Genomic DNA, 72,089 nt, shown 5'->3' with positions numbered 1-72,089 from the left:
TTACATTCGACTGTTCTGAAATGCTGTTGAATTGAACCCATGCAATACATGATACTGGACACCCTAACAAGAAAAACAGTTTTATATGTAGTAAAACATGTATAAAAAAGCCATTAAGCACAAATCTGTGCTGACATTAAATTCCACATTCTGCATTAATAAATAACCTGTCTTATACTAGAAGCTTTGGGTCAAGATCTTGGCACTGTTTAAACAAATTTGTGATTAAAGTAATTTTGCAGTTGTTTTTTTCAATTGAGCATTTGTTTTTTTTTAATATTGGGTAGCCTGTCCTCCCATCTCCCAACTGGTACGCTTGGCCACCTAAGTTAAGTATAAATATCTTCAGTCCTCATACTACAACATACCGTACAACAAAAACTGCTTCAATGGCTTCAGTGAAAATACATACTGTTTTCAAACATTGAGCTTATTTATCCTGTCTGGCCTTCTGACTTCTGCCATCAAATCTATACAGGTGATAGAGAATGCTGTTGCACGAGTTGTGTTTGACCTGCCGAAGTGTTCCCATGTGTCTCCCCTCCTTGGCTCTCTGCACTGGCTTCCTATAGCTGCCCAGATGAAATTCAAGACTCTGGTTAGGGCCTACAGAAGAATCAGTGGTACTGCTCCCTGGTATGTACAAGACCTGATTATTTGCTACACCCCACCCCACCCAAATTGCTACGTTGCTCCACCTCTGCCCGCTCGGTGGTCACACACACAAAAGGTCCAAAATCCAAAGCGCAAAGGTTCTTGGTTCTGACTCTGATGTGGTGGAATGTCCTCCCCCGCTCACTCAGAACCGCTGAATCTCTCCCTACATTTAAGGAGGGTCTTAAAGCTCACCTCTTCCGGACTCACTTCTCCCATGATCTCTTAAGTGCGTCATAACATGTAATTGTTTATGCTCAATTACTTTGTGATTATAACTGTTTAATAATGAACAAACTTATGCAGCTATACGTGTGATGTAAATGTTTGTTATAATTTTGTTATTAGAATTTGTCAATTAATGGATAAACCTTTAGGCAGATACTCAGTGTTCATATGGTGGAATGTAACATATTAACTGTGCTTAGAATCACATGTCTGCATCTAAGTCTCTTTCTTTCTGTTGATGTAATGCACTCATATTTTTCTGTGAGATGTACGTCAGCTTGGAGAAAAGCGTGTGCTAAATGAATACGTGTAAATGTAAATAAATACAACAGCATTTTTGCCTCGTTGCCTAAAAATCTCAACCCATCTTGATGCTCATGCTTGATTAAGCAAATATAAATCACAACAAGTTGCAGATTAAATACTATTGTTATAACCCGCATTACTGGGAGTTTGAGCAGGAAAATGGGTTTATTTGAAAATAGCTGGATTGCGGGTAAAATAAAATTGTGTTCTACTGCTGTGGCAACTCATGGGGAATATAATGGGGTGAGTGTCTGCCACTGAAAAGGGAGGAAAGCCTGAGGGGCACTAAGCAGGCTGGGAAGGCCGGCTTGAGGTGCAGGACCTTGAGGAAAAGAACATACAAATATTTATGTAGCTGGATCATTTTTGCTCAAGCAATTCAAGGTAATTACCCTTGGGGGCTAACATGTGGGGGGCTTCACAGCCCAATGCCAGTTTTTGCAATATCAAAGTTTTATAACTGAACCATGACCTTTCAAGTATCTCTCCCTGTTTTTTGCATTTATTGATGTCACTTCCTGTTCACCATTTTGCTGTTGGCATAATGGTAAGTTTTTCTGCTGCAGAAGCTACAAAATATATTACAGATTGGATGGAAAATGGTAATGTTTTAAATGTTGAATTTGAGTATATTAGCAATGTGCCATAACAGGTTTATTTATAAATGGATAAATAATGGGGACTTTGAATTTGCTGAAGAAGTGCCTAGAGATGCTGGTGAGAGAATTGAATGGTAAGGCTTAAGGTCTTGTCTGTGGATCAGTGAACAAGATGGTGTTTTTCTTTTGTCAAAAGATGGTTAAACTAAATAGAATACTATGGAACCACAGATTCAAAAGAAACGTTCAGTTTCTAACATTGTCCGAAAACCTGCTGGCTGGTTGCCATAGCAGAGTAACATGATTGTAACAGGATGATTTGCTGATAGCTGATCTTGTGCAGATCTGAAGCTGAAAAAAATTGGTCTTCCCCATTGTACTTTAATATTTGTTTGTTATTTGTTAAGCAGAAACAATATGACTTGCATCGGAAACTCAAAAACATTGAGGAATGACGAATATCAATAATATAGACTGCTCAATATCATATGACAATAAGAAGTCACTAGTCTGACAATAAAAGGTCTCATTATACAGCCTAATGGCTGGTGGAATAAATCACCTCAGGCAGTGCACCCTGGAACAGCACAACTGGACCAGTCTGTGGCTGAATGTGCTCCCCTGTTTAGCCTGAGGAGCTGTGGAGAAGGTGAGAATCATTGTCTATGAAGACCAGGCATTTTATTTAGAGTCCTTCTAATTCCTCCAAAGAGCCCAGCCTGACTTCCAGGACCAAATCAGTCTTCTTGATCAGTTTGTTAATTTTGTTTACATCATTGACATTTCCTCATTTAGGAGATGCTTTTCTCCAAAATGACGTGCATCTCTGAGAACAATACAAAAAGAGCATTACATTAAGAGAGGGAGAGATTAGAGATTTGGATACAGACACATGATTCTTGAGTACAGTCAATATCCCGTCATCATGACAATCACCATCATCATACTGTTATCACCTGTAACATTGCGTCAATGTACACCTGTATAGCAGAACCCTCTACACCCTACAGCACCCTCTACAACAAACTAGTAGAACACCTCCAGTAGTCACCTGGATACTCCAAAAGTCCCCACTTCTTCTATTTTCTCTCCATCAGTGGTCATTGAACCCAGTGGACCCTTAAACCTCCTCAAGTCCACTACCATCCCTCTATCCTCCAATGGTGAGCTGAGGTTTGTTCCATTTGGATAATTTTACAAAGTTCTTCATCAAGCATTCATACTCATCCTTCTGCCTGTCACTGAAATGCCCAACTAGTGAGTCCTGTACTTACAAACTTAATTGGGACTGAGAGTTAGTCACTGGAAAGTTTTTGGAAAAAAATGGCAAAAATCCAACTATATTGAGCCAAACGTCTGTTATGTGAGTCAAAGTGTGTCTATTTTCATATGCAGTAAAACTATGTCAAATTTTAATTATGCATGACCCCATGCTGTAGGAATGAGTATACTTAGTTTTTTTGTTGACCGAATCCTTTGTGATCATTTCCATCTTTATAGGTGAACACTTTCTTTCTAGCGGTGGATTGATTCGGATGGAATTCAGTTAATTAATTTGAATATGACAATGAAAAGCAATGAAATACAGGCATACTTGTAGTTTTATACACATTTATTTAGCTGACACCTCTTTCCAAAGCAACTTGCAATGTTTTACCTGTTACGCTGCTAGGTATTTTTTTACTATATCAGTTCAGGGTAAGTACCTTACTCAAGGGCACTCTACAGCAGGAGGTGGAACAGGAACCTCGGTCCTTCAAGGGCACAAGGCAACAGCTCCAACCACTTGCCTATCTGCTGCTGCCAGTTTTATTTTTAGACTATTTGTTCTGCTGTTGTCGTTACTATCTTTCTCTGTTTTTCATAATCACTGTATCTTTGATGACAATCAGCCTTACCACACACAGCAGAAACAGTGCCGTCACTCATGTTATAATCAGTTTGCTTCTTCTACTCTCTGTCTGAAATACTCTGTGGCTCTCTGTGTAAGGTCATCTATCAATACATAGTAAAAGGCATCATTCAATACAGACTTTGAAAAGTCCCAAGAGCTTTTTAAAGCACTACAATTGTGTAGTAATACTTGTCACTCCGTGCAGATCGAGGACCCGAGTGTGGACCCAATGGTGGGATCATCTGTTGCTAAGATTCTTGGGACAAGGCAGTACTCGTAGTCAGGGACAGTTGTGGTGAATCTGAGGTGCAGATGTTTTACGTGGGGAGAATCTGAGGACGTTGTTAATGAGGATGTTGCAAGGGTCGATGCCATAATATAAAAGAAACGGGACAAGGAGACAGGCGAGGGAACAAGGAGGGAGGTAGACAGGGGAGAGCAGATAGGGTGCTGTGAAAAAAGCCATGACCATAGGAGGGACGGTTGTCTCAAAGTGATTCTACGACTGGGAAGGCGCTAGGGATGATATTGATAGCTGACTGCTCCAATCGCCATCAGGTGCTTCATTGGAGTCTGGTGCTGCTGGTTGTGGTGCGGATGTGGTCATGACAATACTAATCGTCAAACTCCTGTGTGTCAGATGTCAAAGTCCTGTTCCCAAGACTTCCTTAGTGCATCATAAGAGTGAGTACCAAAACTTGATAAAACAGTGTATAATGCCGAGATCATACCCCTGGAATTGTTCAGAGTAATTAACGGTTTCTCAACTTAATTCCATCCATAGTCTCTTACAGCTGCAATACAGTAACACAGTTGGAGATTTTTACAGAAGTCCATATTGGGTAGGTCAAAATGATTTTTAGGTGGCTGAAACTTGCCACTGCGTGATCTTTAAATTAAAATTACACATCCAACACTTGTTTAGATGACCATTCCAAAGCCCAATTTGACTGATAGCTCAGGGGAGATCTGGAATCAGAGCAATGGGTGACCATAACAACAGTCCATTTGAGAACTAAAGTATCTCTTAAGATCTGTCCAAACTAACAGAGTGCTGAATATGACAAAATTTTCAGATAAAGATGGGATCTTAGGAAACTTCTGAATGAAAGGCAGAGACCTTAACAGCCTTTTATAGCATGAAGCAGACTCCATACCAATTCACAGTGTCTCATCTAGCCTGAAACCAATTAATAATTTGTTAAATCTTTGCAGACTAATAGTAAAATCTCATATTCAGTGGAGAAAAAACCCATGTCTTTTGATTGTCAAAGTTTGCAGAGTTTAATTCTGAATCTTTGTTGTTCCAAATTTAGAAAAAACAAAAATCACTAGAAATATCAGGGTAAATTTTGAAAAAGGTATAGCGGACAAGGTAAAACATTCATTCAATCACTGTTAATTCTACCATATACTGAAATAGGTAGAGAGATTCATGTAGCCAGATTATCTTTTATCTTCTTAATTATTGGTGAATTGTTAATACTGAAAGGTGAAATATTTCTTGGTATTTTAAACCAGAGTTTTGTCAGTTTAAAAGAGAAATACCATTTATTATGAAGAGGAGTAAATTATTGCATAGCCAGAGATGGAGAAATTAATGCTTTATTTTAATTTTAAAGTTAATTATAATAGAATATGACCATTACAACTACCAGGACTGATATTTCAGGGTTACTCTTTTATAACAGCAAATCATCAACATACAGAGAAAAATTATGATCTTCTCACATTCAAATGGTTTTTGTCTGTCTTTCTTTATAATTAGAATAACTGAAGTCATATTCCAAGATTAAGAAATATGGCCCTCTTTAAGCATGTTGTTAATTGCTTGCATTAGCCTAGGGCATAATTCAAGCCAGAATTTCTTATAGAATCCCTTGGGAAAGATATCAGGCCCTGGCGCTTTTCACAAAGGCATTGATTTGATATTGTCCCAGATTTTCTAAAAAGTGCATCTACATTTATCCATTTAACAGATGCTTTGCTCTAAAGCAATTTACAGTGTTAAAGATACCCACGATTACTTACCCACTTCTATATCTGTTCAATGTTTACTGGGGCAATTCTGGGTAAATAGCTTGCTTAAGGGTAATACATGCAGAAGGTAGTATTTGAACCCCAACCTCTGAGTCCAGAGGTTTGAGCTCTAACCACTGCACAAGATTAAATGGAGCAGTTAGAAAAGGATCGCCCTCCTCTGAGACACCAGGCAGTGACAGATTTTTTTAAATTGTATTTCATCAATTGAACCTTTACCATGAGCAGTGTAATGAGACCTATAATATTTCCTAAGAGTGTACTTAGTTGACAGTGGCTCATATGTAACTAGAGCTGAAGGTGTGTGTATGCCCTTAATCAACCTCTCATTGTGTTGTGTTTTCAGTTGATAGGCCAGAACTTGATTGGGTTTATTCCTGATTTTATAGTAAATTTGTTTCATGATGAGTAGTAGCTGTTTACTATTGTTTGTGTAGTCTAGATGTTGTTCAACCTTTACACTGGTTACTTGGTTCCAGTTCCCCTGATTTGGGAACTTTATGTTCTTTCTCTTGGTACTGCATTTCCTTTTTTTGTTCCTCCCTTCATGGCTTTTCCTTACAAGACGCTTTCATTATGAAAAACTGATAGAATGTTTCACATGAAAGATGATTTAACTTAACGTTTATTTCGAAGTCTCTTGCACTTAGGTTATGTATCTGTTTAGTTATATCACTTTTCCATGGGCTACGTCTATAGGCAAAACACATTCACTGGATTGAGTCCTTGTGTGCAAGGCTTATATAATTCAGTGAACCTGCCAAAATTATGGGTACTTAATTAATAAAAACAAGTGATGCATTTTCCTCATGAGGCAAATTCATGGGGGTTGGGCTGTATGCTTAGAGATTTCTAAATCTTCAATTGTGTGGTGTGAAGTGGTGTGAAGGAGCACACAACCGGCATCAACCATGATCTATGGCAAAGGAGAGGAGCCCTGCTTAATAAATCAGAAGTTATTCTATTAAACTACTCTGATGGGAGCATACTGGTAAAAAGGATATACATCTGGAAGGCTTTTTGTGGTGTGTATGATTAGTCAGTTTTTCCTCTTTTCCAAATACAGTATTTCTTTGTTGCATCCGACTGGTCAGTCTCCCCTCTACATTCAGGCAGTAGAGCACTGAGTGGGTAAGCCTGGGGAGCAGATGTGGACACAAGCCTGCATCCTCATACGCTGTAGATCCTGAAGGCAATTCCCTCAGCAGAACCTGCCCTATTTTTGTGCATGTGTAGCCGGCACCTGCAGCCTTTGCCAGATGTGTGACAAAATAAAATGAACGTGAGAAGAACCAGTACGAAAACAGATGTCGTGAAACACCAATGAGATTTAATAGCAAAATCATTCATATCAACTTGTGGTGGGGGGGAGGACACTATTATTTGTGAGGCCACATACAAAATCTTATAGACTAGAGGATTCATGAATATTCAAATACTACACATAGCACACATGAAATACTGAAAGTTTGACGTTTTTAGTGTCCATACGTGCCCACCATTATCATTGGTCACGTATATATTCATAATCAATACACAATTAATATTTGTAGATGTATGTATGTTCAGCTGACTATCCAGATAATACCAGACTACAGTTTTAGAGCTTTCCTTTACACAGCACATACTGACATCACATATTTAAGAAATAGCTGCCATCTAGCCACTCGGTTGCCCCATGCACGGCACATAATTGCATTTATTTAATTTCAATTTATAAATCCGCATCCGTCGGCAACCCTTGACTTGAATGAAGCAGTGAGTGACACACAGAACGTAAATTGATATTAATTTGTTAATCATCACTGTTTCTGCGTGAGAACCACCTCAGTGCAGAAAGACGGTCATTTTAACATGTGAAATCATGTAGTAGCGGATGCGCTGCATGTTTCAAACCCAAAACTAAGGACGCCACAAATTTATCCTCTGCAGCAGGCACCTTAACGCTAATTCCAACCAGAAACGTCGGTTTATGATGCGCAGGTGTCATTTCAACCCCCCCCCCAAAAAAAAAAAAAAAAAAATCCAGTTTCGGTGCGTAAAGCAAACACGGGAAGCGTGCGGTGGGCATGAAGCTGCGGTTTTATCGACACCTATTGACCGCGCTCGTGACACATCCCCAAATCGATCTTGTCCTAATGATCAGAGCCAATAAACTAATTCGCACTTGGAGACCGAGGACGCAGCATATCTCGCGACACATGATAATCATGATTATTATTGCATATAAAATGGAGTCTCTGCTTCTTCGCTTTCTAGGGGGGTGACAGACAGCTGGTGCTCACGCTGCCGGGGGAGGAAGATGCCCATCCATCGTATCGTGAGGACCACCTACCTCCACGAAGTAGAAGCAGGGCAGCAGGGTGACGCTGTCTTTGGTCACCTTCGCCTTCTGCCTCTCTATCGCAGACATCGTGGGTCTTCTGTCTTTCGCTTGACACGGACAAAGAGCCACTTTTGCTAATGGGCGACGAGAACAGATTATGGCAATTCAACATCCACGGCTGCTTCTTATTCCATGTCGTCGGAGTGGGTGTCTCACTTCAGATCAGATGGTGCGGCTTCCTCCGCAGCGCGCCGGTGACCGCTGCTTGACCAGACGCTTCGTCCGGCACCGCCAGCCCTGGCAACTAATAGACAATATCGCTACAGTGACGCGTTACAGCGACGAGCTGCCGGAACCGTCCTCCTCCGCATCCGTTACTGTTAGGTTACTGTTGGTTTACTGGCTCCCCGCGTCGCAGATGTCGCGCGGAGCGGCGATCGGCGCTTCAGCGGAACGCCAAAAAAAAAAGATACCGGGAGCGATGTGACGTCAGACGAGTTTCAGCATCTTCCACGGCGGCGGCGCGCGCCGTCCCACGCGCGTTTCACTTATGCGTTCGCGCAAATACTTATGCAGGCATGTTCGAGCCTACATTTCTGCCTGTCGCTACACATGATGATGATCTTTTGTAGGTACGCGAAGTCAGCGGGAGCACTATGTTGTACCGCTTGTATACTACAATCCCCACACACCTCGTGATTGTCACTGTCGCCTGGTATTTAATACTGTCATTTTTATAGATGTTCTATGAAGCGCGTCGTGTGTGCGTGATATGATTTACATGATGAACGTTATGTTCATGCAAATTCAGTTGAACCAATAATATGCAGTAGTGCACGTATGTTACAATCCTGACAATCATGTGATCTTCACTGCTTACTGCTATCACTCGCTGTCATATGTTTCATGGAGCATGTCATATGTGACACTGTATCATGCATGAGAATTTATGTGCGTGCAAAGGCAGTTGAACCGCAAATATGCTATATATATAGTGTGTGAATGTTTTAATCCTGGCATCTCATATTAACTGCTGACAGCCATTGTGCTTGTTCTGTGAAGCATGTTGTATGTGACATGGTAAACTTGAGCAATTGACCACTACCATGCATGTATGAAGTAAGAACAAGCAGAAAGAAGATGTAGCTGTTTGCTGCAGGGTGTAATTGCGTTTTTGTCTAATTTCGTTTTTATTTTATTTACTTTTTTCATATTAAGTTCTGCACTGAAAACTAAGGGTAGTATGACAGCAAACTGAAATAACACAGGATGAAGACTTGGGTAACATAACTGGAACTGTAAAAAAATCCTGGTAGTGGGAGTAACTGAACTACTATTGTTTAAAAAAAAAAAAAAAAAAAATACATTTACATTTATTCATTTAGCAGAAGCTTCTCTTCAAAGTGACATACATCACATATGTCAGGCATTCCATTAGGAGAAAGAGACATAGTTGCAGATGTGTGATTCTTAAGTAAAATTACTTTCCACTATATACACCAATGTTCATCACATGAGTAGCCACATAAAACTCAGAATATCAACGATTCCTGATCAGCTTCCTACTAATTTTTTTTTCTTTTTTTTTTGAGATACACAAACATTTACCTACATTACAGGGGTAGCTGTGTAAGGGCTTATCTGGGCATGATCTTAAAGTTATAGATCATGAACATTTAAACCTTACATGAACTTAAGAGATTCTGGGTGAAGTGAGTCTGGAAGAGGTGAGTTTTCAGACCCTTTTAATGTGGACAGAGTGTCAGCAGTTCTGAGTGAGAGGGGAAGATCATTCCACCACAATGGAGCCAGAACTGAGAACCTCCATGCTTTACCTTTTGTGCATGGGACCACCAAGCGTGTAGATGTGGAAGAATATAGCAGTCTGGTTGGGGTGTGGTGGTTGATCAAGTCTTGTAGATGGCTGGGAGAAGTTCTACTGATTCACACACACACACACACACATCTTCAGAACCGCTTGTCCCATACAGGGTCACAGGGAACCGGAGCCTACCCGGTGACACAGGGCGTAAGGCCAGAGGGGGAGGGGACATACCCAGGACGGGACGCCAGTCCATCGCAAGGCACCCCAAGCGGGACTCGAACCCCAGACCCACCAGAAAGCAGAACTGTGGTCCAACCCACTGCGCCACTGCACCCCCCTCTACTGATTCATTTGTAGGCAATAACCAGGGTCTTAAATTTGATCCAGGCAGCTATGGGAAGCCAGTGCAGAGAAACAAGTAGAGGAGATACATTATATTTGTTATTGCATCATTTCTGTCTTTACATAAGTAGAGATCTATAAAGCATCAAGCAGCACAGAGGTAAGAACTGCTGCTTTGCACTGGAAGGCCCAGGTCTGAATTCTACCTCCTGCTGCGGTACCCTTGTGCAAGGTACTTAGGCTAAATTACTCCAGCAAAAATTACCTAGCTTCATAAATGGGTGAAGAACTCTAAGTAGTAAACACTGTGAGTTGCTGGACATTGTGCAGCATGGTGGCACAGCAGGTAAAGCAGTACCAATGCTTCACAGCTCCTGAGCTGCTTGGTGGGGGGGTTTGTGTGTTTCTTCCTGTTTTCACCCCTCAGACATGCACACAGCCAGACCACTCCACTCCTCCCAGGCCTTGGAAATCACACAAGTGATACCTGCTATGAGTCACACTGAACTTCATAACACTTCCATCCATAGCTCTTACATACATGTCTCATGCCATTTCACTTTAGGTTTCTGACATTTTTTATTTGGTTAAAAGCTCTGTAACATACAGCAGCCTGCCAGGATGATTTCAGTGATTCAAACAAATTCACAATACGTTTACCTTTGTACGAATATAAAAATAAATAGTACAGTACCGTGGTTCAGACTTGAACGCCTACAGAACTGCTCTCTTCCTTCCAGGTCTGGTTTCTGTCTGAATAAAGGGGAAAGCACAAAACTATATTTTACAGGTTGCTCATAAGATTTGTTCTTTTCAGACAACAATTTTTCCAAAAAACACATTTCCAAATTCAAATACAGTAAGACTTATGTCATACTTAAGCATTGGTGTGTTTGTTTAGATATGTGAAAATTATCAATTGTCCGAAACCCTAGACCTTTTTGGAAAGTGACATGATGTGGTTAGGAGACTCATTTTTACAATTTCTTGATAGGTTTTATGATTGGGTCGTAATGAGATGAAAAGGTGAAGTTAGTTCCATCTCTGTGAGGAATTAGTCCAATCACAGCATTTCTTTGTAAGCTGATCGATTTCAAATGGCATGTTATATAACAACATATTCTATCAGCAGCACATTTTAGCCATGCCTATACTGGCTCCTGTCAGTAGAGGGGCCCAGGTTCGAATCCAGCCCCCCTGCTGTAGCACCCTTAAGAATATACTTACCCTTAAAAATTGCTCCAGTAAAAATCACTGAACAGTATAAATAGGTAAATCACTCTAGCTTAATATTGTGTTGGTTTTGAGAAAACTGTAAGCTGAATAAATCATTGTAAATGTATGTTTGAAAGAGGGAATGCCCAGGGTTAATAGTGTCATTGTGGAGTCAGGAAACAGCGATGGACACAAATTCAGGCTCGGTGTTTTATTTCCAGGGTCAGGCACAGGAATAGTCGTGGGACTGTCCAAGGTCAGGCGCTCTGCAAACGGGGTACAGAAGACTAGGTAATACTCAGATCCAAAGAACACATGAAAGGTCAAAACTAGAAAAAGCAAACCAGGAATGAACACGGGGACAGCGCTATGGTTTCTCATTGAGGTTCCCCATCGAGGTGTTTCCAGGGCGCCCTTTGATGCGGAGTCTCCTGGCTTGGCAGCAGGTGTTGCTTGTCGGCCGCTGACTGGGGGCGTGACAGTACCTCCCACCCCGTATGGGCGGCTGCAGCCAACCTACCCCGAGTGGCAGTACGTCGCCAAGGACGGGGCGCTGAGGAGTCCATGTGGTCCCTGTGGAAAGAAGCATATGAATTTGGATCTAGAATGTCACACTCAGCAGCCCACGACCGTTCCTCTGGGCCATATCTCTCCCAGTCCATCAAGTACTGCATCGTCCGCCCCCGGTGCCTGGAATCCAACAGGGCCCGCAAGATGTAAGCTGGTTCCCCATCTACCTGAATCGGCGGAGGAGAGGCCACCCCTGAGGACGGCTGGAGAAGGGAAGCCCTGCAGTACTTGAGTAAGGATATGTGGAAGGGCGGGTGAACCTGCATAGTGGGGGGAAGCTGGAGGAGATTAGTCACTGGGGTTACCCAGTGGAGGACTGTATAAGGTCCAATGAAGTGGGGAGTGAGTTTATGTGACAGCAGTCGCAGTTTAAGGTCACGGGTGGAAAGTCAGACCCTCTGTCCGGGCCTCAAAGACAAGGTATGATGATGCCGGTCCGCCTGTCTCTTGTACCTCGCTGTGTGTTCCTGGAGGTGGTCCTGGACCGAGCGCCAGGTCTCATGGCTCTCCCTGTACCAATTATCCACCGCCGGGATCTGACTCAGGGCGGCTTGCAATGGAAACAGTACTGGTTGGTACCCCAACATGCACTGAAAAGGGGAGAGTCCTGTGGAGGAGTGGGACAGGGCATTATGGGCATATTCCGCCTAAGACAGAAACTGGGCCCACCGGCATTGCTTTTGGGCGCAGTATGACCAGAGGTACCTGGAAACATCTTGTTGTAGCCTCTCGACTTGGCTGTTGGCCTATGTGTGATAGCTGGACGTCAAGCTCACCTGTACCCTTAGTTTGTTCCAAAATGCCTTCCAAATCCTGGAGGTGAACTGGGGTCCCCTGTTTGACACGATATCCTTCGGCAGCCCAAACAGCCGAAACACCTGCTGGAACAGAGCTTCAGCCATCTTCCAGACTGTTGGCAGCTTGGGAAAGGGTATCAGTCCACAGACCTTCGAGAACTGATCCACTAGGGTGAGGATGGTTGTTTTACTGTTGGACAGAAGAAGGTCTACTAGCAAATCCACGCCAATGTGGGACCAGGGACGCGAGGGTATGGGTAAAGGTTCCAGAAGTCTGGCTGGCTTCAGTGTGGGGGTTTTTGACTGGGCACACAGAGCAGGCCTCCACATATTCACGGATGTCGTCCGCCATGGAAGGCCATCAGAATTTTTCCTGTAGGAGAGAGAGTTGCTCGGATGCCCGGCTGCTGGGGAGTCATGGGCCCATTGCAACAAGGAAGTTCTCATACTTGTAGGTACATACTCCTTACCTACGGGTTTACTTGGTGGTTCTACCTTGGTTTCCTGAGCGTCTTGTAGCTCCTGCAAAAACTGCCACCGGACCGGAGCCTCCATTTGATGTTGGGGTAAAATCGGTTCAGGAGGGTCAGTCGGTGGATCGAAGTCTAGACAGGGCATTGGCCTTGGTGTTTTTGGAACCAGGGCAGTAGGTAACTGCGAAGTTCAAGTGAGTGAAGAATAGAGCCCACTTGGCTTACCGGGGGTTGAATCTGCATGCTTGACAGAGGTATTCCAGATTGCGGTGGTCAATCAGCACCTGGAAGGGATGGATGGCACCTTCCAGGCAGCATCGTCACTCCTCCAACGCGAGCTTAATGGCCAGCAGCTTGCAGTTGCCGATGTCGTAATTTTGCTTGGGTGGGGCCAGCTTCTGGGATAAAGGGACGCTGGGGTACATCTTAGGAGGGTTCCCTTGGTGCTAGGAAAGAACCGCCCCTATCCCTACCAAAGAAGCGTCCACCTCGAGGACAAATGGCAGAAAGGGGTCGGTGTGTTTGAGTACCGGGGCTGAGGTGAACCTGACCTGCAGCTCCCGGAATGCCTGGTTGGCCTCCTTCATCCAGTACAATCTGGCGTTCTTGCTTGAAGTCAGCTTGGTGACGAGGGTGGCGATGGTGCTATATCCATGGATGAACCTGCGATAAAAATTGGAAAATCTCAGGAAACATTGGAGGGCTTTAATCACAGAAGGTTTTCCACTCATCCCTCTCTCTGATACGAATGAGGTAAGCACTAATGAGGTCTAATTTCGTGAATATGGTTGCTTGGTGTGCTTATTCTAATACCAATGTGATCAAAGACAGTGGGTGAGGATACTGCACTTTGATGGCATTCAGACCCCAATAATCAATACACGGTCTCAGCCTTCCATCCTTCTTCCCTATGAAGAAACCCATGGAGGCCGGGGGACATTAAGGGACATATGATACCTGTGGCGAGTGCTTCGAAGATGTACTCCTTCATCGTTTTCTGTTCTGGGAGGGATAACAGGTACACATGATCTCGAGGAAGGGGGGTTCCAGGTAGGAGGTCGATGGCACAGTCCCAGGGATGGTGCGGTGGTAACTCTGTAGTATAGGTCTTGCTGAAGACCTCCTGTAAATCCTCATATTCCCGGGGGATCTCTGCCTGCGGCGTGCCTTCGACCCACTTCACTCACTGAAATCGCACGGGTCGATAGGTGCAGGCAGGAACCAGTGCATTGTGCTCCCCAGGAGACGAGCTTTCCTGTGGTCCATTGGATCACCAGGTTGTGTTGGGCGAGCCAGGGAAAGCTCAAAATCATCGAAGTGCCTGAGGGTCTGATAAGAAAGAAATCTATATCTTCCTGATGACAGACCCCAACTGACATGTGGAGGACTTGTGTATGGGAGTCAACAACTCCTGACCCTAGGGGTTTCCCATCCAACGCGCTAATCTATAACGTAACGCCACACTCTTCGTCCAGAATGTGTTGAGCCCGTGCAAACCCTATATCCATAAAACACTCAGCTGCCCCGGAAATGATCAATGCCTGGGTCCTCACCGTATGTCTGGACCAGGCCAGGCAAATAGGCACCGTGAGCTGCCCTGAACGAGGAGAGATACTGACCTATACATCCTGGCGAGCTCCCTGGGAAGGGTGCACTGGGCACGAGGACCGGAAATGCCCCGAGGCTCTGCAGTACAGTACAGGCACTGACGCTCCTCGAGGCGGTGTCGTTCCTCTGGGATGAGTCGCCCTTGCCCTGTTTGCATCGGCTCGGGGTCCTCCTTCAGCTGGGCAGACAGTGGTGCGGCTGACACTCGCTTTCGGGTCCGCCCACAGGCCATGTTGTCCACCGTGGTCTCCACAAACTGGTCCAGTGTCCAATTCTCCCCACGGTAGACCAGTTTGGTCTGGATGTGAGGCTGTAGACTGTTCCTGAAGGTGGCCAGCTGCAAAGGGGTGTCCCAGCCACTTTGCTCTGCCAGGATCTGGAACTGCAGGGTGTAGTCCACCACTTAGCGGTTGCCCTGCTGGATCCGTAGCAGACGGTCACCGGTGGCTTGGGTGGAGAGCGAGTGGTCAAAGACTGCCTCGAAATTCTTCCAGGACGCTGAGTATGTCATGCTGGTGCGCATGGACCAAGTGGCTGTGGCCCAATGCCACACTGGTCCAGTGAGGAGGGCTAGAACAAAGGCAACCTTTGTTTCATCCGCCTGGTAAGTTGTTGGAGAGCTTGAAAACACCAGCTCACATTGCATCAGAAACCCCTTGCAGTTTTCAGGTGAGCCATCAAACTTATCTGGCATGGCGAGGCGGGGTACTGGCCCAGGGTTTTCAGGAAAGGTCGTGCTGGGGGTGTCAGGAGGAAGGACTTCCAGTTTGGCAGAATTCCTTGTGGCTTGGATGATCCCACTGTCCTGGAGGGCTGTCAAGAGCCCTTGGAATGTTTCCTCCATCCTGTTCAGGGATTGCTCCAAGGATCCAATCTGGGCGCCTTGCGTGGAAACCATGTGTCGTAAATGCCAGCGCTCTGCTGCGTTCGATGTAGAGGGGGAACCTTCTGTCATCACGGGGTCAGGAAACAACGACAGACACAAGTGCAGGCTCAGTGTTTTATTACCAGGGTCAGCCACAGGAATAGTTGTGGGATGGTCTGAGGTCAGGTGATCAGCAAACAGGGTACAGAAGACTAGACAATACTCAGATCCAAAGAACACACAAAAGTCAACCCCAGCCACCGCAAACCAGGAATGACTACGGGGAGAGCATTGCAGTTTCTTATTGAGGTTCCTCATCAAGGTGTTTCCTGGGGCGTCCTTTTATGCAGAGTCTCCTGGGTTGGCGGCAGGTGTTGCTCGTCAGCCGCTGAGTGGGGATGTGACAAATGGTGGCATTAATGCCTTCTGGGTGTGTAACAACTTGTCAGGAATTGGGGGACCCCAAAGTAATAGCAATAGTTCACAGGAGATGCACACAAGGCTGCTTGAACACACATCCCCTTCATTATTATGTCTCTGATGCCTTCTCTAGTTTGGCTCACCCCATCCTCTTTCACTATCAATATACTGTTGTTTTATGTTCATATTGTGGCGCGCAGCGCCGTGCAGGACTCCCTCACTCGCACGTGACGCATCCCAAACATGGTGGCGCCCACGTGGCTTTCGCTGACCGGCTTCCGTGGGACCTTCGCGACGGCTCCCCACTCGGTCTGAGGACCCCTTTTCCTCCAAGACCTGCACTTACAGCAAGCCTGCCTTAGCACCCCTACACTCTCTCAACACAGTGGCAGACACAGGCAAGCCACCATTTCCCCCCGAAGTGGCCCCAGCGGTTACACACCATTTAACATTATTTCCCATAATGCAACTATTTACATTTAAACAGTAACGCGAGTCGTTACAATATATATATATTTTGTATGAACTGTGATGCAATTTCAATACAACGTGTGCTGTAATTTGACAGAATTAAATTCTTTTTGATAGAAATCCATATCAACACAGGCTTTACATTTTTACTAGCTTTCATGGCAGTGCTTTGTCCTGGCTGGCACAGGGAGAATGAAAGAGTCAGAGGAGGAGATGGAGTGAACTGTGGAGGCTGGGAAAGCAGCTGTCATAATCTATGCTAACAAGGGCAATTTTCTATCACCCATTGGCTATAATGAACAAAACCCCTATTCCTCAGTTTCCGTATCCGATAATATTCCTTCAAGAACTTGCTCCCTCTGTACCCTCCTAACGAAAATGCACACACAGTGATGTATGATGTGGGTGTAATTACTTATTTTAAGTATACTAAGTGAAATCCACCTAGTTCTTCTTTGCACTTGTCTTCTTTTGGTGTTCTTTGCCAACATATTCTTCTCCGGCTCATCTGTGTATTTCATTGTGAATAACTGTAGTCTTGGGTTTATCCCAGGAAAAAAATGTCCTTCTCTCCATGACCACCATATAACAAATGACTGGACAGTCCCCCTCCCTTCCTCTTCTTTCTAAGCCAATAAATGCAATGTTTAATTGTGTCTTCTGTATTTCATATTTATGTTTATTCATATTGTTATTTCATGAGACAATGATGATGGAAGAGGTAATAAGGATGATGCTGAAGTTATATGATGATCATTCGATAGTCAGATATGGCGCCAGGAGTAACATGGAGCTTGCATAAAAATACAGAGAAGGTGTTCCAGTCTAGAGTGTACTTGAACATGACTGGCTGGAGTGAATAAAGTGTCTATTCCTCAAGCTGGTGTTGCAGTATGCATTTTAAGGAAGTCAGAGCAGTATTTTATTTATTTTTATTTTTATAGAGCGCTCTTCTCACACAGTGACACAGAGCGCTTTAGCACAGGCATACAGCAAGAAAAATTGATATAAACAAGTATTAAAGACTAAGCCCAGCTGACCCAGCCACCGAACTTGGTGGGGCCAACATGGTGCAAGTAGCAAGATAGCCAAGAAGCCAGCATTGTCATTCTATAAATTTTACACTGTTAAATGACTGAGTTCATAAATTCATTATTAATAATCATTAGTCTTAATGCAGGGGTGGCACAGGGGGTTTGGCTGGGGCCCACTGTGTGGTGGGTCTGGGGTTCAAGTCCTGCTTGGGGTGCCTTGTGGCACACCGGTATTCCGTCCTGGGTGTGTCCCATAACCCTGCGTCCTGTGTTGCTGGGTTAGACTCCGGTCCACTGCGACCCTGCTTGGGACAAGCAGTTGTAGACGTGTGTGTGTAGCCTTAAGGCAGGGTTATGAATTTTGTTACTGAAAATGTCAGCTTTTATATTTCTCAAAATATTAAATTAAATTAAATTGTTATGACGATAAGGATGATTGTAAATCTATTAACTCAATTATTATTTACATTATGATTACACAATTTCTTACTATGCATTTATTCATAGTTAATATTATTATATCAGTGGCCTTGAGGCTTGGGAAAAAGTACTTTTTTCCCCATACTCCTACTACTACTACTACTAATGCCTGCTACCCCTCTTGGGGCATAGGCCGTCAACAAGGGCTCTCCAGGCATCTCTGTCCTGGGCCAGTTTTTCCAGTTTTCCCCAGTTGTGGCCCATCCTCTTGGCTTCTGCATCCAGGTGGCGTCGCCATGTGTTTTTTGGCCGGCCTCGCTTCCTCTTGCCTTGGGGGTTCCACGTGAGGGCTCTTCTTGTAGTGTTTGAAGCTGGCTTTCGCAGAGTATAGCCGATCCATTGCCAGCGTCTTTGCAGGATATCATCTTCTACTGGTTGTTGTTGTCCTGATCCCTGCCATAGCTCTTGGTTGCTGATGATCACGGGCCAGTGGATCCTGAGAATCTGTCGCAAACAGTTGTTGATGAATGTCTGTATCTTTTTTGTGGTGGTGACGGTGGTCCTCCAGGTCTCTGCTCCGTAAAGTAGGACTGACTTTACGTTGGAGTTGAAGGTTCGGGTCTTGGTCCTGACTGTCAGAACTCTGGACCCCCACACGTTCTTCAGTTGCAGGAAAACTGCCCTTGCCTTGCCTATTCTAACTCTGATGTCGATGTCTGTCCCACCCTGCTTGTCAATTGTGCTGGCTAGGTAGGAGAAGCTGTCCACCTCTTCTAACACTTCACCGTCAAGTGTGATTGGAGAGTCCTTGCCTGCATTGACCCTCAGTATCTTGCTCTTCCCTCTGTGGATGATGAGACCTACTCTTGCTGAGTTCTCTGCCGCAGTGCTGGTCTTCTCCTGCATTTGTTGGTGGGTATGTGAGAGAAGGGTGAGGTCATCTGCAAAATCCAAGTCATCCAACTGTTCCCAAGGTGTCCATTGGATCCCAAGTCGCTTCTCAGCTGTGGAGGTCTTCATCACCCAATCAATCACAAGCAGGAACAAAAATGGTGACAGGAGACATCCTTGTCTAACTCCTGTTCGCACCTGGAAAGCGCTAGTGAGCTGCTGACCATGCACCACCCTGCAGGTCATCCCGTCGTAGGAGTTCCTGATGATGTTGGTAAACTTCTCTGGTATTCCGTAATGTCTCATCAGCTTCCACAGGGTGTGTCTGTCTACACTGTCAAAGGCTTTCTCATGGTCAATGAAGTTTATGTAGAGTGGTGAGTTCCATTCTATTGACTGCTCCAATATGATACGCAGCGTGGCTATTTGATCTGTGCAGGATCGCTCTTTCCGGAATCCTGCCTGCTGGTCTCGGAGCTGTTGGTCAACTGTGTCCTTCATTCTGTTGAGGAGGATCCTATTAAACACCTTGCCTGGAACTGACAAGAGTGTTATGCCTCTATAGTTGGAGCTTTTTCCCCAAAAAGAAGTAATTAATATTGCTTTGTTGCTTAAAAGAAGAACCTTCACTTAACAGACACATTTTTAGGAACAAACTGTGTTCACTCACTGAAACAAACACAGCACACACACACACACATTTTCAGAACCGCTTGTCCCATACAGGGTCACGGGGAACCGGAGCCTACCCGGCAACACAGGGCGTAAGGCCTGAGGGGGAAGGGGACACACCCAGGACGGGACGCCAGTCCGTCGCAAGGTACCCCAAGCGGGACTCGAACCCCAGACCCACCGGACAGCAGGACTGCGGTCCAACCCACTGCGCCACCGCACCCCCTATACAAACACAGCAACTTCAGAGTATTAAATACACGGTACAACAATGCATTAATAATCAGTGATAATAGTCACACTACTGGTACATACTGTACATACTGTAAGACAGTGTTAAACAAACAGGAGACAATGTGTAAGCAAACAGGGCTAATATGACTACAACAGCAGCTGCTTTCTTTATACACTGTATATGTAACATAGAACTATGTGACAATCTGCGCAAACAGCTGTAGGAAATAGCTCAAATGCATATCCAGAGTCTGAACAGAATAGCATCCAGCTGAGTCGCAACAACTGCATTTATTTGTTCTCTGCCTGCGGCTCTTCCGTTGAAAATGGTGGCTCTGCTCTGGCTATGTGAAATGCGACAACATGCAATTAACCTTAGCTATGTCATCACAGCCTGCCTCTCAGAGACATGGGGCTCTGACTGTATCTGCAAAATACACAAACAGTCATGCTTGCTGCAGTACACTGGTAGGAAATATGACAGGTAGCGAAACAAAATTAACATAATTCCTAAGAAGAGTAAATACATATTTCTAAATGTTTAAAGCTTGTGATGTGTTACAACTGTTTTCACAATTTTGGTCTTTAATAACTCTTACTTGAACAAGCCATTACCTCTTTATCATACTTCCTATTGCTAAAATATTTGTAGAAATTTTCAGTAAATATTTTTCTGGTAAATTATTTCAGTATATAGTATTTCCTTTCATGCTGAAATCCACTAATAAATATTATGTAATTGTGCAATTATTTCTGACACAAAAACCCTGATGTGCAGAAATAAGACAATTATTGCAGCCTGGTACAATAAACATCATTGTATACAGAAATTTACCTCTTGTTACCTTAACTTTATTATGGAAATCCACCTAGAACACTAATTACATAACTAGTAACCACTTCTTTTTTACTTGCTCTACCAAAGACCAATAATAAAAGATACTTTTTTATACTGCTTGCTGTGACACAGAACTGCTCAGAAGTCATCCAGTGTTTTAAGGAAACATCTTCTTTTCTCTCTTCAAACATTAAAAATATTTAAAAATATTAAAAATATTTATTTGGAAAATTCATGTAAAGATGCAAAAAGCAGTTAATAGCCTGATAAATTCATGTTTTTCCTAATGCATTCTATGTCACTCTGGAAATATTAAATACTTACATCCTGGAAATGTACACAAGGTTATAGCTGATTTCCTACATGTTCTATTGTTTCAGCAGCAGATGTAAAGGGTTATGTTTAGAACAGAGATTCTCATACTTCTTCCATGTGAAAGTAGACCTTTTGCAGAATGCCAGTGTGACACGGCAGGTTCATTCCGGTAGCAGGAAGGATTCAAGAGTACGTGCAACTGTTGTGCTTATTTTGTGGCTGTCTCAAGGAAGTGCAGGGCCAGTTTTTATACTAACTGGGATGTGCATTCAGGTCTTAGCTTTCTAAATACCAAACATCTATTGCTGTTGTGGAGAGAAGGTAATCAAAAATCTCACTGCGATAAGGTTTGCAATGGCAATAGGCCATCTAGAGCTCTCAATTTCTGGCAATGGTCTAGCACCTCCTGGGTGATCTACATGCATTAACAGACAACACAAGACAACATAATCTCTCCAGTATCTCCTTGTTGCTATAGATCCTCCTTTCAGTGGATTCTGCTCCCACAGGTCAAATTTTAAGTCACATTTGAAAAAAGTTTCTTTTACCATATATCCATAGCCATATACTCATACAGGTTCCTTGGGTTACTAACGGCTGTTAATGGTCAAGTTTTGGATTTTCAAACATGCATCTCATGCATATTTTCTTACCCTGACAGTTTTTAAAAAAAATCAGTATAATTTCTGACATGTTTACAGACCAAGCCGTTAGATGGCAGTAAAGCGTAGGAGTGTGAGACAGCCTTTATTCAATTCACTTTTATACAGGTGGTGAGAGGTGTTCATGAGTGATTGGTGATGATTATAATAGCATCAGTAAGAAGAAATGGACTGTTACCATGGAGACCAAAGTGAATATAATAAAGAGGGTTGAAAGTGGCGACAAAGACGACAGATGCTGGACATGCTTATAAGATGAACTGGGATTTAAAAAAAAAAATGTGGTGACAATGTAACTATTTTCAGTATTTTTTTTTTGTTTTAATTTGAATGTAACTAAAATTAATAAAAATATTGCAAGGAAAAGTCTTGGAGATAAAAATTTTTTAAAAATAGTTGTAGCCACATTAAAATTTGTTAGGTGACAAATTTTATATATACTTACAATAATACCCCCTCAATGCTGTCCCATTACAATGCACTTGCTTGGCTGTTCCTGAGCATGTGTGCTAATGTCAGCATGACTGCTGACATTAATTTAGTCACTGAGTGCAAAACTGTTAGCAAATTAAAGTTCATTATTATCCCTGTTTGTATTTTCACCTATATAATAAAATATATTATAATGACCCTTTGTAGTGTCGTTTCAGCTCCACATTCTAAGAATCTATCCTGAGTGGTAACTGAGATATTACTGTATATAGACAGATACACACATACACACAGTCTCAGACTGCTTGTCCCAAGCGAGGTCACGGCGAGCCAGAGCCTAACCCGACAGCACAGGGCGCAAGGCTGGAGGGGGAGGGGACACACCCTGGACGGGATGCCAGTCCATTGCAAGGCACCCAAGCTGGACTCAAACCCCAGACCCACCAGAGAGTGGGCACAGGCCAAGCTGGCCATGCCCCCCCCCACATAGATATATGCATTTAATAAAAAAAGCTATTCCTATTATTTCATATGGAAAAACAACTGCATAAGACCTTTCACCAGCTCAAAACATTAACGAATTTTAACCAAAATATGAAAAAACACAATCCAAAAAACACAATCCAGTATCTAACAGAAGACAACACAACAGGATATAAATAGTTATTCTGCATAGCACTGGTGCAAATGGGCCCTTATCACTGCCGTCAACTAAACAATGAAACACTATAACTATAACTTGAGTAAGCAAAAGTAATACAAGTATTATCAATAATCCAAATGAATCTTACGAAAGCTCACGGTGGCTTACAGCCCTGTTTGCCTGAGAATGGCTGACTGCAATTCTGTTTTGAAATTAAGATATTAAATTACGGTGATCCCTTTGTTACAGTTATCCCTTTGTTATACTCATTTGTTATGCAGTGTGTATACCTTTCTTTGCATTTTTTCTGCTGCTCCCTGACCCCTTCCTCTACGAATTAATGGGCTGACTTGCAATAGCTACAAAGAGGAATAGGAACAACACCATCACGTGATTACTACACTTTATTAAAGAAAATGGATTATGAATTTCTCCAAAAAACATTGAACCGGTGCATTGCATAGATGGCCAGATGCATACAACATTCATAAATGTATTTTCAGTGGGAAATCACAACCTTGAACTTCACAATCGCACTCCAGAATCCTCAGAAAGAACCAAGATGGCAACACCACACACACACACACACATTTTCAGAACCGCTTGTCCCATACGGGGTCGCAGGGAACCGGAGCCTACCCGGCAACACAGGGCGTAAGGCTGGAGGAGGAGGGGACACACCCAGGACGGGACGCCAGTCCGTCGCAAGGCACCCGAAGCGGGACTCGAACCCCAGACCCACTGGAAAGCGGGACCCGGTCCAACCCACTGCACCACCGCGCCCCCCTCATGGCAACACCAATCTTTTTCTTTTCAGAAACCTCTTGTATGGCAGACTGAAGGGTTTTCATCTTTGAGGACAATATTTGAAACAACATCCTTTGTTTTTTAGCAGCCCAACTAATCTCTAGAAAAGATTCTTTCACAGTGGATAACAAAATCTGTCCACTCCATTTTCCACTTTTCACACACTTCAGATTGCTCTCTATCAACTTCCTTTAACCCACGTTGTTGCAATTTCTCATTGTAATTATTCTCAGCCTCTCCCTGGTCTGCTAAATCTAACCTGATTTTCCATTGGGTAACCTTCTGTTAGACAGGTTGTTCATTATTGACACTTTTACTCTTCCCAGTACTGAGATCCAAATCCCTGAACTGGATCATCATCAACATGCACCAAGCATGGGTGCACATAAGCTAAGAGTGTTGTGCTGAAGAACTGAAAGGCAATCAAGCATATTTATGACTCAGTGTATTTCATTTGTCACACCACAAGGGATATACTTCGAAGAAGTGGAACACCCTAGTAGGCAGCATGGTTAACATGATGAACAACTCCCCAGTACCCAGCCCTACCAGGCCCTACAAGAACAATGATGGTCAGCTGCTGCCAATTAAAGGGCATCAGGAAGGACTTTAAAACAGCTGGACTGAAGCCCTTGAGAGGGGAATGGATTTTCAGGGAGTACTTGAGGCCAGTAGTGGGCAGCTTTTGGGAATGAGTCTGAAGTTGTATTCCTGGATGCACAGGGAGACTTTAATAGATACAGATGACTTGTTTTTAAATGACTATTAATGGTCAAGTTCCTATGTCCTCCTTCAATGCAAACCAGTAGCAACACCTGATAAAGCAGTATATAATGAAGAGATTTTACCTCTGAACTTGTTTGAAGTAATGTGTTGTTTCTCAATTTAATTCTTTCTGTATTCTCTTTTTCTAGGGCTGTAATAAAATAAGTTGTGGGTTTTTGCAGAAGTCCATATTGGGTAGGTCAAACTTTTTTTTGGAGGTTGACACTTACCCCTGTTTGATTTGCAAATAAAAGTGATATATCAAACACACTTACTCATACCTGCTCTAGGGAGAGGTTGTTGGGTGGTTGAGGGGTTTTCCCCCCAGGTGCCCTGGTTTCCATTCCAAAACCATACAGTTCAGGTGAATTGGTGATGCTACATTGCTTGTAGTGTGTGAAGGGGTGAGGGAGACAGTACAAGTTTAGCTACCTTGTGATGGACTGGCATCACGTACAAGATGTGTCTCCCCCCCCCAGTTTCATGTCCAGTGATTCCAGGATAGGCTCCAGACCCCACACCTGTGATTGCTGATTACACTCAGTGTTACTCATGTTTACATTGATATATCAAGGTAGAATTAACTACAGGATGTCTGAATGCATGTGCTAACTGAAGGCAGATCAGGGACTGTCAACTGTGAGTAATGACGGAACAAATGTTTCTACTGCAGTGATGAATTGGAAGTGTTAGACATAAATCAAGCTCCAGGACCATAGGTAGTCAGGTTGGTGAAAAGGTGCAGTTTAGTTTGACATGGCACAGAATAAATCTGAGAGCGGGTACTATCTGTGATACCAAAATAGTCCAACTGCAAATTATGGAACAATGCTTGAATAGTCGAATAGCAACAGGTGTAATTAAACAGTGCTATAAAACAGGAGCACGTGAGAGATATCTTTAATATTCAACAACATTCAGTCAAGAGGTAAAACAGTACGTTTAATATCTGGGCACAATTGCCAGCTTCGTTTTACATACTTTCCCTCCACATTTCGGTTGTTGTTGCACCTACTGACCACTAGAGGTCGCGATGTGCAAGGAGCGTCGCACTCTTAGGTCTCTTAAAAGAAGTGCATTATCTCATTATTTTAAGAGCATCTTCACAATTAGGTGACTGGTGACATTTGAAATGGTTTTTATGTGGACCTGAAATGTTTAAAAGCTTACTGTCCTAAAAAATGTATTAAGTTATGATTTTGCGGTTTCTGAGTTCATTGAATTGCTTTAACGAATTGCAGCGGTCCTTTATTGGTAAGGGAAGAGCTGGTGCAGGGCTCCACCTAGTGGCTAACTGCTCTAATGACCGCTCTCACGACTGAAGGTGACACAAAGGATAAGCGCGTGCGGCCCTTACATCCCCCGCACACCTCTTGCGACTTATTGCACTTTATCCAAAGTTCACCTCAGAATCACCGTGAATGACCAGTATCACGAGGAAGAAGCTGCATGATAACACATTAGAACAGAGTGAACGGCAATAACATTATACTGTAACCTGTTCAGGTGTTTTTCTATGGTTCTACTTTTCCATGGAAGATGATAATATTTTAAAAAAAGAGGAGAAAAACTTTATGGATCATGTCCTTAATATGTGTTTAATCGCATGTGGCTGTAATAGCAATTATGGGTCTGTATATAAAAACTTCACAACTCTACTTTTTTCCCCAATGCCTACTTTTTCAAGTGGAATGGATTTTATTTCTAGGAAACAGTATTAATGTAATTACAGTGCTATACTGGAATGCAACATGGTAGTGTATTTTGCAAATAAGAATGTAACACTGAGTGTAACACAGTAATGGTTGTCAGGCAATAACACAAATTAAAGACACACTGAAGAGCTGAAAAAAATGCATCTGACCAAAATACTGTTGTTACTTCAATGTATTTTTATATTGTGCCATGCCTCATAGGTTGTATCTGAATGAGACTAATACAGATAGCACAGAAATGCTTGCAACAAGTAATAAAACAATGAAATGTAGTTGAGAAGGGTAGAACAATGCATGCAGCACTGAAGGAAACAGAAATCTTAAGTCTGATGATGGGGGGAGGGGGAAAGCTGTAACAAAACCTGCCCACTCCTCCTGCACATGTGAATTACTCAAAAAAGGAGAAAAACTTACACTGCAAAGTGGAAAAATAGAACAGCAGTTCAAAGAGCTTTACTTAGACCTCTAAAGAAAAGTTGTTTGCTTTAGATCTTCGGTGAAATGTGTTTTGGCTGGAGGGACATCGAAACATTAGCCATCAAACTATTCCCCACTTTTAGAAGCCCTGAAGGCATTTCCACCAACACGTGATTTATTTATTGTAAGAATTAGAAGAAAAGAAAGCTCACATTATGTGCTCAAAGCATGTCAGCTGGCTTGTACATATTATTGAGGTCTGATTGATAAATTGGGGCTAAATATTACTGTTAGTCAGCAATAGTACTAGTGCACAACTTTTTCTTATTCATTCAGCTGATGTGTACAAAAGGTCCAAAATCAAAAGCACAATGTTTTTCGGTTCTGGCTCCGATATGGTGGAATGACCTCCCCCTCTCACTCAGAACTGCTGAATCTCTCAACATTTAAGAAGCGTCTTGAAACTCATTTCTTCTGTACTCACTTCTCTCACGATCTCTAAAGTGCATAGACTGTGCAATTGTTTATGCTCAATTACTTTGTAATCATAACTTGAATGACAGATAAACCTTTATGCAGCTACTTGTGTGATGTACATTGGTTCATATGGTGGATTGTGACAAATTACTCGACTTTAGAATCGCAAGTCTCGCTGCATTTTTCTGTGAGATGTACGTCACTTTGCAGAAAATCTGCTAAATGAATAAATTACCTGTAATTATTTACACAGTTGGGCAATTTTACTGCAACAGTTTAGGGTAGGTATCTTACTGAAGGTGGGATTCAAACCTGCAACTTGCTGGTCTGAAGGTAACAGCTGTAACCATTACATTGTCAGCTGCCCCTATAGTGCCTTGTAACACAATAATCACAGTAATGCACTTACTTTCTGGTTCTTGTTCTTTTTCCTGAAACATTCTGAATCCTTTGTAATGTGGTCAGACGTGTTCTTAAACTTCCTGAGAGTAGAGTATTACAGTAGTCAAGCCTGCTGTCGAGAAACAAATGAAATAAATGGAACTTCCCCCAGGGTCTTGAAAGAAATCTCCTTATTTGCAAGTATCCCTTAAATGCAAAGAAAATATTGCTAGTATAGAAATTATGCAAATATAAATTAAATACGATACATGGGCTCATGTAACTTTTGCCAGAATATGAAGTGAAAAGATGAGATTATGCCAGAGACTTTGATAACGTGGTTTCTGTCGGCCTCTCTGTGCCGCTCTCCCGTGGGACCGAGGGCTGATTTGGTGCAGGACTGAGAAGAGAGGAGAAACAGCGCTCCGGGCTCCAAGATTGCCTCTGCCGCACAAAATCGCACAGGAAGAAGAGGGCCTGCTGAGGCCTGGGGCGTCCCTTGCAGCAGGGAAACATGTTTTCCCCTTCTGTCGAAGTCACTACAAAGCTCTGTTGGGTTCAGAGTCCAGTCAGCACACTTGAGAGCTGGCGAGGAAACTCAGTAGATGTGAGTGGTGCACCACACGTCCCCTTTCAGTTCAGTTACCTTGCTTTATTTGTTGCAGGGTGCTGTTTTTTTGAGCAAAAATACAACCCATTTCTCACATCTGTGACCTGAATCATTTCTGTTGATGCCATGGTTGTCATTCTTGTCCGAAATACCTGCGATCAGTTTCATCTCAAAGATGCATGTGGCAAAGTAAAGGGTTCATTTTTACTTGTGTTAATGATTCTGATTCAATTGATTCTTGATTCACTGCAGACATTTCAATGGATGCTATTGGCAGTTGATTCTAAGAAGTGCTTCTAGGAGTGTTCGTGATGCATCCATGAGCAGAAATAGCAGCATTCCTGGAACGCAAACTCACCACATTTTCCCAGTTTATCGTTGTTGTATCCTGGCAGCATGTTCATCACTCAGTTCTCTCAGAATCTTGCACTTTTATATATATTTCTGTTGTATTGTGTCTGGAATGAACATCATAAATACAAATAAGTTAGTGTCAGTTTTATTCCGATTTTTTTCCCCAAATAAACATATTACTGTAATAAGTCTTTATGTTTTCATCCACTAGGTGGTACAATGTCATGCTTTCACCTGGGATCCCTGATCTATAAGCCAGTGACAAGCTGATACCAAGCCAAAAATTATCTTTTATTTCCCACAGAGCAATGGAAAGTGTTTTGGACCGAAGAGCACTTTGTAGAAAGTACAAAATACCATGGATCATCTATGGCCCACAGCTACTTCTTAATATAAATTCAGAGTTACAATTATAACATGTTTTACTTAATGCATTGGTGTGAGAAATGCTTATATTTGTACGTAGAAATGTGTATTTTGTGAAGTTCTTAACTGAAAAAGTTTATGTAAAGAGTTCAAGTTTCAAGTTTATTGTCATAGATAAGCACCGTGTACAAGTATGAAATTCTTTTCTTGAGTGCTTTTCCACAGACTGTGGACAAAGACAAAGATAATAGAAATACTGCACAAAATAAAACAGTGGCAATGGCAATGACAGTGAGTAATGCAAATAGGAATAACTATAAATAACGGTAACAGTAATAACAATAATACCAGTAGACAGCCAGAGAACTGAGAACATGAGAATGCTTAAAGTGACTATGTCTATTATATATAATATATATTATAAGATATCTATATATATAATCTAAGTGACTATATGATCTACCAGTGTTCTTGGGTGGAGCAGTCCAACTCTAAGGTGGCACATTGATGAGTGTTGTATACTCTTACAGCACTGGGGTAAAAGCTGTTCCTGTACCTTGCAGTGCGGGTTCGAAAAGACCTGAGCCGCTAATTACTTTTCATGAGGTGTCAAGGAAGTGATATCTGGGTCAAAGCTGGAGAGCTTAACTTTCATATTAAGCTCACCATTTAGGGGTTTCCTCTTATTATTTTTTTCTTTTCAGTGCGGGCTGATTACCTGAAACTGATGCCACTAAATGAACTTTTACTACGGCAAAGCAGGTTAAAATCCATTAGTGCAAGCAGAAGTGGCCGATTTTTGTCAGAAAGGAAAACAACATAAAATTAGACACTATTATGCAGCATTGAAAGCAGAGTGATGTATGAATACCTTATACAGAATTAAGCTCTAATGCCTTTGAAGGAGTGACAAACGAGGTGGTTAGATACAGATACAGTTAGATACGCAATTTGAGGCCACTGCCAGCACTCTTTCTCTACATGGATCCATAAAGGATATTTGAAGGAAGCCTGTAAGAGTGGAGAGGCCTTCTCCACGCACTGAAGGATATGTATGAGGGCATTGCTTTGGAACCCTAATAGGATTGAATAAGACAAGGTACCGGAGGTTATTCCCACCACTGCTTGGGCAGAAAAGGTTTAGAACGAGATATGTGTGGAAATCTGTGGTGACAGGATGTGGATCGATTTCCTTTTCTCTATGTTCTCACCATGTGAAGAAGTGCACTTATGTGAAGTGGCACAGCGGTAATTACTGTGCCTCACTGCACACATATCAGGCTACATATAGGTGCATCAGTTTGAACCCAGCTCAGGGTTTGTGTAGTTCTCCACTATTTTCAGTTCAAAGAAATGAATGCAGTGATACATTTTTTTACATTTATTCACTTAACAGACACTTTTCTCCAAAGCAACTTACAACAGATACTATGTAGTGTTACTAGGCCACACACCTTATTCACCAAGGTAACTTACACTGCTAGATACATTACTTACAAGGGGTTACTCATCCGTACATCAGTGAATACACTCTCTCGGCCACTCACGCACTATGGGGGAACCTGAACAGCATGTATTTGGACTGTGGGAGGAAACCAGAGCACCCAGAGGAAACCCACACAGACATGGGGAGAACATGCACATTCCACAAAGACTGAGCGGGTATCAAACCCATGTTCTCTCACACCTCACAGGCACTGTGAGACAGCAGCGCTACTCGCTGTGCCACCATGCCGCCCACTTCCATATCCTTCCTTTCAGTGAAAACCATGGCGGTGGTCACCATGGATTGAATTTGAATTGATCAAAGCCACATGTTAATAATAATAATAATAATAACAATAATAATAATAATACACACACATTTGCTGAAGCCGCTTGTCCCAAGCGGGGTAGCGGTGACCCGGGGGCCTAAACCGGCAACACAGGGTGCAAGGCTGGAGGGGGAGGGGACGCACCTGGAATGGGACACCAGTCCGTCACAAGGCACCCCAAGCAAGACTCGAAGCCCAGACCCACCAGAGAGCAGGACCCGGCCAAGCCTGCGATGCCACCGCGCCCCCCACAAAATAATAATAAAAATAATAATAATAATAAAAAATTCAAATATTTCCACTGGGTAAAAGAGTTTTTAATATTTTTCATTATTTTTCCCTTATGTTTTGCCTGCATTTTTAACTGAAAGATCTTAGATTTAGAATACAAATACTATAATGAGGCACCATCCCATCCTTCATTAGTAAGAGTCCAACATTTATTGCCATGAGGCATTTCTTCCATTACTCTGCAAAATAATGGGTATGGAGTCTGAGTGAAATACAGTAAAGAAAAAAACCAAAGCAGCCCCTTCAGCATATCCTTGTTTCTTCATCTTTTTTTAATATAAACCAAATATTTAAATTTCGTAGTCCTGAAGTTGAGTTTCACATTCTGACTTCAAATATTTATGACGTACTACTTTATTAATGGAGTCGCTATCACCCTAATAGTAAACCGTGCTATTAAACATTCACAAGAATAGGATGAATATGCAAAGACAAGCTTCATAAATGTTAGAAAACCCCTCCTATTTAGCACAGATGAATTTGAAATTGAAAGTCACTTATACAGCAAAGACAAAGTGGGATTGAACTCAAACACAGAGCTCCTCAGAGGACTATGTATGGAGTACTTCTAGACATAGGAATCATCTTTCACAATTGTCAAATATGTAAAATTAACAATACAAACTGCAACACACATTTTTAATGAGGATGTGATCGTGCTGTTGAAAATTCAAAAATAAATAAAATGAATTTTAATTGAAGTAACGTACCTTATTGGTCAATTTTCACGTGCCTTTTTTTGTTCATTTGGAACTGATATTGTAATAAAACAGTTTTTTTATGCACATTTATCTAATGCTTTTATCCAAAGTGACTTACAATGTTAAGGTATTTTACAATTACTTACCCATTTATAGAGCTAGGCAATTTTACTGGAATAATTTAGGGTAAGTACCTTGCTCAGTGGTACTACAGCTGGCTCAAGCCTGCCACCTTTAGGTCCAAGGGTAGTAGCTCTAACCACTATGCTTCCAGCTGCCCCCCGTATGTAAAATATAAATGTTTATGCCACATGTTCTTTAATTAGGAGTAATTAAATTTATATTTAATTATAATGGTAATTTCTAGTAATAACACCACATTTGCTTTATTTATGTTCTATTTATTTTCTTATTTTATTTATTTTTTAATTTTTTTTTATTATTTATTTTATAGAGAGTGATGCAGTGGCGCAGTTGGTTGGACTGGGTCCTGCTCTCCGGTGGGTCCGGGGTTCGAGTCCCACTTGGGGTGCCTTGCGGCGGACTGGCGTCCCGTCCTGGGTGTGTCCCCTTCCCCCTCTGGCCTTACGCCCTGTGTTGCCGGGTAGGCTCCGGTTCCCCGTGACCCCGTAAGGGACAAGCGGTTCTGAAAATGTGTGTGTGTGTGTGTATTATTTTATATTTATTTTAATATTTTATATTTATTTTATTATTCTGTTATATTTATTTTATTTGTGTTATATATTTATTGAAACAATATTCTTGCTTAAAATTCTGCTTCAGATGTCAATTTCAGGCATGCACATTTTTTTCAGGAGTCCTTTAGTTTCTGAGTTCACATCTTTTATGCATGCTGTAGAGTTATGAATTATAACTCACACACAATGTTTGTAAGACAGCAGGTTTAACTTGTCTCATTCACAGAAATCATTTTTGACTATAATATTTATGTCTCCCACTCCTTCCTTGTTAATCCAAAAAAACTTCCAGATAAAAAGTCCAGATAAATTTTTACTTTTGTCATGACCAGCAGTTGCAGTAACAGTCAGTGGCTGAGTCCTGAGTCACATGTCAGGAATCAGTGCAGTTGTTCTTCATCGCAGAACAAGCTATAAAAGGCAAGCAGGAGGCCAGAGCAGTTGTGGATCCTTGATCAGCATTAAACGATGTCACTGCTGAAAACCGAGCTTCCTTCGGTCGCTCACACCTATTTTCCAAGTCTCCATACTGTTTTATTTGTTCTCCTCCTGATCTTCTGTCTTGTCTGCCCCTGTTGCTCAAGTTCTGTTTTCGATCTCGCGCTTCAGTTTTGTCGTTGTCGTCATGCTGCTTTGTCCAAGTCTTGCTCTCATCCCTCCGTTTTACTCTAGGTCCTTGTCAATAAGCACTCGCTACGTCTCTTTGTTCCGTCTTTATTCTATCACATTGGCACTTCGTTCCGTAAGTCGCACGGTGCACTTCATTGTCACTGCTGTTGAGATCACCACCCTCCCGTATCCGAGTTTGGACATTACAGGAAACAGCGTCTATGTCATTGTCTCCTCCGGACGCAACTTTACATCTTTTCACGGGAAAAAGGACAACCAAAAACAGAAGTGGAGAAATAGACAGTGCGTTTAACAGTATTCAGTTATACACAGATCAATTTTTCAGCCTGTGGAAGCTCATGGAATTGTTTTCTGACCCTTTCCCTGCGTGCCCCTTGAAGGCCTTAGACCTCACACCAAACCCTAAGCTTGTTTAGATGCCGAAGGTCTTCACTCGGACCTCTAAGTGTCACGTCCACGCCTGCGCCCGACACCAATCAAGCACCTGACACCAGTCCAGCACCTGACTGACCGCTCTCCTTTAAAAGACCCTCCTCAGCTCCCATACACTTGCGGAATCTCATTTGAGACAAACGCCTTCCTTCGTGATGTCCTGCTCTCCCACGACCCTTGTTTCCTGTCTCCGTTCTCCAGTTATCGACACTTCGCTTCGTCCCCTGACCACGTCCACGGATCCTCACTCAAACTCTGACTGCCGATCGACCGACCCTTCGATCCTTATGGTTTATACTATTTAATATGTTCTGGAAAAGCTACCAGTTACATTGATATGGCAAACATCATAGGACCAAGTCCAAAGTAATTCCAGTGTGCCATGGTAATGACTACTATGTTACTGTTAAAATTATAGTTGTGGGGAGGAATCTGTCCAGTGTTCAAGTGAGCCTAATATTTTCCCCAATATCTGTGTATGACTGTACTGAACTCACACCCCCAGTACTTGACATGTTCTAACATCACTTTCTTCTGTGTTTCCTCATCTGTTTCTTTTTCACTCTATTCTTCTGTCTTTCTTTTTTCCTGTCTTTTTCATTGTCCTGTATTTCTTCTGTCTTTTTGCCTGTCTGCTTTTCTATGGGGCGGCACAGTGGCACAGCAGGTACTGCTGCTGTCTCACAGTGCCTGGGTGGTGTGAGAGGACATGCGTTCAACCCCCACTCGGTCTGTGGAGTTTGCATGTTCTCCCCGTGTCTGCGTGGGTTTCCTCCGGGTGCTCCGGTTTCCTCCCACAGTCCAAAGACATGCTGTTCAGGTTCCCCGATAGTGTGTGAGTGACAGAGAGAGTGTGTTGCACTGATCTATGGATGAGTGACCCTATTGTAAGTAATGTATCTAGCAGTGTAAGTCACCTTGGTGAATAAGGTGTGGGCTGATAACACTACATAGAGTTCACTGGAAGTCGCTTTGGAGAAAAGCGTCTGCTAAATACATTTAGTCATTTAGCAGAGACACTTTTCTCCAAAGCGACATACATCTCAGAGAAAATACAATTTATGCACTACATTAGGAGAAAGAAAGACATAGTTGCAGACATTTTTTCCACTTTATGCACCGGTGTTCTTCGCATGAGTAGGTGCATAAAATTCAGTAGATGAATCCTGATCATGTTCCTGCAATTTTTTTTTTTTTTTATAAGGTACACAAACATTTACATACAGTGCAGGAGTAGAGGTTGTGTAAAGGCTTATCTGGGGATGATCATAAAGTTACGGTGCATGAAAATTTACACCATACATGAACTGGAGAGATCTTGGGCGAAGTGAGTCTGGAAGAGGTGAGTTTTCAGACCCTTCTTGAATGTAGACAGAGCTTCAGCAGTTCTGAGTGGGGGGGGATTCTACCACAACAAAGTCAGAACCGAGAACCTCCGTGCTTTACTCTTCATGTGTGGGACCACCAAGTGAAAAGAAGTAGATGAGCAAAGCGGTCTGATTGGGGTGTAGCAGCTGATCAAGTCTTGTAAATAGCTGGGAGCAGTTCTATTGATGCATTTGTAGGCAATAACCAGGGTCTTAAATTTGATCTGGGCAGCTATCACAAGCACTAAATAAATGAATGTAACAGTGTTTTTCCCATTTTCTCTCTTTTTTTAAAAAAAAAAAATTTCAATGACAATATTTTGGTGCTCCTCAGTTTGCAATAAGTTATGTCACTGATTAAAATTAGAGTGAAGTAACTAGGGTCTACAAAGTTGTGTTTTGTAAGTATGTTAAGTTCAGTGTGGAATGTTTTTACACTGTTGGATTGCCTGTTTTGCATGAATAAAACACTAGTTATGTTTTTTGATGGGGGAGAGGAGGGGGCAAAGTGGGTGTGGCATTCGAATCAAACTCAGGGCGGCTGGAGTTTACTTGTTTTACCCTGTGTTTGTACCCCCCAGACAAGTACGGAAGAAGGCACTGTGAAACCCCCTCCATTACTCCCTTGCCTTAGAAACCACGTGGGTGGCAGTCACTATAAGTTGGAATCAAGCAGATGGCACTTCTGTCCATGGAAAGTCATGGAATGTAGGCTGATTCCTCCTGCAGCGAGATGCATTTTCTTACTATGGTCTGAAGTTCTCACTGTAAATATGTGGATCATGGAAATGCTTCAATTTTTTGCACATGAAAACTAACATTTGACCTGCATGTAGGTGAATTATGGCGTTCTGGATACCCTTCTGCAATGTATCAGCACTATATGATCATACCCTGTGAAATATTGCAAACTTTTGACCTTATAGCACTTATAGTTTTTTATGTACGCGGACATTATCTGTTATTTCACAGCGTGTTGTCTCTGTCTACGCTGCATGACTCAGTACTGGTGATAATTCTTAAACAAACAAACAAACAAACACTGGTCATGTTGAAAGAGGCTCTGTGACAGAACGAAATGCAGCGTGTTGGTGATGAAACAAGTGTGTGAGTGTGTGTGTGTGTGTGTTCACGCGTTTTGCACATTTTTGGAAGAATTGGCCTGTACCCACAAAATGCATCCCTATGATGCACGTACACCCCCCCCCCCCCCCAAATCTGGTGTCCCTGCCACACGAATCACAGCAGAAAAGATCATCATACAGGCTACATCTCATGTGACAGTTTCTCACAGTGACTCTGCTCTTCTCACAAGGAGATGCGCACCCGCTCGTTTCTCCTTTCCACGTGTGTGTGTGCGTTTATGTGTGTAGTACGGCTCGCTGACAGCAGGGCATGCGAACGCCGCCCTCCCCTCACGACACGACGACGCACGTCGAACCGCTCTTTCAGCAGCGGCGCGCGAAGACCGAGCGCGAGCGAGCGCACACGTCACAGCAAACCGGGGGCGGGACCCGGACCCGGACCCTTGCGCGCCCGGCTGTGGTCTCGTGAGTTCCGATCGGAGCGCGCGCCACGCGTCGCTTAGCGGATGCGGCGTTCTAGCAGAAGCAGGCTGATGCAGAAGGAGCGCGGCGCCGGAGGAAGATCTGCCCCCGCGGCGGCGTCACGTCGAGTAGGGCGGCGCGCAGGCAGAGGCAGGTGGTGGCTGTGAGCGCAGCGGGTCCCGCTCCTTCCCCGCCGGCCCCCACGGTGACAGTCATGCTTTACTTCCAGCTCGTGATCATGGCCGGGACCGTCATGCTCGCCTACTACTTCGAGTACACGGACACGTTCGACGTGCACGTGCAGGGCTTCTTCTGCTATGACAGCTCGTACGCGAAGCCCTACCTGGGACCCGAGGAGTCGAGCGCGGTCCCGCCGGCCGTGCTGTACGCGGTGGTCACGGGTGTCCCTGCGCTCGTGGTGAGTTTTCCTTCCACGCGCAACTTTGTTGTTAATGTTACGTGCGCGGACTGAGCGGGTGACTCAACCAGTCTGTCAGTCGATACACACAGAGTGTATTGTTGTTAGTTAAGCTATTGGAACAAAAAACTTTCTTATTATTATTGTTATAATAATAATAATAATAATAATACATATTTAATATATAGACATTTAGTAAAAGTTACATAATAATACAATAATAATAATAATAATGTATAACCTTTACTTATTTGACTTTGTCCAAGGAAGGAGACTTGCATGATTGTTAGATAATGAACCTTTTCCTGATTTAGCTATTTCTACAGCAGGGTGATTTTTACTACATCAATTCAAAGTAAGTACCTTCCGCCAAGGTACTACAGCAGGAGGGGAATTTGAAGTGGGACCCTTGATATCGCCAGCCATTATTGTACCTGCCGCCCAAAATTAAATGTCAGTCCTAATATAAATTTAGAGAAGGCTGTCGATGATGTATTCTGTATTCTTATAGCGGAAGCTTCTGTGAAAATGGCATAACTTCAGGAGTTTCTTCACTGGACTTCAGACATTCATTCATCCCAAAGTGTCACTCCCTTCCTTCTCATTTATGCTACTGCATTTATTCATTTAACTGACGCTTTTCTCAAAAGCAACTCACAATGTTAAGCTAACTGCAACTATTTACCCATTTATACAGCTGGATAATTTTACTGGACAAATTCAGGGTAAGTACCTTGCTCAAGGTAGGGGGTGTGGTGGCGCAGTGGGTTGGACCACAGTCCTGCTGTCCGGTGGGTCTGGGGTTCGAGTCCCGCTTGGGGTACCTTGCGACGGACTGGCGTCCCGTCCTGGGTGCGTCCCCTTCCCCCTCTGGCCTTACGCCCTGTGTTGCCGGGTAGGCTCCGGTTCCCCTGTGACCCTGTATGGGACAAGCGGTTCTGAAAATGTGTGTGTGTGTGTGTGTGTGTGTGTGTGTGTGTGTGTGTGTGTGTACCTTGCTCAAGGGCCAACAGCAGTAGGTGAAATTGAAACCGGCAGCATTCGGATCCAAAGGCGGCAGCTCTAACCGCTATGCCTGCATCTAGCCAACTGTTAATAATGATTTATACACATAACTGTTTAAAAAGAGGACATGGTACAGATTGTGGTTGCTTCATTGAATCGGGGTTTCTGTGGTGTTATTGTCTGAATGACAGAAAACACATGGGATTAAAGGCAGGGACTGGAAGTGGGGGTCTGAGCAGAGCAAATATAGGCAGCTGCAGGGGAGATCTCAGCTCTCTGCTGACTGTTCCAGTACTCTGAGGAGGCCACTGTAAGCACTCATGACTGAGGAGAACCGTATCCGATTCTTCCTGAAGGTCTGCCACTTCCACATTAGTTCATCTGATATATCCTCTCGGGTTTATGTTACCTTGGGACCCGTGCATTTTATATAGTCAGCTGCACCGACCTAACACATTTACAGTACATTTGTTCATTTCGCTGATGCTTTTCTCGAAAGTGGCTGACACCAATTTACTCATTTATACAGATGGCTAATTTTTACTGTATCAGTTTACATTTACATTTACATTTATTCATTTAGCAGACGCTTTTGTCCAAAGCGACATACATATCAGCAAAAGTACAATTTATGCATCACTTTAAGAGAAGTTCTGGCTAAGTACCTTGATCTTTACTTTGAAGGTTACTATAGCAGGAGGTGGGATTTAAATCTTGGTCCTTCAGATGCAAGACAATGCTCTAACCACTATGCCCCCCTGCTGCCTCTCAGTATTACTGGATTCTTTTGTTGGTTAGCCTGGTCTTTGTTTAGCTTACATAATATATGGTAAACAATTTTAAAATAGCAGGGGCAGCAAAATGTTAGTTCTCAATATGAGGTGCAGCTTCATGTTGGCAGTTTGAAATAGTATTGAAAAGTAGATCATGACCCTTCTGGTGTGGGCAAGCTGATTTAGAGATAGTAAGGGCTGAACGTCTTCATCTTTATTACATACATCTTGCAATGCTTCTGGAATCATCATCAATGATGTAACCTGAGGTCATGCGATGTTATGGATTTTTTTGGGATTTTGGGATCTGCTCCAACATCATACCAAGTCCCACTTTGCTACCTTGAAACTATTGCTCACATTTCTTGATCTACAGCCATTTAGGTACGCTTTCTGTAGCATCCATGAACACATTAATGGCCTTTCATCTCTGATTTCCTGTGAAACCCAAGATGCTGTAGGCCCTAAACAGTGTCCTTCAATGAACGCCTGTCTTGACTTCCAGTGTTTCGAGAAGCCCTGTTCCATCGGTTCTTCATCCTTCTTTTTCTTCCTCTCAATAGCCTCCTCCGTGCATTTCTCCAATGGGCCTATAAGCTCCCACAAGACAACCTGTCTAGAAGCGTTGCATTTGCGTTGGTAGCTGAAAATCTTAGTTGCTTTCAAAATCGACCATTGGCTGTCAGTCTAGTGTTCTTACCAGAAGATTCTTGGTGGCATTTCCACTTTTTTACTCTCCCTGACAAATGCTATGGCCAAACTTGCTGGCCAGCTGGTCCTGCTGTGTGCTTTCCCCTGACTGACAGACCCTGCACAGTTTAGTGCACCTCGCTTAGTGCTCTTGTGCAGCTGCTGATGGTGTGCTCCAGTGTTCCCCTCTTTGGGCATAATGGGCATGATGGAGAGTCAGCTGTTTCCCAGCTGAGCAGGCTCAATGGAGACCAAAGCACATCATAGAAAACCAGGATTAAGGACTTGATACACTGAGGCTCTTCTCCTAAGCTTTTCCCAAGAGACTTTGCATTCCATTTTTTCCACCTTGTCTGTGTTCTCTGCTGCTACATCCCTTCCATCCTAGTCCTATGTCCATCCTCAGTCGTTGAGCACACCTCCTCCTGAATCAGCTCGTGATTCTCCTTTCCCTAGGGCTTGTTATACCTCCATGAAGTAATGCCCTTTCAGAAGCCAGTGTGCCCACCACCATACTATCCTGAAAGCAGAACTCTGCTTGCTCCACTGATACCAACACACGCTCTCATTTCACCTGTCTTCACCTTAATGCCAGCTCCTCTATCCCTCAGATCAGCTGATTCCCTGTACTGTAACACCTATCATACCCTTGTTACCCTAAACTCCTTCCCTAGACTCCTGAAGGGTACCTTTACCTTGTTTCTTTGCATTTGCAAAGCAATGCTACTGAAGCTCCGAGGTAGACCAAACCACCCACGGAGATAGCCGCTTATTCTTCTCTCAAGGGAGTCGACTAACTCTATCACTGCCTCTGCGATGTGGGCAGGCTGACTGCCAGATAGCAGGTGATGAAACCTGCAGACATAAAGTGCTGAAAAGTAGATCATCGCCTATGTGGTGTGCAAATGTTGGAAGGGAGATAACAAGTGATGATCCCAAGGTTGAAATGTACATAATTACTTGGGAGATAAAGGCAAACTGATTGCAGCAGCAGGCAATAAACTCTGCAAACAGTAATGAAAAGTGTATAATCATCCCTGTGGTGTGAGCCAGCGGACTGCAAGGTAGCATAGCGTTTTGCAAGTGATGATCCTTGTGAACAGAGCTGAAATATAGATGATTTGTGTGGGCAGTTCAGAACATTGTTATGGCACTGTTTCAGAGCTGGCCCAGCTCCAGCAAGTGCACTGCTTTGGCCTAATTGCATTGATCAGAATACAAAGATCACAGGTTATGATCCACAATTTTACCCCTCTGTCAGAGGGTCCTTACCTGCAGCTTTGTCTCACAGCCCCTCTCGCGGATGGCCCTTCTGGACATGTAGACCTGTTGCCCACAACTGAGCCCTTTAGAAGATCGTTTGTAGGATATGTGCTGTAACACAGGTCATTCGACACACCGTGTGCACTTTCTACACACAACCTAAGCCTGTGAGGAGTGGGCTGACGTTCCAAAAAAAAAACAGAAATTTTTGGTAAAAAATACTTGTGGTGGAAAACAAAAGTCAAAGGCAAAATTGGAATAAGCAGATCATGAAAAAAACAGATTTAAAAATCACTTCTTTACTGTAGTTGTAATTGAAGCGCACTTATGTCTTTTACTGCTATGGGTGACACTTCTGTCCAGCTTTTTTTTTTTGCTTAGAAAACCGGATGTTTTGTTGCAGCAATTTAGATTACACATTCATGGTAAGCATCATGATAAGCATATTGTAGGTATTTATGACAAACCTCACGGCACCTGGACGGTGTGAGAGGACATGGGATTGATCCCTGTTCAGTCTGTGTAGAGTTTGCATGTTCTTCCCATGTCTGTGTGGGATTCCTCCGGGTGCTCTGGTTTTCTCCCAAAGTCCAATGACATCCAATTCAGGTGGACTGGTGATGCTAAATTGCCTGTAGTGTGTGAATAGGTAAGTGACCGCGTGTGTGTGGCTACCCTGCGAATGCTGGTGTCCCGTCGAGGGTGTGCCCTACTCAGCTTTGCTCCCAATGCTTCTGGGATATGCTGCGGCTCACCGAGACCGTGCTCAGGACAAGCACGATCGATTGGAAGGATGAAGTGTCTTGCTCTGGTATACATCAGCAGGGGGCCTTCTGGTCCTTTAACTAGCAGCACTAACATTAATTATATTTAGATTTTTATTTAAATAATAATTAATATTTAATATTGCTGGAGTTAGATGCCTGATGTTTATTGTGGTGTTTAAATAAATGATGGAATATAAAGCGATCAGATTCAAACCAGCAGATGTTATCAGTACTGAGTGAGAACACATTTCATTCCTTTTTGGAATAAAATGATTGTCTGTATGCTTTTAGCTTTTACAGTGGGTGTCTAGATGAGGGAGGTATGTGCCGGGGCACGAAGTGCTTGAGAGCATTCAAATTCTTTGTTACTCACTGGAACTGTTTAAAGTCGCCTGCGTTTACCAGGTTTACGACGACGGGCCCTGATAGAATGGTGTACTTTTTGTGTGCATGGAAAGGATTCAGATTGGAGTTTATCACTTTCCACTGGCAGTTTCTTTTATTTCTGATGAACGCGATACGTTGGCAGCTTTGACATGATCGTAGTCTGTCCTCGGGAAGCAGGGGTGAGATCTACACCAGTTGAGAATGAGATCTATGGCTGAGTGTTGAGCTGTCCTAAAGTGGCCACTAAATTCTCTGCAGTTCACATGAAAACATATGAATAATTGATTTTGGAAGGTGAGGTCTGTCCTCTAAAATAATAAAGTAGGCTTCTTCGACCCTTAAGCAGTCACGTGACTGTGTTTTGTTTGAGTCAGAAGAAGTGTAGTAACTTCACTGCTGTGAATCATGAGGATGAATATGGATGTATAGTATGCTGAGCGGCAGTTAACCGATGAACCTATTAACTGAAAATCTGAATGTTTTATGGAATTAAACAAATATGAATGAGTTTAATTAATTGCACTAATCCATTTAAGAGAGGAGATTACAATAACGACATTTGATTTGTCAAGAGACGGTAATTAGGATTTGTCTCCTGACTGCATAGGCAAATATAAATATTATTATATTATCAGAAACCAGTTCTAAAAAATGCCGAATTATACATTCAGTGAGCCCCACTGATGCATCCAGTTTTGCGAGTATAAGGGCTAGGTGAAAAGGTTCGGATGTAAGATTAAGAGGCTAATTTGGTAGAAACCACTTTGTCTAAATGATGTAAATGATCTTGGGTTTATTTTTGGCATGGAGAGGCGGTGGCCTTTAATGAGGGGCTGGGAAGAGTTGCGGTTTGCTGTCAGACTCATTTGCAAAACTGCATCAGCCATGAGGCTGCCTGCACGCTGGGGCGGCTTACCGAGCCGTGCCTCGTCACGGTTATGTTGTCTGACATTTATGGGCCAGGATGGCACAACTGCTATTATTAGTGAACCGGGAGCGCTGCTCATTGGCGTTTTCTGCTGTGCCGCTCGTCCAACGCAATGCGAATAAACGGCAGAAGTGCCGGTGAAGCTGGGAAGCTTATTCCCTCCTTCAGTTTCCTTCTTCCTCATGTGCATTGCCGAAGAAGACTGATTGGAGTGCTTCCCAGGAAGTCAGCCAAACCAACAGAATTTTTCATATTTTATTCAGAAATGCTGAAATCATTAAAAGTGCATCAACAGCACGCAGAGAATACGTGACAGCTGATGTAGATCAGAAAAAAACCAAACTCAGTAGACCAGCAAGGGGAAAAGACTAGAGCCCCTAATGGGTGTGGCATGAAAATACAAAGGAAATATTGCTGTTTATACTTGTTTGTGCTGGTTGGAATATCAGTCATTACATATTGGTTATAATGGGAGTGGAGATGAAAACAGTACGGCTGTGCTGCACAAAAGCTGCATTTCATTGAGTGTGCGCAGTGTGTGCAGTGTGTGCCTGCTTGTCTGTGATAATGTAGTTAAACCCAAACTGTTCTGGTTCATTAAGCATTTTAGATCTGGACACATGCCAGCTGTGTGTTTTACACCATTAAAAGAGTTGGTCATAGAAGTATGCCTCTAGATATTCAGAAATCATGACTGCAACCACGGTTATAGACTTTAGGCATAGAGTATATCTAATATGCTCTATGTGTTCTATATCTTTGAAAACGGTAGCACTCCATGATACCATCAAAGGCAGTAATTACATTTTTAATTCTAGTAAATTGTTTTGGTTTGTATTCCTTGAGCAAATCAAACCATAAATGGGTGGCATGGCGGTGCAGTGAGTAGCGCTGCTGTCTCACAATGCCTGGGTGGTGCAAGAAGAGGTGGGTTCGATCCCCACTCAGTCTGTGTGGAGTTTGCATGTTCTTCCTATGTCTGTGTGGGTTTTGTCCGGGTGCTCTGGTTTCCTCCCACAGTCCAAAGACATGCTGTTCAGGTTCCCCCATAGTGTGTGAGTGACAGAGAGAGTGTGTTTTACTGATGTATGGATGAGTGACCCATTGTAAGTAGTATATCTAGCAGCGTAAGTCACCTTGCTGAATAAGGTGTGTGGGCTGATGATAACACTACATAGAGTTTGTTGGAAGTTGCTTTGGAGAAAAGCATCTGCTAAATAAATAAATGTAAATGCTGGTTGAGGGAAGCTCAATCTCCAGCAGCTGTGCATCCCAGGTCTGACCAGAGACGCACAGCAGGATTCCACTGGGTACATTGATGGATTCCCTGTGGTCATCAGGCTCAAAAATTGGGGGAGTTCTGGCAGAAGTACACCTCAACCAGTGTGTTTTATGAATATTTCAATCCCAGGGATGAATGTTCTGTTCTAATCAGGGGGTTGGGAGAGGCAGTGGGGCAGTGGGGGAAAGGGAATCGTAGAGCGTTCATCACGCCGTCCAGGCTTCTAAGAGGGTCTGTTGAGTTTCTCTGTTGCTTTTTGACAAAGACTCTCTAATTTGGGCTGGCCATTCACAGAGCAAACAGATTTTCAGCAGAGAGCATGAATACAGTACATTGGCGCATACCGCAGGAAGTGAGCACAAGAGCCCAATTTCTGTGAAAGACAATGTATTCACCTTTTTTTCCAATCGAAAATGACCATTTTATTAAACACAGTATGCCCGCTGATTGATTTGCATAGTTTTATTTTTATTTACTTTGAATGACCATCACGTGGCAGAAAGTTCTTCTTCCTCTTGATTCCTTGAAAGCTGCAGGCCAACATGGAGACTTGGAGAAAGTGAGAGCGTGTTGGAAATGGCGGGATATGCAAGACAGAGCCCACCATCAGGTTCAAACGCGAGTCGGCATGTGATCGACAGAGCAAGTGCCTGTGGTTTCCTGAGGTTCACACACAAATTTGTGTCACGCTAACCTGGGACGCTTTGTTAGGCCACTCGGCTATTACATGTAGACATGTTCGATCAAACTACTGACTTCTGAGGGTTTGGGGAGCAGCATTGTGTGAACGGACATGTTTTTGTACACTTATTTAACTGTATACTTTTATGTGTACAGTTATTGTCGTTCAACTCAATGAATCGCAGAGCTGAATCTCGTCAACAAAGTATCACGAAACGTCCTTTTGGGGGGCGTAATCTGCCAATATTATCACCGTAATCAAATGTAAACTGAAAGACTGCAGTACGGGTTAGAGGAACGCACAGAACATTACTGCAGCTTTGAGAAGAGAAGTGCTTCGGTGAAATTCTCCAGCTGTACGAACGAGTGGGCTCTGACAGTGTGCGTACGCAGTGCACAATAAATCATTAAACAAGGTTTCCTCTGCAAAAGAGCGCAGCTTGCATGTACAGCCAAATCTCTCTGCAGCAGATCGTCAGTCAAACATTATTTCCACAGAGTAAACTTTGTGATGGAGAGCACAATGCTGCTTGTTCTCCTCATGGCTGCTGCTTCCATAAGAAGCGCAGTCATAATTTTCCTTCCAAATTCATTGGACCAACACATGCAAGTTGTTGTTTTGTTATGTAAATTTGGACTTATTTTTCTTTGTTGTTAAATTGTGTCACGTGGTCAGTACATCTTAATAAATTAGTTTTACTCACGTTCGTTGCCATGTTCATGTCTGTGTTGAATCTTCCTTGGATGTAAAAGGCTGCAGTGCGGTCTTGCTAATTGTGTGTTTTCTGTTGTGTTTTTGTTTCTTCTTAGATAACAGCTACAGAATCTGTGCTGTTTCTACTCCAGTACATTTCTGAAGACTTGGACAATCGTGAGAAGATCATAGTGATGGGAGACTGCTGTTACCTCAACCCTCTGGTACGCAGGACCTTCCGCTTCTTGGGTATGTCTGGGTTCTTTATTATCAGTAATTTAACCGCATTTACAGTTTACTGGTTATCCACTTAACCTGATTCACCAGCTCCTTGTTGTTGTTAAAGCAATTCAAGTTGGGAACCTCACAAAACATGTGCAACATCAGGGTGCTTCCTGGGGTCGGAAACTTTCGGTTCGGTCCCATAACCAACACGCAGCTTCTTCTGCAGGTGGATCTTCATAGGATGTGACAATAATCTATACCTCTGTTATTAAATTAAGGGGGTGTGGTGGCGCAGTGGCGCAGTGGGTTGGACCGGGTCCTGCTCTCCAGTGGGTCTGGGGTTCAAATCCTGCTTGAGGTGCCTCGCGACAGACTGGCGTCCCGTCCTGGGTGTGTCCCCTCCCCCTCCGGCCTTACGCCCTGTGTTGCCAGGTAGGCTCCGGTTCCCCGCGTTCCTGTCTAGGACAGGCGGTTCAGAAAATGTGTGTGTTATTAACTTCATTTATTTGTTGTTAAGGGTTTGTTAGTTTAAAGTTTAACATTATTAGTTGTTTATTAGTTATTTTAACTTTTGTGAGTTTACTCTGAGCACTCTGATGTCCAAGGAACAAAACTAAAAAGAAGATGCAAACTCCATACTAAGAGCTGATATTAGACAAGACCCATTAGGTTTGTGTTCATACATTCCAGCCTTGAACTCAGTACAAGTCTTTGTTGGGTAGACTTCTTCATTTTAAGCAGCAGGTGGAGGTCATATTGCTGTGAGGTGCATCTTTCCAAAACCATTATACTTCCTTTGAAACCAAAGTCAGTGTCGCCTGAAGAGCTGCACAAATGTTGATGAGTATTTTACGTTGTGTTACTTTTTATTTTTGATTGAATGAATTGGAAAGTTCCCACAGTTTCAGTTACCCTTGTGGATGAAAGGAAAGTCTCAAATGTGAGGTGTGGCATGCAGTCCATTTATGGGTGACAACCCAAACGTCATTTTCTGTTATTGTTTTTTTGAATATAGAAAAAGAGGTCAAGGCCAGATATTTCCCTCCAAAACAAAGCAGACAGACCGCGTAAGGACGAGAGTGATAGCTGGAGCCAGCAGCACTGGAGTCTTCGTAGCGCTTCATTGAGCTGACTGTAGGATGTATCAAAGCTATGAACACAGTCCAGGTGGTGACACACGTTGTACTTAAGTTAATGACTCGTTTCTTTTTTGCGGTTAAGAACTGTGTTATTTGTTTCAAGGCTAATAGGGCAGGGTTTCTCATGGCCAAGCTCTCTCATCGTCTGTCCCTTGCATCTTTTTTTGGAATTTTTTTTCTGTGCCACAGGAACAGGGACCATTGCATCCCTCTCTGCAGCAGTTCATTTCATATTTCCAGTTAAATTGGCTTCATAAGGAATGAATAGGTTGAAATGATGGCCTCCCATTGGACAGCAATCAAGAAGATTGCACCCGGGCAGCAAATAGCTCTGGCTGCTCTCGTATGAGGAAACTACCTTGCAAAGATTTAATGTGGCATTTCCGGAACTTCCTGGAGGCATGCCAATTATTTAACAAAGCCCTCATGTTTAATGCAAGACTCATTATGTGAGCTTTTTGTGAGCTTCACAAAAAGCAGGAAATTTCCAATGCCTGCCCCACCTTCCATTATGTCATCCTAATAATTGTTACACTGTTTAGTTTTTTAAATAAAATTGTATAATTATTTAACAATTTCTAAATGTAATGATAAAATTTTGTGTATATTACACACACCTTACGTAACAGGGTCATGTACAATGAAGAAAAATCAAAAAATGGCTTTTGGAAATACTATGTATCCCCTTTCCACACAACGGGCTTATAAATTTAGTACAGGAGAATTTTTACTCAATTTTCCCAATTCTGTTGCGATAAATGTGCTTTGTGTGACGCCGAAGAAGCACAGCAAACAGTGCACACACACACGTCCACTCAGCAAAATGTAGGTGGTTCCTGATCGCTCAATTCAGGTCCCCTGTTATCAGTTCAGAGGAGTCACCCAGCACAATGACAGCAAAGTTAACAAGGGCTAAACTCCTGGGAACATTTAAGAAAATTACAGAATTCAATGAATTCATTTAAGTATTTACGGAAACTTAATTATGCTAAGCCCGAGAGAACGTGGAGAACAATCTCAACCAGTCAAAACTATTGATTAACGTGACTCTAATATCTCTTTTGAAGCAGAAGATTAATTTATTTATGCTTAAGGAGGTGATTTTACTGAATAAATTAACCCCCTTAAGTGCAGGCTGAGCTTTCTTCTAAAACAATGAAGGCAATTAGGAAAGGTGTTCTTGAATGCATGAAATGAGTAGTTGTCATGATTTCCAAACAGGAAGGTGAGGCGTTCAGGCTGAACTGACCTTCCCACCTCTGAACACTTTATGTTCTTCATCTCCTTGGATGAGAGGAGAAGGTTGAGACCTGAATGAGAGCTTTCTCACTTTTTTCTTGAGTGTGTGCAACAAATTGATCTTACATGGAGGAGAAGATGTGAAAAACCTGTGCTAGGTCTCTGAAATGCATTTTAAGATGCAAATGGAAAAATTCCAGCATTTCAAACACTGCTATGACCAGCAGCTCTTTATCAATACCTGGGAGCAATAGCATGGAGATGTCAGAAAATTGCCTGAATGTTTCCATTCAACTTGTTGAAGTGGATGGCAGCTGGGTCACAGCAGTAGCAGCTTTACAGATACATAAATGATAGAGATACACAGGCAATGAATTCCTAAAATCACATGCAAAGTTAAACTGTAGTTGTTTGCGTTTTGCTGCTGCTGAGTCATGCCTTGCACACTGGATCCTATCGGAATTTGGTGAATGTCACCCCAAACATATTGCTGTACTGTCTTTGCGATGCTCAGGCCATCGCCACCCCTGCATGTACCCGGGACAATGGAACTCTCTCTCCCCACAGGTGTCTATGCGTTTGGCCTCTTTGCCACGGACATCTTTGTCAACGCAGGCCAAGTGGTGACAGGCAACCTGGCGCCCCACTTCCTCACCGTGTGCAAACCCAACTACACAGCCCTGGGCTGCCAGCAGGGGGCACTTTTCATCAGCCAGCAGGGAGCGTGCACAGGCAACGAGGAAGATGTGCTGCGCGCACGCAAGTCCTTCCCCTCCAAGGAGGCGGCACTCAGCCTGTATGCAGCACTCTACATTGCGGTGAGTGGATAGCAGGAAGCACCCAACTAATAATAAGCCCTAATTCATACATCTTAATCTTTTTCAGTCACTTTCATTCACGCACACAAGCATAAGTAGGACCAGAAGTCTGTCCGTATCTCAGTTTGTATGTAACACCAGTGTCATTTTTACCACTAAGCCGTAAAAGCTTAGTAGAAGCTGAACAGTATATACATCCTTCCACTTATGTAAAACCCTTAGACAAAGCTTTAAAGATGAAAAATACTCTAATACTTCTGTTCATCCTTTATTAATAACTGCTTGCCCAACATCGGGTCACAATGGTCTGCTCTATCCTGGCAACAGGCCATGAGACAGGGTACACCCCGGTCATGGCTGTACAACATCAGACTGTAACACTTTTATTGTCTAACAGTTCAAGCTATGTTCCTCTTTTTACTCACAATGACTAGTAAGTGGAAACCTGAATATTCTGGTAGGTGCACAAAAGGAAAAGTGAAAGAAAGCTGATTTAGAAATAAAAATGAAAATCACACACACTGAAACTGCTTGTCCCAAGCGGGGTCGCGGCGAACCGGCGCCTAACCCGACAACAGAGGGTGCAGGACTGAAGGGGGAGGGGACACACCCAGGACGGGACGCCAGTTCATCGCAAGGTACCCCAAGCAGGACATGAACTCCAGATCTACCAGAGGGCAGGCATAGGTCAAAACTGCCACGCTGCCATAAAAAATGAAAATAATCGCCAAATCTATCCAACTTCAGTAACCGCATGTCCTGAGCAGGGTCACAGTGAACCAGAGTCTATCCCAGAAGCACTGGCTGCAAAGCTGGGGGGTGTAAATTTATGTTGTTGTTCTATAATAGTATTTTAACATGAATGATGTATTAAGTTAGTGAAAAATTTAAGAAAGCCCTTTTATGCAATGTGATATTCATGCCTGGTAACTGCTTATACAGTATATCCTTTACTTTTGTATCATGCTGTGTAAGGGGGTTTATAACAAAGTTGACTTACTATGAGGTCTGGAATGCAACCCTTTTGTAAGTCAAGGACCACCTGTATTATTTTTTCCTTGAGTATTAATGTTAATTATTAATTAATTTAGAAATTTGCCTAATGTTGATTTTTTTTGGAAGGATTTAATCCCGTTAGATGCAGGATGGATGTAATTTTTTTCTTTTTTTAGAGAATTAGTAAAAGCTTAATGAAACAGATGTTTATCAAATTATTTAAAAGTAAGGTTATGTAACATTTTTGATTTATTAAATAACATCTTTTATAGCACTTTCCATTTCAGCATTTTTCTTAATTTGGCGCTACTTTGAGCTTTAAGCACTAGAGGAGAGTTAAATGAAGGTGATCATTTACCTCAACTGTGTTTCGATTCCTTCTGAGTGCACTTTATGTTGTTACGAAAGTAACTAGTGAGTATATTTAGGGTAACATGCTATTTATTACTTTTCCAAATTTTGCTTCACAAGTTTAACTTTGCGCTCTCAAATTTCTAACCTCAAAGTGGTTTCCATTTCTTAAATTTGCACAGTCAGATTAAATTTGTGTGGTGTGTGATGTGCTTTTGGTGACAAAAAGCAACAAAAAAACAAAAACGCAAACCAAAAAAACTGTATTTCATCGGGTGTTTCAAACAGTGCATAATTTTTCAAGCCATGCGGAAGCTCGCTCACATTAGCCGTTTGTCCTGTACAGGGTTGCGGTGGGTTGCAGTTTGTTCCAGAATCACTAAGGCAAAGGTGGGAAGCGATTCACTGCAGGATCACCATGCACACACACAATCACACACTGCGGGCAGTTTAGAGCACCCGATTCACCTAAACTTAATGCCTAAAATAACCAGTGGACTAGGGGAAATCTTGATTTTAAGAACAGAAAGGAACATCATTAAGTTTAAGAGCTTTCTGTTGTTCTCTCACACTTCAAGGTCTTGCAGATTATTTCTAAATCCACTATCAGGCCGTGATCTTGACTAATACATTTATTGGACCTTCGGGTGCAAAAAGAAGGACTTGAGGTTGTTGAGCTGTTGTTGCCATGGGATTTAGGAGATTCTGTGAGCATGAATGAATGCAGGAAATGGTTTCTTAACTCATCAAATTGCTGACCTGCCATTCCTCACCGCATTTTTCTTCAGTTTCGATTCTGATGCATCACCAATTTTCAGGATTACTATAGACTTGGGGGAAGCTGCTATTCATTCAGTATCACTGTTCAACAGCTCAAGGCCAGAGGATGAGATTTAATGGCATGCTGTCAGGAGTGATAACAGTTTCTTCTCCAGATTAGTGTAAAAAATAATATTCTAACAAACATCAGATTTTCTTTTTCCTTTGGGAACTCTTTGTGTGACCTTTTTCCCAAAAGGTGTTTCCTCGGTCCATTGTTTACTCCTCTTGACTGAAGACACCAAACATTCTAGAGGTACTTTTGTTAACTGTGTCCCAACTGGTCCAGCCTGAAGTACACACAGATAAAGATCGTGCTTACTGTATATTTTATTTTTGGATTTTAATGTGTTAATATTAAAGGGTGTATTATATTTGGGGCAGCACAGTGACACACCAGCTACTGCTGCCACCTCACAGCACCTGGGCTCTTTGAGTGTAGGTTTGAATCTGGCTCAGTCTGCTTGGAGTTTGCATATTCTCCCCACGTCTTGTTGGATTCCTTCAGGTGCTCTGGTTTCCTCCCATGGTCCAAAGACATGTGGTTTAGGTGAACTGGCTACTCCAAATTGCCATAGAGTGTGTGTCTGTGTGTGTCTATGCCCTACAATGGATAGATTGCTCAACCAGCGTCTACTCCCATTGCCTTGCACTCAGTGACTCTAGGATAGGATCTGAATTGCTACGACCCTGACCAGGACAAGCGGTTATGGAAAAGCAAGTGAGTGCGTGGTATATGAGGGATCTCAAAGCTGATGGCAATCCATGCCCCAGGAACTAAATTATATGGCCCATTTGAAAGTCAAGGATTTATTATATACACACATTAATTTCAAAGCTATCAAACATATGCTTGAAGAAGAACTTAACTTGAGCCTGACTGCATGCTTTAAAGTCCTTCAGATAATTAGTTGTTCATAATAGCAGATTGCACCTGCAGCCTCATTAATTGCTACAAAGTTCCCAAGGTGACAGAGTGAAACTCTGTGCCAAAATTAAAATGAGAACAAATTTCTTCTTCATGAAGTAGTGGCATTTATTTGTACCTTACTCATTGAGCAAATCAAGCCTCACAATAACAAAGCAGTTTCTCAGCGTTTCAATCCCATTTCAAATAGATGGTGGTTTAAACAGTTGTAAATGATGATGCAAACCAATTATGACATAAACAGTTATTAATTATAAAAGGTTCCTTGTGGACACAGTATGGAATTGTTCAGCAGGAAGGCGTAACTTTTTTACTATTAAATTAATAATATACAAGGTGCACTTGCGAATGCTGTCTGTTGATTTTTCCACTTGAGATGTTCTAGTGGCTTCACGGAGATGCGTCAAGAATAAAGCTGAATAAAATAGAATAAGAGAATACGAGAATGTTTAAAAATAAAAGTCTTAAACATTCCTGAATTATACAACACCCGTAAGAGATGTGTGAACTCACTCTTAATACTAGGAATCTCTTCTCTCGCTGGAGTTTAAATGCCAGAAGTCAAGCTTTTTTGTGCTGTGCATTCTCTCTGTCTCATACGCACACCAGTGCATGCAAGAAAATGACAAAAGATGAAGATTACTGTGGCAGGGTGTTTTTATCAAAATGTTTTTTCTCTCCGATGTTGACAGAGTGCTATTGAAGTGCAGCTTCTAAATAATAAAGACAGTGACTTCATTAACAACACTTCATTAACAAAGCTGAGAAAGCTGCACTGTCCTATAAATACTGGACTTTGGGTGGGAATAGAGAGGTATATAGAGGCACACTACAAACTGCTGCTACATTGCTGGCTATAAAGGGTTTGAAGGCCCTGAAGATTAAGCTTCACCGCATCTATATGCATACATATCCTCTATATAAGCATGCACATATTCAGAAGGTTACAGATAAAACAAATGATTAACGATTGCATATATCCCATATTTACAAGGGAGGCTGTATGTAAAACAAAGTTAAATAAATGGGTAAGTGATAGTTAAGTGCTGATGAAGTGGCCAGCTGGCAACAGAGGCAAGGAAAACAAAAGCTCTAGAGTGATGTCAAACTGGAGAAAATAAACCTTTCCTTTGGGGGGCCATGGTCGACTGCTCCACAAATTGTATTGACCGAGCCCAGCTGGCCTCCCACACCCCCCCCAGTCTGCTAAAAACTATTTAAAATAATTGTCCAGTATAAGTTTTATGATCTAAAAAGAGAAACTTCTCTCGAGTTGTCAGGGGGGATTCCAAGAGCCTTCCACATATTTTGTCATTAACACCACTGTGGCATTCTACGTTGTCAGTGTGGCTTTAATGCCACCATAGGGTACCAAGAAAAGACAGACAGGACAGAGTGTGGGGGAGTGGGGGCAGGTTAGCCACCACAAACATGAAAACAGACCAGGTTTTTTATGGTACTAATAAATGTGAGTCCAGTATGTGTGTTTAAAGTAACAACTCTGCAATGGGTATAGTAAGGTAAAGAAAGAAATATTAAGCCTACATTTAAATTCCGAGACTGAAGGGGCATTGCATATTCTATATATCCTTTATCATTTATTTTAAATGAATCTGGATCTCTCTCAGAAAGAAGAGAGATGGAAAGCGAAAGCTTACATGTTGTCTCCTCCTGTTCCTTCAGATGTACATCACTTGCTCGGTGAAAGCCGAAGGGACGCGGCTGGCAAAGCCCGTGCTCTCACTGGGCCTGATGTGCTTAGCTTTCTTGACTGGTATCAACAGAGTGGTGGAGTACCGCAACCACTGGTCTGACGTTATCGCCGGCTTCGCCATCGGAGGAGCTATAGCCATGTTCATGGTAAGGGCTTTGTTTGAACTATGAATGAGGTAAACCATAGCTTCCAAGGGATCTCTGTGTTTCCTGCAGCTGACACTTGCAAAAACTAAAAAAAAACTAGGGGGACTAATGATCATGCCTGCAGCCGTGGAGGATTTGGGAGAACACAGTGTGACGGTTGCTTTCGCTATCAGTGTCTCCACCATGAGTCAGAGTATATGAGTCTCACCTGAGCTGTAGACCACCTGTGAGGGCAAGACAAGACCCTGTCTGTTCCGCTGCTCTACTTGAGTGCTGACCGCCCCATTGGTTCCCACGAGTGCATTTATCTTTTTCCCTTCGTGAGGTAAACGATATCTGGTGTAGCCGTGTGGAACAGCTCCTGGTGCTGGGCTGATCCCCTGCTAGGGAGCTGTCCAAGGTCCTGAGGGATCTGCTGCCTGTTCCATGTAATCACCGTGCATTTGTGTGCTTCTGTTCTACTTTGATTTGTTATGCAAGTGTAACCAGGGTCAAAAGGAGGACAGTTGCACACATTCGTTGGGTGGGTGAATTTATGATGCATATCTGTAGCATGAGCATAAAATATCACCGTTGAGCAAGTACACAATCACGGTCACAGCCATAAATACACCCTGCAAACAGACTGCGTAAGCCAACAGAAAATGATGGGGGTGTAACATGTTTTTCTTAACAAATTCTCAACTTGAAAGTAAACACCAAACAGATAAAATAGTGCCAGTTTGTTGAGTAGATAGGGGAGAAGTACTGTAAGTCTGAAACAGATTATTCTGGAGACCCTTTTGAATGCTGACACAGACTCGGCAGTTCTGAGTGAGATGAAGTTATTCCACCGCACTGGAGCCAGAACGGAGAACCATTGGGCTTTTAATTTTGCACCTTTTTAACGTGGAATGACAAAGCAGCCAGGGGTGGAAAAGTATAGCAGTTTGGCTGGGGATGGTCAGGTCTTGTAGGTATCAGGGAGCAGAGCCGATGGCGGTCTTGCAGCTTGTAACCAGTGTGTTGAACTTGATATGGGCAGCTACAGGCAGGCAATGGGAGGTGGATTCACAGATCAGGAACAAGCAGTGCATTTTTTCCCCAGTGTTGGACATGAGTGGATTGGAGTGCCCTTATTATAATGGAACCAGTATTTTGGTGGTAGGGATATGAAGGGGTTTCAGATGAGGGCAGCAGAATGAGGATACCCCAGGTGTTCCAATATGCTGAATATCATGGCTACATCTGCCACCCACTCCCCTTGTGACCCTAGATCTGCCACTTGCTTTCCTGGCACATGCAGCACCACAGAGTAATACCAGTAAAGCAAGAGTTAAATAAATAAAAGAGGACCACAGTTTCACTCTCTCACTCCTTAATCAGGTCATGTTGAGACAAGAGAAGAAATTTTCTGAGGAGCCATATGCATATAAAACATTTATTGCTGTTTAGGGCTTTTTGTTTAGAGCAATGTGGGGATCTCAGTAGTGTATAGGAAGCAAACCTAAAAGTCTTGGTTTCAGGTTATGAAGAACAGCTTGAGAAGACTGGCAAAATATGCTCTTGGAGGAAGTGACACAAACTTGCACTCAATAACAGATGAAAAATTACTATAAGTGGATTAGAAATGGTTGTCAGCAACTGAAATAATAGAAATCCACTAGAGTCTCTTGGTTTGTGTTGCTGTGTTTGCTTTAAAGAGCCAACAACATGTGTGCATTATCATGTCTATGATGTCCTTTTTGCCATGGATTAAGTGGAGTTAGCGTCAAGGACGGCCTAATTGATTGTGACAGGTTATTAAAAAGCCGAGCTAGTCAAATTTCATTATTGTTTCATTGTGCCTGCAGCTAGATCCTGTTGAGGGAGTACTGCATACACTTACTATCTGAAAGCTAAATGCAGCAGAGTATACTGAATTTTTTCTGTAGCAATTCTATAGATATAAACTACATATAACTGAGTTTTAGGACATATGCTATTTTAGCAATTAATGACACAAAGTGTGTTCAGAATCATAACAAAGGGCCACTTCTGTTCTTCCCTCAAAAGTATGTAAGTTGCAAAGTAAGACAGTGTAAATGGATAAACTGTATGCTGTCTCCTAATCAGTGATCTCAGGTAATTAAGGTTTCTTTCTCTGCTGCTGTATCAGACTATCTGAAGGCCTAATTATAGTATTACTTTCTAAAAACTAATTTTTCTGATTGTAGGTTACATTCTAAAGCAGTCTGATGACTATCAGTAAAGATTGTTCTCATTGTTTTTATATACATAAGGTAGGGTAATTACTTTTCAGAAGCTTTGGATTGATTTCTTAAAAACCTTAAATCCTGAGGCTGTTTTTATTTGCAAATCAGATTATTAAGAGTTTGCAATATTTGTGACATTAAGTGGCTTTTTTAATCATGTTGTCCAATGCCATGTTGTGTGTTCACGATCACTGCAGAGTGCTACCATGCATTGTTAGGAAATCTAATTGCATTGTTCATCTGCCTTTACTTGCAGTTGTTGACTTGCATGTTTTAAAGTTGGGTTTTGTTGAATTTTCTAAATGGATTAGATTTCTTAAGGGCATGCACATGCAGACTTTATTGAAGTTGATGTTTCTTTTGCCATGTCATGCAGAGCATAATGTGAAATGAATGGTTATGTAACCTGCAGGAATTGTACAAAGGAGGAAGCTGTTGGGTTAATGAAAGGTTGGGGAGAAAAAGCCAATGATGTTTTATCTTTGCATTGAAGGTGGTTGGTGTTGTGCAGAACTTCAAAGGGAAGCCCTTGCTGAGTGAAATTCCTCCTGAGGAAAGCATAACCAGCGCACCAGTCAGCCAACCGAGACCGGACAACCCTTTAGAAAAGTACATAGCTTCACAGGTACTGGCCGTTGCAACATAACTCAATGTAACTCTAGGTGGGTCAAGTCTGACATAATATGTCTTGCATTACTAGGGACAACAAACACATTTATACCTTTTTGAGACTATGCCAGTAGAACTGTCATCTCTATATTCCAGAGAGACATTTAATTCATTTCAAACTTCCACAAGGTTTGGGTCTTACTACATTTACATTTATTTATTTAGCTGACTCGTTTCTCCGCAGGGACTTACAATGTTAAGCTACCTGCAATTATTTACCTCTTCATACAGCTGGCTCATTTTACTGAAGCAATTTAGGGTAAGTATCCTACTCAAGGGTACTACAGCTGGAGGTTGAAATCAGACCTGCGACTTGGACTCCAAAGGCAGCAGCTCTACCCACTACACTACCAGCTGTAAAAGTAAATAAATAATTATTAATAGTCTGAGTGTGAACATTCATAGATATGGTTGCTTGGAGCTGACAAAGAATGTAGTTCCTTGTAACTTGAATGTCTAGAGTGTGGTTTCAAGATAATGAAGATAAGATAGCAGAGGATGTGTAGTTCTTCAGGAGTTCTCGCCGTGCCCGCTGGTTGGATTGCATCAGATTCCATGCAGTCCACATGTGATCTGAGATCCAGGGGAATTACACCTCAGATAGACTCTTCTAGCGTTCTTCTAGCTTTTTTCTGTTAATGAGGCATTTACTTGTCTAGATATCCACATTCATGTTTGTAGTGTTAGAAACAGGAGGGCAAAAATCACAGATGAAAGATGAAATTCCAAAGAATCAAATGTATTTGTTATCCTTCTGACATTTATTCTATTTTTCAAGTGAGAGAATAATAGTAATATAATATTAGCATAAGTCTGGAATGAAGAAAGATTTCAATGTTTAATATATAACTATAGAGGATATGACAGCTTAAGGAACGGCACTCTTTCTTTCACCTGAGGGCTGTATACTACGGTACATCATCAGTAGTTCACCCCAACTTCGATCAGAAAGAGAATTTTTAACAAATTCCCAGTGGATTGTATCTCAGTTGGTAATTCTTTTGGAAAGTAACCTTATCCCTAAAGTGCAAACCTGATTTAGTTGAATTTATACGTGAGATGTCCCACATAGCTTGCTGTGGGCATGAAAAATTGAACAGCTGCATCCCAGCACCATGCTAGTGAATACAGATGATGTGAGGCAGAGAAGTGCTCAAATATTTAACTGCTGAAGCACAGGCAATTATTGTAAAGAATCTGTACAAAAACTAAAATCTGAGAGAAATACTTGAATTATAGCCTTATGGTATGAAGCATTTGATATCATGTTCGATATGTAATGTGACGGTTTCATATTGCTTTCACAACTGTATTTACTCTTGACAGAATTAAGAGGTCCCAAGCCACATCTCACTGGACTAAGGTTGTCCTGTGAATGTAGCTCACATGTCCACATTAGCACACCCGTGTCATAATGCGTGAAATATGCACATTTCAGGTTCACCGCTTAGTCTCCGAACTCTTTGTGCTGCAGCTCAGCAGCAGCATTTACGTCTGCAAATGGGCTCCATCATTACTTGCAAACAATTTCATTTAACCTTGCTGGGCCATTACTGGGTTCGGAATCAGGCGTACACTCGGAGGTTTCAGGGCAGCTGATGGCTTTTTCTAAATGTTTCTGCCTGAAATGCATGGCTACATGTCCTACTGCTCCAGGCTCTGCCAAGGTAACATCATTAATCTTGTTGTGGCACGATTGTCTTTAGTAGGTCTACAAAGGCCTCCCCCTCCTAATGTCCTTAATCTGATGAATGACTGCAGAATATCACACCTGCCTTTGTCCACATAGTGTGCAAATGAGGATTTTGAGAACATATACGTTGGACTAGATGCATGGATATATGCATGGATTATTCCACTGTGTATCCAGTCTGTATCTATATAGTCTATATGTAGGGTGGCAAAGCCTGATACAAAGTTTAACCTTTATTGCTTCATTAATGTTAATAAAGTTGTTTTGCTAGAATAATCCTAAAGGACCTCATTTTATATTTTTCTGTTTTCTTTCCCACTTTACAGGATCCAATCATCTTTGCTGAGGTGACATGATGTTGAAGCAGCGATTATTCTGACCGGTGGGGTGCCGTGCCAGTCACTGTTGTCTGCTGTAGTTGGAGTCAGATGCAGTTTCCACAGTATCTATATTGATCACAGCTCCTTCAGCCGCATCATTGTAAAATTGCCTCAGTCCAGATGGAATTATGTTATGCATAACTGAGGCGAATGGTACTTATATTCCCATTTTCCCCCAATCATGACTTGAAATTCACCATATTTTTATATCGCACGTATCACGGCTTGTTCCTGACAAGTGTTCTCTAGGTGAAATGATGCAAATTGTCGTATTGTTTGAAATACAAACTGACTGACAGAGGGAAACACAGGGAAATCGCTATCTTTAAAAATAATGACGTAGTTCATTTGTTTATATTTATTTTTGTACTTTTGATTTAGTTCATTATGGTGTATCCTCATGAAGAAATGATCTTCATGTCAACTGTTTGGGGAAAGCAGCTGTAGAATTCCATGCTTGTTGGGATTTATTTCTTTTTTCCAGATTAGAAGCTATTTAAATAAACAATCACTTTTGGAAAGTAATCATGCTTCTTGCAGATATAACCCAAAGATACACATCTTTTTGCAATCCTTTCATTGGTTAGGAGGATGTTGTGTGGAAAATTTATACACAGTATATTTTTGGATTAGATTTTTGTTTTAGGCAATGCTGGTATCAAGTGCTGTGGCATGTCTGAAGATGATGTAATAATTCATCCAAGGTTGTCATCTGGTAAGGATCCTTGTGCGCAAGAGGTGTTACAGGTGACTGAGATCACATTTAAAACATTAAGTGAAGAAGGGTCAGGTTCAGTGGAAAATTTTTTGGAATTTCAAAAGTTTCAGTAGCACAAAGGAATTACTTGTATTTGAACTGTATGAGAAGACAAAAAATATTTGTATACTGGCCAAAAATAAGTTGTTAAAATATAGGCATTCCATTATATCAAAGGTAAACATCTTTGCGGCAGATTATCATTTAATCTATTGCATTCCTGCAAAATTTTTTTTAAAAAAAGGTTCTGTTCTGTTGTGCTTACAGTATATGGAAATCTCTCTATTTCCAAGTGCTGTTGAGTCAGTCGACTCATGGGGATCATATGGATAGTTGTCCTCAAGCATGTTAGGTTTTCAGTCAGATGGCTAACAATTGCTGGAGTGGCATCCATGACTGTCGTTTTTAGAGTTGAGTCTAAATGTATACTATATGGAAGCATAGAATTATATATAGTGGGTTATATGTTGGAAGACATGTAAATTATTTTAGTGCACAGAGGACATGTCTACCATGGCTGATGCTTGTTAAGATGTTGCAAAATTTGAAGGATGACACTAAGTGATTTGTATCGTTTGGTGTTCTCAGTGACATTACATTGGGATACATCTGATAGTAAATCGTTGTTGCCCCACTAATTTACCAGTTTGTTTGCAAATGCTAGCAGTGTAAGTAGATGCAATGTTTGTAGTGGACCAGTAGAGCATGTTTGACTGTCCAAGGATATCCATTATTGTGTTGTCTGACCTAATTATTGAACATATTAGTACCCAGGTTTTTATAAATAATATTAATTTGAAAAGCAATAATTATGTATTACACCCTAAGAACGTGAACAAATAACACTCCTAATTATTTGAGAGAATTACCCATTTTATGTTTTTAATATTGCTATCCCAACTTTAATGCCACTTCTGCCAAATACATATATTCCCTGAAGAAAACAAATCTTGAGATAAAATATAAGAAATTTACTAGATACACATACTGTATTTCTGTGTTTCTTCCTTACAATGAAATGATTTTCATATCTACTGCTGTATGTGATATTTGTTATAATTTTATTATTTTGTCAGAGATAACATCTTTGTTTCTACAAATGTTACTATCTTCTGCAGCGCTATTAAGATTTTTGCCATCCAGCAAACTTAAATACATTCTTGGCTGTTTTTTTTCCAAAGTAAATAAATAATTTGTTTAATGATTTTTAAATGTCAGTGATTTTTCAATAGGCAGTCATTGGTTGTACAGATTTTAACTGTCATTTTGGTGTTATTCCATGTGTTGTATTTAGTAAACTATCTTGTTAATTTGTCTTACTTTTATGGAAACATGACCTTTTTCACTGTAGATTAATACAATCAGAACAGATTAAAGTCTTCAAGTCCAAATAAAATAAATTTTTGTAGAAATATTTGTGTTTTTTTCATCAAAATTATGTGATCTGTTGACCATCTGGTGTTGAAAGACCACAGAATGAACAAAACACTACAAGATAGTTTTTTCTCATGAAACTGTGCTAATAAATAGAGTGATTTATGCTGTTAGCCAACAAGATTCAGAAATGTTCAGAAATGGAGAGGGAAATGTGCAAATTTTTTAAACCACCACTACTGTGTGGAAAATTGAAACCTTATGTTATACATACATATAGTACATATGTACTGTATAGTACATATACATGTAAGTTTGAGCAGATCTGAGCAAACTGGAAAATATATGCATGAGAAGAACTGGACAGAAGAGTGGACGCAAACCACACAAAAGTGTTGTATATACAGTATCTGTGAATTGTGGAGCTGGAAAGATATTTAGACTCATTTATTGATCCAATTTGTTAACCAAATGCTTCATTTTTAAAACCTAGTTTCCAGCATGTATATTCAAACTTTTCACTGCTACTGTGTGTGTCCAATAAATTAAATTTACTGTTCCACAAAATGTAATTAATTAGTTAATGAAACTAATAAATATTCCACACTCTGCCATGTATTATTATCAGTCATTATTCAGCTGATACCTTTGCTCAAGGCAGCTTACAATGTCAGATTTTATACTAAGCTACTGACAAAAAACTGAAAAGGTTTTACTATCGCAAAACATGGTAACTGTCATGACCATAGCGACAATACCCCTAGTGACCATAAGAGCTGCCACTCAGTTCCAATAACCTAAACCCATACACCTGTTCACACTATGCCAAATCAAACAAGTATAAAAAGAAGTAACTGCAGAGGCAAGATTGCTGATTTTTGATCAGCTCTTTACTGTGTTGCTTGTGATTTCCTAGTAATCCTGATTTACTCACCAATCTCCCAAGTCCTGTTCTGTACTTTTTCATGTTCCTGTCCTGTCTATGTCAATCTCCAGCGCTCCTGTCCAGGTCCTGTGTTCTAGTTCGGTATTCCATCACACCACCGTGTTCAAGTCCCACTCACAGATTCCAGTTTCACTTGTTGCCTTTGTGAGAACACACACACACACACACACACACACATTTTCAGAACCGCTTGTCCCTTACGGGGTCACGGGGAACCGGAGCCTACCCGGCAACACAGGGCGTAAGGCCAGAGGGGGAAGGGGACACACCCAGGACGGGACGCCAGTCCGCCGCAAGGCACCCCAAGCGGGACTTGAACCCCAGACCCACCGGAGAGCAGGACTGCGGTCCAACCCACTGCGCCACTGCACCCCCCTTGTGAGAACACTATGTGTCTCTTTGTTGCGTGTTCATTAGATCACCGCTGCACTGGGATCATCATACTTTACGTCCGTGTAGGAACATTACGGTAACTACCCTGATAACGGGACTACAGCAGGAGCAGGGATTTCAACTTATGTCCTTAATTTGCAATTTTCATTGTTTTCTCAGTGTCTTCTCAGTGTGTTTGATGTGTTTCCGTTGTCTGTTAGAGACTGTTTATGACATTCAATTCAGTTTATTTTTATAGATGTCTCTTCTTACGAGGGTGACACACAGCACCGAACATGGTTCCAAAGTGTGGTACTATAGAGAATGGAATGGTGAAGTACAGATTTTCATTTTTTAGGGTAACAGACCTTAAGCAGCTGCCAGCTGTGGAGAGGAAAACAAAAAAAAAAATCATAACTGGAGAAAAATAAACCTCTGGGGGTACAAGTATCAGTAGCTGGCCATCCCTCCTGGGCATTCGAGTGTGGTGACAGGGAAAGATTCAGAATGAGTGATGTATCTATGCTACTATAAGATAGCTTGACAGACACTCTGTGATTCTAATCATCATCATTAGAATGATTTTAACAACTTTCAAAGTTCTCGCTGTACATCAACTCCAGGCCAGCTTGTTGCTGTATGGTAGCACTTCTTCGGTAAGAAATTATGATTTAAGTTGTTTTTCAGTCAAATCCATGTATACCTAGGGACTGGGGATAAGTATTCATTTGCACAATAAACACATTGTTATAAAGTGACATTTCTGCTAATCAAACAGAAAAAGGTAATCTCTGCTACTCTGTAAAAGACAAGAAAGTGACTCACGCCTTTGCTGTGCCAGAAACTTCTGGGGTCTGATCTGGCTCTGGATCTGGATCTGGTTCTGAATCTGGCTCTTGGTCTGCCACTGCTGACTTGCCTCAGGGCCTGCACTGTTCCCCTTTCTTCCTTCCTCTGATGATTATGTGATTCTTGCCCCTCTTGCTAGGGGCGCTGGTCCTCCCCTGCCCAAAGGAAACTCCTTGTTCGGGTGAGTGTGTCTGAGTATGACCATGTTTAGAGGTGATGGCTCATAATCAGTGCCTCATAGGCCTCAGAGTACCTCTGACAGTTCGTTCTGAATAGTGCAGGAGGTGGCATCCCAAGTCAATCCCAGATGTTTTGGTACACTTGATTCTAATTTTAGGCAATAATTTTGATGCAAAGATAATGGTGGGGTGTACCAATTTTTCTGCACAAGTTAATTGCATTTCTGTTGATTTAAAAATTACAGATGAGTTCAATGTGCGATTTTTTTCTGTTATTTTTTTAAAAAACAAATAGTACTGTTGCTATGGTGAGAAGGATAATAAAATGATATTTGTTAAGGAAAAGATAAAAAAAGATAAACCAGACTTTTTCATGTGCTATAATTATTTTTTAACACCACTGTAATGGATTATTCTGATTCTGTGTGAAAAATAAGCCAGTTAATTGTATTTAAATCAATTATATATTTAAAATATTATAGGTCATTGAGTTTCCTTGCTTAATAAGTTGAAAATAATTAATAGAAATAAAGAGAAAAAACAAAATTTCAAGCTCACCCCTGCAAAAACAGATCAATCATGTTTACATTTATCCGTTTAACCGATGCTTTTCTCCAAAGTCTCTTTCAATGAACACTATGTAGTTATCAGCCCACACCTGTACAACAGTCCACAGGTGACTTACACTGCTAGATACACTACTTACAATGGGTCACTCATCCATACACAAGTGAAGCACACTTTCAGTCTATCACTCACACACTATGGGTGGAGTCACCAATCCACCCAAACAGCATGTCTTTGGACTATGGGAGAAGCCAAAGGAGACCCACGCAGACACAGAGGGAACATGTAAGCTCCACACAGACTGAGCGGGGATCAAACCCACATCCTCTCGCACCACCCAAGCACCGTGAGACAGTGAGCCGTTTGTTGTGTCCCACCCATGTCATGTATCTGAAGCAACCTTCTGGAGCGCTGACCTTGAGGACCTCTGAGTTAACAAAGATTAATAACAAAGAGAGAAAATTATATGTGCTAATTGACACAATCGGAGTTTATGGTTCATTACAACAGTCTATATGACATGGATAGCCAAAGAAGCTGACCTGCACTTATAGCTTGTAACTCAATGATAAAACTTTATTCAATTTACTGCAGTATGACAGGGAAAATTATCAAAAATACACACACACACACATTTTCAGAACCGCTTGTCCCATATGGGGTCACAGGGAACCGGAGCCTACCCGGCAACACAGGGCGTAAGGCTGGAGGGGGAGGGGACACACCCAGGACGGGACGCCAGTCCGTCGCAAGGCACCCCAAGCGGGACTTGAACCCCAGACCCACCAGAGAGCAGGACTGTGGTCCAACCCACTGCGCCACCGCACCCCCCTATCAAAAATATCACATTGCTATATTTGATCTGGTCTGATTACTGCCAGATCATGTGCAGTTAACTCATGTTAACTGTGAGGTGGCTTCTAGTTATCTCAGTTAAAAAAAATTAAAAATCTGAGCTTTTTACATCATTTTCATATGGATAAAATGTGAATACCTTGGAAACCCTAAGCCTAAACTGATTTCTTTATGTACATTTTGTACTCTGATAAGCCAGCTTTCAGCCATGTATTAAGTATTGACCATAACTTTTATGAAAACTAAAAAATATCTGGAAAAAAAAAATAATCTGACTATATATATAGTGAGCATTATGACTGGTTAAATTAAATAACTAATTTATTACATTATAATTGCTATTGTTTTTAATGTAATAGTAGGTTGTATACTCTACATTCACTTTTTCGTTTTTTTCGTTTTTGTTTAACCTGATAACCTCTTGTGCTTTATCCTCTTTACGAAACTCTTCTGCCTACAGCTGTGTTTCATAATAGGAGGCTGACATTTACAGACCGATGAGGAAAATGAGCATGCAGGATAAAATTAGCAACATTCATAGACATTTATTGGTACAAATCTCCTGTGTTATTGCATTATGTCTAGATGTGGATCAGCTACTTAGAACTTACTCTAAGAGTAAAATCTCATCATGGTACAACCAGTAATTAAATCATATTCATTTAGTTAATCTGTAGAAGACCGGTTTGCTGCTATAAATAAATAAAAAAAAAATTATCAGGCAGATATTTCATAATAGCAATAACATAGCTTTAACCTTAAAGGTCCCAAAAATACGGTGTCAGTCAAAAGTCTGAGCATACCGGCTCACAGTTGGCTTTGTTCGAAGGCTTTTGGACAGCATGTCTTAGCAGGAAATGTCAAAATGCCGCCTCAGCTCTTCTGCAGCAGTTCCCAGAGACATAGAGCACTTACATTTACATTTACATTTATTTATTTAGCAGACGCTTTTCTCCAAAGTGACTTTCAATGAACTCTATGTAGGGTTATCAGCCCACACACTTTATTCCCCAAGGTGACTTACACTGCTAGATACACTGCTGACAATGCAATACACTTATAGGTTGCTTTGTGTTCACTCTTCTGTTCATCTTATATAGGTCGTACCCATGTTGCCTAGAGGTACTCATTCTTTTGACTGGTACTGCAGACAAAAAAAAAATCTGTCACTGACTAGTTTTGTTGCACCTTGTAGCCCTCCTTTTTAAGCTGACATTAAATAGATTTTTATTAATGCAATTTAATTCAATTCAATTCATTTTTATAGAGCACTCCTCACGCAGTGACACAGAGTGCTTTAACACAGGCATGAGGATTACTGCTAATTATTACTGCTCCATGGCTAGCAGCATTCAACAACGATTGGAAATGCACAGTTCTTCTGCAATAAAACCTCACTCGAAATGACATAAGAACACATGGCTAGACACCTGGGGTATTCTGCAGGAAATTCTTGTTTTAAAACGTGTTCTTTGTACTCACACACTCACACACACTACTGTCACTATAGATAAATGCATTGCAAGTTGTCTGATGTCTAAATCTTCTAAGTGAAGTTTGTTTTCTTGAATTCACCCATTGTATGTGGGCAAGGAGTACTGTATAACAATATTTCTGATAATAAAAAGTTATTTAAACATATAGCATGCAATGAAATCCCACTGTAATAGACAGTAAATATGAAAATGAAAACAAGGGCGAACGGACACCAAGCAGGGCTGCTGAGTGAATAGCTCTGTAGAGCGCTGTGATACATAATAATGGACATTGCTTTTGACGTGGTTCACATTAAGTGTGCAGACTGAGGGCAAATGAGAAAAAAAGGCTGCAGTGAAAAGAATCTCCTCAAGCCCAAGAGAACTAGATTGATCTTCATGAAAGAGCCTTGGACAGAGGAAATTGCCTTTTTATCCCACAGCAAATATCCAAAGTGCTGCCTGTTGTGGTCCTGCTGAGGATTGCTTTGGGCCTCATGGAGACTAAGTGCAGGAAGGGTAATGAGCCCCTCCCCAAGGTACAGCCGCAGACACACCGATGTCCCATTAAGTCACCCCATTCATGCTCTCTCTACTGAGAGAGACATTTCTGGAGCAGATTCAGACCATTTCATAGTCTTAAGTTTTTGTTGCCTAAAAAGACACAATTGCAGTATTAAATATTTATTTCATTAGCCAACACTGAGTGGCTAATGGTATTTGCAAAAACATATGCTGAGAAATGCACTGAGTACTTTTTTACTTTAATGGAAATAAATTTTTTTGGACTTACTTGAGTCATTTTTTTTAAGTAACAACACTGTGTCTATATTCAAGATTCAAGAGTTTATTGTCATATCTACAGTAAACAGTCTGTTACACCATACAATGAAATTCTTACTCTGTGAATCCTCCCAGCGGCTTATGACATAAATTATGAAGACATAAGGAAAAAGGGCACAACACATAAATTATCAATTTACAAAATAATTATTAGTGCAAAAGCAAGAGACAGAATTATGTACATGTATAAAGTGTACAGCTCACAATGTAAACATGGAAGACATGCATGTGCGAAGTCCTGCAGTGGTAGACTGGGTCCATGCTGTTATTCGCATTTGAAAAGGGTGTATGTGTGTGCGCAAAGTATGCAGAGGTAGTCTGTAGTCCCTGATGTTATTTACATTGTGGATGTGTGTGTGTGTGTATAGGAAGGATGGGGTAGTTGACACCTCTCAGGATCAGAGGGTAATCTGTGTCTGCCGTGATGGGTGGAAAGGCAGTGGATGCGTGTCGTTCACAAGCCTGATGGCCTGTGGGTAAGAACAGTTTCTCAGCCTTGAAGTTCTGCCGTTAACACTCCTATAACGTCATATAACGTATTTGTCATACAGTTGCAAATCTGTATCTATGTCTCTCTGTCTATTGGTGAAATGTGCTTATATTTACTATGAACTGTACATGGCTTTGGAGAAAAGCTTCTGCTAAATGAAGAAACGTAAATGCCAGTAAACTATCAGTCCAATTCGACTCTACAGGATTTGCCCCCAACTCTAAAAGGACCCTTTGGGCCCAGTTTTCTACAGGATTCACCCATTGATTCACCCATTGTACTACAGCAGGTCTCATCCTGGGACTTGACACATGGATTCTACCCATGTTCCTAACATAAGCTTCAGATTGTGTATATGTATATATATATATATATATATATCTATACAGCTAAAATGTTAGTTGAACTAGAGAAGTAATATGCAAATGTCTGAAGGAAGTTTAAGTTGTGTTTTATTATTGCAATTAAGGAGCTGATTCACTAAAATCACAAGTTTATAAGGAGCGTCATTTTACCCTTATGATGCTGGGAAAATACTGGAATGATTTTTGCCGTTTGAAAGAAAAAAGCTTTTCTTTGTAAATACATTAGTTGATATCAGCTTGTCAGCATGAATCTGAGGAATAGCACTCCACTGCTGCACATTTTATATTACGAACTGTTTTTGCAGTATGCCTCATCTGCAGCAGGTCTCACTTGAAGTATACCTCATCGTCCTATATCTTACCTTATCCACTAACCATTAGTTCACCTTCTGCCACACCCGCATAGACATGCTTCTCCTTCAGGCCAAAACCTCCATGTGGACAGGACAATCATAAGAGCCATTTTAATAATATGTGTAACAAATTGGTCTGTATTTTTTACATTTTTCATACCAACCTGATATCTGTAGTCTCAGTTAAACCAGTGGTCAAATTCCAGATGAATCAATTATTGTGGGTTAACAAAATTATAATTGTTGTTTGTCTATATGTCCCCATAACTGTAGAAACAAAATAACTTTATGCTCTGTCTGGTGCAATAGTGCATTAAGTTATAGAGGAATGAAGGATGCATGGATTCCTTCTGCCTCAGGGGGATTAGGTTAGAATGCACATAAGGAGAGATTCAATCCTGGTTTAATGCATTTTTGAGTTTCTGCTTTTTTGATCCTCAGGCACTCTGCAGGGGGAATTCAACAGATGCCAATATTTCAGGCCCAGATGTTATAGCCATGGAACAGCTGCAGAACAATATGATGTGCTAAAGCACTGGCAATGTTAAAATGAAAAGTTGGGTAAAAACAGGAGATGTGTGTCTCCAGCAAAAAAAAAAAAAAAAGAAAAACATGTTTGTTGGTGGTTATTTTATACAGTAACACACACTGTCTGAAACCACTTGTTCCAGCGAACCGGAGCCTAACCTGCTAACACAGAACACAAGGCTAGGGGGGAGGGGACACAGCCAGGATGGGACGCCAGTCCGCCGCAAGGCACCCCAAGCGGGACTTGAACCCCAGACCCACCGGAGAGCAGGACCCGGTCCAACCCACTGCGCCACCGCGCCCCCGCGCCCCCCCCATGCAAAACATATTTGTGAAAATTAATTTCTTGTCTACAAACAGTATAGCATTGGAATTTTGCACCCATTGCAGGCCTGCATTTTCATAACATTAAAACCAAACCAGCCAAAAGATGTCTGCTACTTACTGAGACATTAGGGAGCAAAGTAGGTGGGAAAGAGCTCTTAGAGTAGCCCCCAGTGGTCTGAGTCCTGTGTGCCTTGTTCTTAACATAAATTAGGCATAACCTCTATAACCTTATCTTTTATTATTAGTTTTACCTGTGCATTCACATTTTCAGTGTGTTGCCACAGTAACCTTATAGTCCATGGCAATTGTCTGAAGTTGCTTTCTCAGAAGGGAGGCATGGTGGTGTGGCGGGTTTGGCTGCTCTGTGGTGGGTCTGTGGCTCGAGTCCTGCTTGGGGTGCCTTGCAGCAGACGTGGTGTCCCATCCTGGGTGTGTCCTCTCCCCCTTCAGCCCTGCATCCTGTGTTGCCGGCTTAGGCTCCAGTTCGCCGCAAGTGGTTGTAGACATTGTGTGTGTGCTTTCTCACATTACAGAGTGTCTGGGGTAGGCTTTCTTACTTTTGGTAAGAAATGCCACCTCAACAGTAGAACCTTGTGGCAGGTGTAGATCTTGAAATGAAATGCAACTTAATTTGTTGTTTGTAAGAGAATTGCAAAAAAGTAAAAGAATAAGTCATGAAATGAGCAGAAAAATATCATGCCGGAAGAAGGGAAGCCAGGGCGTTGGAGAGTTGGACCCAATCGCGGGTTCTTTTATTAGCAACAAAACCAAAGGGGCAGGTGAAAAACAGTGATCGGGGACAGGTATGGGTCAGGAGATGAGCGAACGGGGTTTCGTAGGAGAGACGAGGAATGCAGTCGAGAAGACACAGCGAAGGTTGGATGCCAGAGAACCAGGAACAGGAAAGAGTCAGAAATGCGAAGCACACAGGAATTGCAGTTGCTCGAAACAAGGTTCCACAAGCAGGTGTGGAGTCCTGGCCCTTTTATACCTTGCCTCCTTGATGAGAGACAGGTGCAGGTGTCATGCGTGTTGCATAAAAAGGTGACGGAACAAAAAAAGGACAGCGGAAGAAATTTTTAGATTTTCTGAAAAATATGTACTTTTCAGTGTATTTTTTTGTCTCAATACATTTTGCTTTTACTTGAGTACATTTACAAAGAAAAATATATTTTTACTCTCTTACATTTCATGTCAGAATCCAGAAACCAGCAAAGGCAGAAGTGAATGTAACCCAGGTGTAAAGAAAGGATGCCGGAGCAGTCTGGGGAAGTTGCAGTGATGGGGAGGGGTGTGTGGATGTGTGAAATGAGGATGTCCACCTCCGGGGCAGTGGGGACATGACGTGGGATGCAGACAGACCAGTATTTCCAGCTACATCACAAACAATCCTGTATCGTTGTTTTCTTAGTGGAGGACTTTACACAAAGCCTCAGTTTCTTGTGATTCAGATGCATAAAGCAATTAAAGCCAGTTGCAATATTACTAATTAGGTCTTGGCTATATTTTTAAATCGATTTAATGATACCTTGATTAAAAAAGTATCAATACTTTCAAAAACATGAACATTTCTGGGTAATTCCAAACTTTTGAACACTAGTGTAGTAATATTTATCCAATAGTTGGGATGACCATGTATTACTTCTTTGATATGATAGAACTAATACCAATTGTCACACCTCACTGTGTGATGTTTGTATTATTGTATTTGTAAGTGCTCTGGCAACCTGTTGAGAAGGATGTTATGCAAGTAACTGAGAAGTTTGCGATGTTTTTCATGTGGGTTTTCTTCCACAGTCCAAAGACATGTTTCAGGTGAACTGGTGATTCTAAGTTACAGTGCGGGTGAGTATGTATCTGTGAGTAAGTATTTGTATCATTGTCTCCAATAGACTAATATCACATCCAGGGTGTACCCTGCCTCATCCCCTATGCTTCTGGGATAAGCTTTCAGCCGAGTTTATGTGAACTTCTCCGGACTTCGGGACAAGTCATCCAACAAGTAAATTTATATTGCAAATGTCTTCACTATAAAATATGAATGGGAACGTGAGTTATCTATGCTACTGGCTTCATCTCTGTAGGCATTCAGCTTACATTAAAAATATTTTGCTTCCCTGAGAGAACAAGAGTTAGGGAAGGATGGTGGAAATTATATATCAACATAAATTTTAACTGGTAAGCTGAAATTTTAATTGGCGCACAACTGTTAGGTGAAGAAAGAGGACAACGTATTCCCCTAGAATGTGACTTTGCATGCTGTAATAACACACAATTATTGGCAATGGTGACATGACAATATTCCACTGGGGCCTACGTTTAATGCGCGTTACACTTAGTTTATGAAACTAGAACACAACCTCATTTCTTATGGAGCTAACATGTTTTCTCCTTTTTTAAACCTCATCCTCCAGCAACTTTCTTGTTGCTATGGAGTCTCCATGGCAATTGTCTGAAGTTGCTTTCTCACAATACATAGTGGTCTGAACAGAAGTATATAAGAACTCATGTGAAAAAAAAACAAACACAACTTTACATTTCTGTTTAAAACTGGGAAAGGGCCTTGCATTGCATTCTTCATCTTGAAAACTTTAATTATTGAAGAACATAATGACTAAAATGCATGAAGAAAACATATAGTACAATATTGCCCTGAGCCCAATGAGTGAATTTCCAGTTTGACAGAGAGTTCTAAAACGTAGACAGACCAGCTGGAATGTGAAGGATCTTGGTTTTGGAGAGGATGAGCTGTAGATGATCAGTCATCCGAGTAGAGGTATATCTGTAACTTCAGGGATAAAAGAGAAGAAGAGCTGGATATTGTTGGCAAAGCAATGATAGGAGAATCCATGAGATGCAATGGCAGAGCCAAAGGAAGTAGTGTAGGTGCAGAAAAGTACTAAGTGCTAAGCCCTGTGGAACACCAGTTGAAAGAGACTGAGGTAAAGAAGGGAGCCATGCTACACCATCTTGGTATGATCTACCTGATAAGTAGGATTCATAACATTTCAGTGCCCTTCCTTTGATGCTAAGCTGTCCAGGAGTGGAAAGTATAATGCAAAGTCAAATGCAGTAGACCGGTTGGGGGAGAATGAGGACTGAGGAAAGGGAGGGAATAAGCACTGAGGAAACTGGAGATTTCTGAAACTCCAAGTGGGCAGTCTTGATGGAATGGCCAATCTGGAACCCAGAATGATATCCATCAAAATGTCCAAGGATTCGCACCTTCAAGACCTTAAAACTACGGAGAAGAGAGACTAGCCTGTAATTCTGGACTTTTCTTAAACAGAGAGAGAGAAAGATGGAAGAGAGACAGAGGGAGGAAGTTCCTGTTTGAAAATAACACTGTTGTCTCCCTCTCTGCCAAGCTGTTACATTACTGACATTGCATTTATTCATTCAGCATATCTCTGCAAAGCAACAC

General features: G+C 41.9%; 2 protein-coding genes across 2 annotated transcripts in view; one reads left to right on the top strand and one right to left on the bottom strand.

Moving 5' to 3' along the window:
* The window catches only part of plppr4a (phospholipid phosphatase related 4a), a 20,195-nt gene extending 11,467 nt beyond the window's left edge, over nt 1-8,728 (bottom strand). The window contains exon 1 of the mRNA XM_018753211.1: nt 8,057-8,728. Within this exon, the coding sequence (XP_018608727.1) occupies nt 8,057-8,134 (78 nt within the window). The 5' untranslated portion in view covers nt 8,135-8,728. The remainder of the gene's footprint in view (nt 1-8,056) is intronic.
* A 27,531-nt stretch (nt 8,729-36,259) lies between these two features.
* Nucleotides 36,260-58,604, top strand: plppr5a (phospholipid phosphatase related 5a). The gene is made up of 6 exons (XM_018753369.2): nt 36,260-36,564; nt 45,151-45,283; nt 48,205-48,455; nt 53,233-53,409; nt 56,137-56,268; nt 58,332-58,604. Exons 1-6 carry the CDS (start codon nt 36,361-36,363, stop codon nt 58,359-58,361), a joined length of 927 nt encoding a protein of 308 aa, XP_018608885.1. The 5' UTR covers nt 36,260-36,360; the 3' UTR covers nt 58,362-58,604.
* The last annotated feature ends 13,485 nt before the right edge of the window (nt 58,605-72,089 follow it).

Source organism: Scleropages formosus, chromosome 3, assembly GCF_900964775.1.
Source record: "Scleropages formosus chromosome 3, fSclFor1.1, whole genome shotgun sequence".
Lineage (NCBI taxonomy): Eukaryota > Metazoa > Chordata > Actinopteri > Osteoglossiformes > Osteoglossidae > Scleropages > Scleropages formosus.
The sequence above is the reverse complement of the archived record's forward strand: the minus strand, read 5'-3'. Positions and strand labels throughout refer to the sequence as shown.

Bases quoted from the DNA above. Each gene is read 5' to 3' on its own strand.
- plppr5a (XM_018753369.2), top strand. From the start codon at position 36,361: ATGCTTTACTTCCAGCTCGTGATCATGGCCGGGACCGTCATGCTCGCC. The intron at 45,284-48,204 runs GTATGTCTGGGT...CTCTCCCCACAG, and splicing joins CAGGACCTTCCGCTTCTTGG to GTGTCTATGCGTTTGGCCTC. The intron at 56,269-58,331 runs GTACTGGCCGTT...CCCACTTTACAG, and splicing joins AAAAGTACATAGCTTCACAG to GATCCAATCATCTTTGCTGA.